Here is a 57,841-nt window from a genome sequence, read left to right on the forward strand (position 1 = left end):
ATATATATATATATATATATATATATATATATATATATATATATATATATATACATTCTACAGAGTTCTGTATGTTTATGGCATTTTAATTTTAGGTAAAGTAGTTTTTTATTTAATATATCTTTGTTGTTGATGTTTTTTATTAATTTTGTATTTCAATTCAAGTTAACCTATTTGTGTATAGATAGATAGATAGAATGAGACAAACACAAACATATTTGTGTGATTGAATTTTGTCTTGCTTCCAAAGCCAATAAAAGCCTGATCCTCTCAGCACCATTGATTTAAATCTATTCCACAGAAATCCTTCACATTCCCATTCAATTAGTGTTACAATGTGGAAATCAGTCCCCTAGAAGGGCATAAATAAGGGAGGTGCTGTGGCTTTTGACACATTTATCTCTTGTAAAAGACTGGAATGGGTTTGTTTTCAAAGAAACGTCACACATTTCCCCCAGAATGCCTCTCTCAGAGCGCTGACGCTGATGATCTCACTGCAGCGCGCCTTTCACCATATTAGGGGATGGGAAAAAAGTCAGCCAGCATTATCGGGGTTTTTTTTTCTTTTTTTTTCAGCTGAGGAATGTTGCTCTCATACCAGAGTCGCACACACAATCATCTCTTCTGGAGGATTGAACATTCTCGCGTGGAAAGACAGAGACAGAATTAAAGTGTGTGAAGAGAACTTAGATTTATCACTTTAAGCGATTAAAAATAACAGGCCAAAGACAAAGAGGAACTTTAGTTTGTGCAAACAGACACAGTTCTGCTTTAGCCACACATCAGCGCTGAAGTTACTAAAGAAGTTCCTCAAGGTTTAGAAAGACTTGACATTTAAAGGTTGTTTGAAGGCTTCAGTTTGAGATCTTGATGATCTATTGAAGATGGAGAGACTTTGTATTCCCCAAAAATATGATTCATTCTGAAATTCTGAGGTACATTCATGCCCAAACATTTATTGATAAAAAAATAAATATTAATTATAGATAATGATAAGAGAATTGCATAATGCACCAGAATTTCATTCCAGCTGTTGAAGAATAAAAACATGCTTCCGACTTTAGAGACCTCGATTATTTAAAGCAACAGGATCAGTGATGCGGATGCTAATATAGTTATCATTATTGAAGTGTCTGCGCTTTTATTGATGGCTGAACACATAATCAAGTGTTATGTGTATAACATTTAAATCTGATAGTGGGGTGACGGGAACCTTGAGAACTGTAAATTATATGCCAATAAACACACTTTCAAGTAATCATCAACACCTCCCTCATAATATCTTTCATATGATTATATATATATATATATAAATATATTTCCAATGCATATTATCTTATGAGCATATATTATGAGCTCAAGCCTGCTTGTAATGTACTGCATGTTATACACTGATAATATAATGCATGTTATATGGCCATGATATAATGCATATTATACGATCATAATATAATGCATGTTAAATGGCCATGATATAATGCATATTATACACTCATAATATAATGCATGTTATATGGCCATGATATAATGCATATTTACGATCATAATATAATGCATGTTATATGGCCATGATATAATGCATATTTACGATCATAATATAATGCATGTTAAATGGCCATGATATAATGCATATTATACACTCATAATATAATGCATGTTAAATGGCCATGATATAATGCATATTATACGCTCATAATATAATGCATGTTAAATGGCCATGATATAATGCATATTATACGTTCATAATATAATGCATGTTATTTGGCCATGATATAATGCAAATTATACGCTCATAATATAATGCATGTTATATGCCCATGATATAATGCATATTATACGCTCATAATATAATGCATGTTATATGGCCATGATATAATGCATATTATACGCTCATAATATAATGCATGTTATATGGCCATGATATAATGCATATTTACGATCATAATATAATGCATGTTATATGGCCATGATATAACGCATATTATACGCTCATAGTATAATGCATGTTAAATGGCCATGATATAATGCATATTATACGCTCATAATATAATGCATGTTATATGCCCATGATATACGCATATTATACGCTCATAATATAATGCATGTTATATGCCCATGATATAATGCATATTTATGATCATAATATAATGCATGTTATATGGCCATGATATAATGCATATTATACGCTCATAGTATAATGCATGTTATATGGCCATGATATAATGCATATTATACACTCATAGTATAATGCATGTTATATGGCCATGATATAATGCATATTATACGCTCATAATATAATGCCTGTTATATGGCCATGATATAATGCATATTATACGCTCATAATATAATGCATGTTATATGCCCATGATATAATGCATATTATACACTCATAATATAATGCATGTTATATGGCCATAATGCATATTATACGCTCATAATTTAATGCATGTTATATGCATATATATGCATATATACACCCATAATATAATTCATATTATATGCTCATAATATAATGCATCTTTTGTGTGCATAATATAATTCATGTTATAATATTTATAATCGTAATATATTTGCATAATATATGGCCATAATATTATGCATGGTATGCATACACAATGCAATGCATGTTATACGTTAACAATAAAATGCATATTCTATGCCTATAATATAATGCATCTAATAAGCATAATATATACTGTACATCCATAATATAATATGCTCATAATATATACATACTCATAGTATAATGCATATTCTATGCCAATAATACAATGCGAGTGTCACAGTATGCTGTCGGTAGGAACCAAGGAGCCGTGATTAAACTAAACTATAACGAAAATTAAACTACACTCATATTATAATGCATAGCCTATGCCCTTATAATAATGCATATTATATGCTCATATTATACTGCACATTCTATGCCTATAATATAATTAACATTATATTACATGCTCATAATATAATGCATGTTATATACTCATTTTACAATGCGTGTTATATACTCATATCATAATGCATATTATATCCTTATAATATAATGCATGTTATATACTCATAATTTAAGGCATATTGTATAATGAGCATGAAACAGAGCAACTGTTTGTAGCACAAACACAAACAGGGAATCTGAAGAGCTAATGAGCGTGTTACACAGGAAGTCATGTGGTTTGGTGCCATGAGACACGCAATCAAGCATTCAGTCTTTGCAGGCAAAAAATATCTTTTCACTTGACATTTGTATTTACATGATTTTACGTGTTGAGAAATAAAGATCAGTGAAATGTGAGTTAAACGTTAACTAATGGCCTAATGCCTCAGATCTGTCATGAATACATCAGATCACATGATGCACAACAATCGGGTCACTTAGACATTATGGGAAACCACTACATGTTTGGTGATTGTTACCTAGACACAAGGTGACATGACAAAGTCAAGCTTTCTGAACCAGTCTTTTACTGTCGATGTCTCATTACTGTCGATGTCGCAGAAGAGAGTGTTGAAGTCTTCTAGAAGAGTCTGTGGCTTTTTGCATGACATGCAGTCTATCACAGGAAACATGCAAAGGACTGGTATTTTCATTTTCAGCGCATCTGACACCAAAATACTAAATGCAACGATGGCACATGATTTTCAAATTAAAGAGCTTACAATATGTTTGCAATAAGATCGTATGATCATCATCAGGTTTTACATGTGGCAGGTTTTCATTCCAGACTCCAGCAGTTGATAAACCTGCGCTCACAGGCGCTCTGAATCTCATGTTGAGTTTTTAGGCCTCAGGAAGTGTGGTATTGTCAGATTTGAACAGCCGTGGTGTTTTTAGTCACGATGACATCATTTCCTGTATCTCTTTCTGCGGAGGAAATATAAAACTCACCCAAGCCTCTTTATCTGTAGTTCAAATGCTCTTTAAAACAGTTTGAAGGAAAGGTTTTACTGAGGCACATTTTCGTCTGCGATTTCAGTTAGTTCAGAAAGGTCATTATTGCACTTTGTATTTATCCTGTCCATAAATCACGAAACAAGACACTAAAACAATGAGGAAACACAAAGAAAACATATGGAGGAAATAATTCCTTAAATGATTTTATGTAGATCCATTTTGAACTTAATGTTTAAGGCTAACATAACAATCGCTGTATTTGTGTTAATTTAATTTATATTATTTCATTAATTTTTTTATTCATTTAATTATTGCTAATAATAATCAGTTAATTCATAAAAATGTAAAAATATTAATTATTATTGTTGTTGTTGTTGTTGTTGTTGTATTATAAACAAATAGGTAATGAAACCTACTTTTATGTATTTAAATTTAACAAATAAATTATATTAACATTTATTAATTATTTTAAATTAATTCTTAAATTAATTTAATACATTAACATTGAACAAGATATCAACATAATATGAATGTATTTAATTTTATTTCATACATTATGTAAAGTTAATAAATAATAATTAAAAAAAATCACAATTATAATTGATATTTTTAAATAAATATGTCATTAAAATAATTTTATTATTTATGCATTAATTAAAATTTTACAATTATTTAATATTTATTCTGTTATACATTTTATGATTTATTATTTCAATATTTTTATTAATTTAATGACTTTTAATTTAAAAAGTTTCATTATTATTTATTGTTATAATTAAATTGTATTATTAAATGTACATATGGGCCACATGGAGCATATGACAAGCTAGATGAATATTTATTTCTATCTCTCACACCTCTAAACAGTGTCGGCCCCCAGCTGAGTGCATCAAGTTCCTGCAACACATTCTTTCAAGTTATTTTGCACAGTAACTTCCTCCTTCCGTTCTTTGTGTGTGTGTTTGTGTTTTTCTGTTCCTCCTACATCTGCTTGTTTCCTGTATTTGCACACGAGTTCAAAATGAAAGAGGGCAGAATCCTAGTCATTTCGTTGAGCCGCTGAACAGAAGCTCAGTTCAGAGAAACTGAACTATAAACGTCAGATAATGCTGCATGTATTCCTGATCGCCAGCGGCTGCTCAAATGAACCTTTGTTGCAGTTTGCAGAACTGGAGACTAAATTAGGAAGTGAAAAGGGCAGTGCAATGCCAGTCATGGTTCACAAAAAATTACACAGTGTGACAATTGATTGGGTTTTTGAGATGAGAGATACTGACTGACATTAAACTGGTGTTGAAAGGTTCTGAGAGCAGAAGAGAAACACCCCGATGAAGAGGACATGCTTCGCTGGTTTGTCTGGATGTGGGAGGAATATGGAAACATTCCAGTGAACCTGAGGGAGGAAAACTATCAGGGACAACAGGTTCAGAAAAACAGAAACACACCCAAATACTTCATTCGACTTAATAATAAAGCAACAAGCGAACTGTAGCAAACAGAAACAATCAGCCGGCTCACTAAAGTGTTCGTGATAGACATCTCTGAATCCAGCAGATGCTCTTCTGAAGCAGATCAGGCTTAGGAGGTTATTACTGAAGTCAGAAATGGATCTGGTCAATAATAATATCATTTCTGTGAAATGTAGTCATTTCCTCTCTAGCTTTATAGATTAGAGGCCTTTATTTCTCCTTAGTGTCTCAATAAGAAACATGAGACTTTTGCTGAATAACTACCGGTCAAAAAACTCTTCTGCTCACCAGGGCTGCATTATTATTATTTATTTTTTTAAATAAAAAATTCAGTAAAATTGTGAAATATTATTAGAATTTAAAAAGCTGTTTTCTGTGTGAATCTCTGTTAAAGTGTAATTTATTTCTGTGATGCTCCGCTGTATTTTCAGCATCATTCCTCCAGTCTTCAGAGTCACATGATCTTCAGAAATCAGAATAATATGATGATTTGCCGCTCATTTCCGATTATATATTCAAACAGAAAAAAGTTATTTTGCACTGTATAATGTTCTTATCCATTACTGAAGAGTTCTCGGCTCTCAGGAAGCCACTTAATTCCCAGTTAAAGTACTCCATACAAGAGTACTTGCAGCATTAACATAGGCTTGAGTTTAATGATCACATTCCCAGAGGAGAAACACAGCCAGGACGAAGCAATGCTCGGACTGAGCTTATACTGCTGTAGAAACCATGTGATGTCTTTTAGATAAAAGTTACAGCAATGTTTAGATATTTTAGCAGAGATCAGCGACACTTTAGAGCAAATTAATCACACAATATACCATAAAGAGGTGCGAGAATATGCCACAGACTCTAATCTATTAGCTTGAAGTTTTAATATCTGACAAAATCTCACAGATGAAAATTCCAGGTCACATTTAAACCAAAAAAAAAAAGAATTATATATATATATATATATATATATATATATATATATATATATATTATTGCATTTAATAAATATCAAATATATAGTTTTTTTCTTGAATGCTTACTTTTGTATCTTGAGCTTTTTACATTTATATTGCATGATATTTTATATTATGTCAAATTAATGGTATCTCATTATCTCGTTTATAAAAATACATTATATATGTTAATTGTAATAAAAAAAACTGTACATACATATTTTTTAGAAAATTATATCAAATCCATTAAAAACAGTAAAACAAATAGTACCATATAAATGTAGCACAGTGTATAAATATTTTTTAGTTTAAATAAGATGAATAAAATTAACACATTTTCATTAAAACAATAACGTCAAAATGGAAAAATTTTAATAGTCCTAAAAATAAACTTTGTTTTCTTTGTTGAAAAATATATATTTTTTTATAATTTGTCTGTTTATTTATTGTTTTATGTTGGTGTCAAATGTGACATCTATGCATACTTAGGGAAGGACCTTATTTTTTTATTCTGTTTTCCACCAGATTTGTCTATGATATAAATCATATTCACATCCTAATGTAGCATTCATAATCACAAAATGATACAAAACAAAGTATAGTGTCTCCTTGTTTTGGCCATACGTCTGGCTCACAATGCTTCTGAAGTGAGAGTGTGTTGTGTAACAGTGAACGGGGGAAGGGCAGAATATTCTTCTGTCAGCTGCTCCATCTGTCTGTGTGCTGGTCCTAATGCATCCGCTACACACACACACACACACACTTCCTGGACAGAGGATTTCAGCTGCATGTGTGAGCCTCATCTGAAGGAGAAACAGGCCTGTGATCTCAGGTGTGCTGGAGGATACGGTCAAACATTAGAGGAAAGGCCCAGCGGCGTCTGTGCTTCTGCTGCGAACGCTCTTTACTGTGATGAGAGTCTAGGCCAAAGAGCTTCCTTCAGCTGTCTAAAGCTATATTACCATCTTGAGAGTTTAACTAACATGCTGAGTCAGATTCTCCTCTCCACTGATATAGATATTCTGTAGAAGACTGCATTTGTGTAGCTAATGTGTAATTAAATGATTGTACATCTAAATGTATATATTATATGGTAATAAGATACTGTAATACAAAATAAATGTAATGAGTTTTTAATGGTTGCATAACAATATTATATCATTTTATTTTTATTTGTGCAATATAATTGTGTATTTTTAGATAAAATTTTAAATTACACATTGCAGCATACATGTTTTGTTATTGTTATTTACATAATTTATTAAACTGTATTATATATAGTAAAATAAAATACATTTATTTTTTATGTATTAATTAAAAAATTAAATTATTAAATTTGAAATAAAACCTAAATTTAACATTTTATAAATTTAATTTTTAATGTAATTAATTTAATTTTAACTGACCAAACACTGTAATACATAAAACATTTAATGTGTATGTAAATAATTGCATATAATATATTATTATTTTATTTTATAATAACATTTATTTTACAGTAAAATATAAAATGATACACTGCAGTATAATTTCATTTAATTATATGTGTATGTATATATATATATATATATATATATATATATATATATATATATATATATATATATATATATATATATATATAATTGTAATTTTTTTTTTATGTCGCAATGGAAAATCTTTATAATCTTTAAAATAGCATGCAAATTGGGTGAATTCGCCTCCTATAGAGCAATGCATTTAAATGGAGAGCAAATGCTGAGTTTCTGAGGTGATTCAGAAGAGATTTCAGTGTCTGCATCTTAATGAGATCCTAATCTAAACTCAATCAAATTCTGATTTCTCATCATGGATCAAATGATCATCCACTAATGTTCTTTTCTCCCAGGGAATCCGAGACATAAATGAGACATACAGTAAATCAGTGATAATATCTCAGCGTGCAGCTCTCTTATTAAACACTTTTGTGCCCATAATGCTGTGCAGTTAAAGAGCCAGGGATGCCCCAGGACCACACTGACTGACTGACTGTCTGCAGGATGAGTGCTGGTACGACACACTGATAAAAACACAATGCCTCTCGCTGTCTTTGCCCATAAAAGGAGAGGCGGCCATAAGGGTAGAGAGTTATTTCGAAAGCTTGACACGACCGCATCCTGCTCGAGTGGGAGGTTTGACAGCCATTCACTGTCACGCTGACCCGATCGCTGCAGAATCATTGGCTTAATCGCATTTTACAATAAAACTGTTTCAAAATGTGGGAAATTCACATTAGAAGTAAAAAGTGCATGTGATATTTAGATGATAATTTTTGGTAAATGCATCTTCAGTAGTTTTTTTGTACCCCATTGGCAAACTGTTGTTTATGTTTCACGCATAGACCTCAGTAAAAAAAAAAAAACACAACTTGAACTATACTCTCTGAATAGTTCACAAGTTAGTGTATGAGAACAGTATACATTTACTTTAATCGGTTCCTGTATGAAATCTTGTTGGTCGTACATTGTAGGTTTAAGATTCTGTTCATAATATTATATTATGTTACTAAATGTGCTGCTTGAATTATATGAGATGACTTTTTCAATGGAGGAAGCGTTCTGTATAATGGACTCGTATTTTAGTTTAGCAATGGTTTAACATTAAAAAAACGTCGTAATGTTTCAGCTTCTGTCTTTTCCAGATGTTAACTGATGAACTGGAGTGCTGTGGATTATTGTGATGTTTTTATCAGACTCTCATTCTGACGGCACCCATTCACTGCAGAGCATCCATTGATGAGACACTGATGCAATGCTACATTTCTCCAAACCTGATGAAGAAACAAACTCATCTACATCTTAAAATGGCCTAAGGGAAAATAACTTTTTGGGTGAGCTATTATTTTAATGCTGTACAGTCCCAGTAAAAGTCAGATCATTGTCTCTGTTAGATACTAACTGCTCTTTAGCTTTCATTTCTGGTGTGTGATGTTACCTCATTTGCACTATTTCTTTAGTGAACTGGCTGCTAAAAACCCTGCAGCGCATGCAAATAATCAAGCCTATCAGCAGAAGCACTTCACTCTTGGTGAACCCCTCAGAGATAAAGGATAAAAGACGTCCTCGGTGATTTCTGTCTCCTCTGAAGTGAGTCTTTACATGTTTGAATTATTCTCGATAGATGTGGCGCTAGTCTTCGATGTCAGCTACGACAGAAAACACACACACACACACACACACACACACACATTAGCCTTCCTGCAGCTTCCTGAATAAACACAATGGTTAATGAATGAACCTGTTCGTATCTGCCACATTCCTTCCTCGTTTGACTGATGAAGGTCTCCTCCTCATCCTCACAGACACTTCCTCATAGCAATCATGAAGCTAACAGAGAGCGCCCTCTAGTGACGAGAACTACACAAACTCTTGTCTGGTCACATATCTCTGGTAAAATTCCACTGATGACGATCATATATGAGAGCTGGAAGCCTTTCTGTTGTCATGTTGAACTGAGACTAGCTTTGTGTTTTGTTTGTAGTTTGCTGACCCCTTGTGGACAGGCTTAAGTCATATTAAAACCTAAAAGAGTACATCTACCTCTCAGCAAAAACTATAGAGTTTAGTTAAAGGAGTAGTTCACCCTGAAATTAAACTGTGCTCACTCTCAGATCATTGAAAATCAGGATGAGTTTGTTTCTTCATCAGATTTGTCACTTTTATCATCATGGAAATTCGTCTCCCGCACTTTTTTGTGCAAGGGTGTTCGTATAGAGGTTTTTAAGAGCTGGTGTGAATAAATATATATTTAAACTTAAAGAGACAGGATAGTCTGCGCATGACATGATGTTTTATTCGGACTAAGAAGGCGAAATGAACATCACGGACCGCTAAACTCTCCTGCAGTGTGTGTTTCAATCATACTGGAAGCCGGAGGGCGCTCTCGCGCAGAAAGTCATAACAGGAAACTCCTAATATGGGCAACAGCGTCCAGCTATCGAACAGTTGTTCTTGGTTTTGTTTTGTTTTTTCCAAAAAATCTCCAGCAGGTAATAAATACAGTATATGAACAATGCAGTGCTAATTGCAGTGCAATAGCATTTATAACAGTATAGAAACTATTCTGCCTCATTATGTGATAAAAAGTGTTTGTAGTGTATAAACAAATCATTATTATTTGTTATTGTCCAGCAGTTACAGATTTCTAAGCCAATTAAAAGCTAGAAATTAGAGAAAATTTAAAGTTGCCTATAGTATCCACTACCAGTCAAAAGTAAGATTGTTAAAGTTTTTTTTAAAGAAGTCACTTCTGTTCACCAAGCCTGCATTTATTTGATCCAATGTACTGCAAATCAGTGAAACTTTGAAATATTTTTACTAGCCTATTTAAAATAGCTGTTTTCTATTTGAATATATTTCAAAATGTAATTTATTGAGAATTCAAAGCTGATTTTTTTTTTTTTTTTTTTGCATCATTACTCCAGTCACACAATCCCTCAGAAATAATTTTGATATACTGATTTGCTGCTAAAAAAGAAAAGAAAAGAAGATAAAAAAAGAAAAACTCATATTATGATAATTTTGAAAACAGTTGAGTAGAATTTTTTCAGGTTTCTTTGATGAATAGAAAGTTCAGAAGAACAGCATTTATCTGAAATAGAAATCTCTTGTAAAATGATGTCTTTTGATCAATTTAATGAATCCTTTGAAAAAAAAACATATATACATACTAAGCTTTTGAATGATATAGTGTGTAATGTTGCAAAAGCTTTTTATTTCACATAAATGCTGATCTGTGGATCCTTCTATTCATCAAAGAATGCTGAAAAAAATGTTCTCATCTATTTTAAATATTGATAATCAGCAAATCAGCATATTAAGAATGATTTCTGATTAATGTGACACTGAAGACTGGAGGAATAATGCTGAAAATTCACCTTTGATCACAGGAATACTACTTAATTTAAAATATATTTAGACAGAAAACAGTTATTTAAAATAGTATAAATATTTCACAATATTACTGCTTTTGTTGTACTTTGGATCAAATAATCTTGGTGAGCAGAAGATACTTCTTTCAAAACAATAAAAATCTTACTGTTAAAAAACTGTTGCTTATTAGGCTATATAGATTACAGAAATCGTAATATATATATATATATATATATATATATATATATATATATATATATATATATATATATATATATATATACATATATGTATATATATATATATATATATATATATATATATATATATATATATATATATATATACAGGGCTCTCAAGTCTCACGCATTGGGCGTGAGACTCACGCATTTCTACCCGTTCACACGCTCACACGCCACACCTTGTATTTCTCACGCAGAGACATTACGAGGACAACGCCCACCAAGTTGCGGCGCTATTTTTTTAAACAGTGAAACAGGTAACGTAGAGGAATCAAGTGAGTTCCCCGAAGGCCCTGACACGCACCTGCTAATCGAATAAAAAAAATATAGCTACCGATCAGCCAATCAGAAAATAGCATTGCTGTATCCGGGTAAGATTTTTACAGGCTCGTGTGCTACACAGATCCAGACGCTCGCTGAAGTAGGTAACGTTACGGTTACAGACTTGTCAAGACAATGACACAGATTTTCACTATATGTTTTTTTTTAATCAATATATTAATTTAACATTTTTTAAAAACAGTCTAAGATATGTTTTGGTCTGATGGTTATTATGACCCCGACACGCACGCAATTTTGGCCATTATACGTGGTCGGCCGTAGCTTTTGTGCCTATTATTAGCCCACTATTATTTTTTTATTGCCAAAGTTACACGTTGAAGAGGATGCGGGGCTACTCTGACAGTTTGATATAAGAGACTTCTATAATAGGCCTATCCATAATACTTGTATGGCAGTATCCATAATAGTTTAAAAAAAAAAAAAATGTTCTTTCCTTTTATTTTTACTGCACCTCATCCTGGTCCCCATTTTCAAAACGTTTTGCCTAGGCTATTTCATTATATTTTATCCAATGTATAATATTGATTATTGCATTCGTCTATTTCAAAGATGTCAGGGAAGAGGCAAAGGAGCAATCTTTCATGCTTTGTTCTAAAAGATCTGGGCCCGTATTCATAAAGAATCTTAATGCAAAAAGTAGTTCCTAGTGACAAAATTCTAAGAAAATTCTTAGAAATGTGGGCGTTTACTTTTAAAATTAAAGAAAAAAATCCTAGTAAAGAAAAAAGTAATTCAGAAAGCATCTTATCCCTTAAAAGAGGTCTTAAGGTAAAATTTGTTAGGAGCACAGACGAGGACTTTTAAGAGGCTTAAGAGTTTCTTTAGCAGAGGAGAAAATGGCAGAAAGATGAAGAGGCAGAAGAAATGTGTTGCAGACAATGGATGACAATGAGTTAATAAGACGGTATAGATTATATAATAATTTAATATAATATAATTTAATATATAAATTAAAGTAATCACTACATTACGATATTTGGCAACTGGGAACATGCAACAATGCAATAGTGATGATTTGGGTCTGTCACAACCTTCTGTAAGCAGAGTGATCACACAAACAATTACAGCACTTTCAGAACATCTTATTGTGTCGCAGTTCATTTCGTTTCCACTGGATATTCCCACCTTGCAAGCTCAAAAAACTGCATTTATGAATATAGCAGGTTTATAGGTGCGCACAAGCAGGGGGAATGAACCGTTAATAGTTTGTGCTATACGCTCCCATGTCTGCTTCTTGTGCCTTGCTGTGACACCCGGCCCACATTTTCCTTTAAGAATGGCCTTGTGTTCATCCATTAACTGGGCTAACAGTAAACACTGTTCCTCTGTCCAGTTTGGCTTTCTCGCTCTTCTTGGTTTTGATTCCATGTTTGATACATTAAAACCAACACTCAAACCGCCACTTAAATAGGACAGCAATCACTGTAATTGGAAAGAGTGGAACAATTTTTATCATTCTAAGCCAATCAAATACCTTATAGGAAATTAAAAGCATGGTAAATAAAAAAATAGAATTCATATACACACATATAATGTGTGTGTGTGTGTGTTTGTGTGTGAGAGAGAGAGAGAGAGAGAGAGAGAATGGTCAAATAGGAAAAATTACGCATGTAAATTTAAAGTGAGGATTAGAATAGACCCTATACTTAAAATCACTCTTTTTTTTCCTTCTTGGACAACCAGCCAATCAGAGTCTTCAAAAGATTGTGTCATACATAGCAACCGGTTCAACCCCGCCTCCTCACTAAGATAAACGTTTTTGTCTTTTCCTTACTCAGAGTTGCTCTCAGATCGGTCCCGAATCGCTTTTAAGCTAAGACTCCTACGTAAAAGTTTTTAAGCTAAATTAAGAGTGTCACGTCCTCCCCCCAGTCTAGGGTCGGGGATTCCGGACAAAGTTAAAATAAAGAATTTAGACTAAGCCCGCCCCTCTCCTGTCCCAGCTGACACAAACACAACGGAGCGAGAGTATAGTCAAGAGAAAAAGTTTTTAATTCACAAAGTAACATAACAGGAAGCGTGAATCTTCAGGAGGGGTTTATAGCCAAAATAACAAACAAAAGAGGAACTAACTAAGACCTGATTAAACATTAACTTACCTAACAAAACCAAAACCCAAAACAAAATACATCAGTCTCTCCTTTACTCCCTAGCTGTCCAAAAACAGGAGAAAACAAGGGATCATAAAACAAATGGCAACCTCCTCCCTACGGCTTCCAAAACAAAGAAATTACATTAAAGCAAACATAAGAACAAAGAACTCTCACTCGAACAGCAACCGCTTAGCAGCCACCATCAGGACAACCAGTGCGATGAATGTCTGGGGCAGGAGACGGCGGGCAGAATGGCAACGGCCAATACCGTGGAGCTCTACAACGCGCATACACAGCGAGCTCACAACGCCGAACCAACCACGTCATCCGACAACCCACATGTCGCATGACCGACGCCCCGCCTCAGTGCCATCCTCCTCAGCTTTTAAGCATGCTCCATCCTCCACATAATCACCTGCAGCTGCATCCAATTAACACTGCGTAGAGGAAAGAGATAAAGAGAGAGAGGAGGGAAACTACACAACAAATATCACAACAATAAAGACAGATAATAACGATTAAGTCCAGAGGACGTAACACCCCCACCCTTAACTACAAAACCCGATTTGTAGTAGAGACAGGTAGCAAGCCATTTAGTTTTCAATGGGCCATCTAACTATCGTCGGTATAAACCCGGGACAATGCATCGGCTACAATATTCTCTGTACCTTTCTTATAACGGATGTCTAAATTAAACTCTTGCAAAAAGAGTGCCCATCTCATGAGGCGTTGGTTAGTGTTAGACATACGAGCTAAAAATATCAGAGGGTTGTGGTCTGTGTACACCACTATGTGATCACCGGAGCTTAGGTACACTTCAAAATGCTGAATAGCCAACAATAGAGCTAGAGCCTCTTTCTCTATGGTGCTATAATTCCTTTGACACCTGTTGAACTTCTTCGAGAAATAGCTCACTGGATGTTCGATCCCAGCATCATCAGCTTGTATCAGCACCGCACCAGCACCATTAGCACTCGCATCCACCTGCAGACTAAAAGAAACAGCAAAATTCGGAGCCTGGAGAACTGGAGCATTGCATAATAGATCCTTAGCAGAGCAAAAAGCGGTTTCACAGGTTTCATTCCACACAAATTTACGTTCCGTGCTCAGCAAGTCAGTAAGAGGTGCAACTACAGAGGCAAAATTCCGACAGAAACCTCGGTAGTACCCAGTCATTCCCAAGAAACGCCGCAAATCGCGTTTATTAATAGGTGAAGGGAATTTCACAATGGCTTCAATCTTAGCCTGAACCGGTTTAACCTGACCTTGTCCGACCAATTTACCAAGGTAAGTCACTACTGCCTTAGCAAATTCACATTTACTGAGGTTAAGTGTCAAAGATGCTTTAGCCAATCGCTCCATAACTGAACCAAGGGTGCTTAAATGGTCTTCCCATGTCAGACTATATATTACCACGTCATCTAAATAGACTTCGCAGTTTTGCACATCTGACAACACAAGATGCATCAACCTTTGGAATGTGGCAGGTGCATTACGCATCCCGAAAGCCATGACCGTGTACTGCATGAATGCGTCAGGTGTAACAAACGCAGAAATTTCAGAAGCGCGTGCTGTTAATGGCACCTGCCAATATCCTTTTAAAAGGTCGAGTTTAGTGACATAGCGTGATGAACCCACACGATCAACACAGTCCTCCATCCTAGGGAGAGGAAAAGAATCAGCCTTAGTAACATCATTTATTCTGCGAAAATCCGTGCAGAATCGAAACGAGCCATCAGACTTTGGCACAAGTAGACAGGGAGAGCTCCACGGACTCTGACTGGGTACAGCAAAACCGTTACTCACTAGATACTTGACTTCATCTTTCATTGCTTGACGTTTATGTGGATTAACTCGATATGGGTGCTGTTTGATCGGCGTACTCTGACCCACTTCAATATCATGCATTAACACATTTGTCTGCGAAGGAACATCACCAAACAATGTAGAATACTTGTGAATCAGTTCAATAACATCATCACGCTGATTCTTAGACAAATACGAAAGGTGGGATGGCAAGGTGGCTAAGATAGAAGAATTCGAAAACCTCCCACAAGATGCTTGAGCATCCTTGCCAGTCACCTCACCTGTCTCTAGTGCACCAATGAGAGATGGTTCAACAACATTCGTAGTATTCACAATTCCAGCAGAAGGGTTGACTTCAGGCACATCTCTGGCAACATATGCTTTTAACATATTCACATGGCAAACTCTACTTTTGCGTCGTCGATCTGGAGTTAAAACTGCGTAGTTCGTATCGCTCAGTTTTTTCTCGATTTTATATGGACCGGCAAAACGAGCATGCATGGGAGAATTAGGCACAGGCAGAAGGGCAAGCACAGAGTCACCTGCCTGAAAGTCACGAACAACACTTGTTCTATCGTGTCTACACTTCATCTTAATTTGACTCTCAGCAAGATGCTGTTTAGCAACTTCCCAAACACCATGAAGTTGTTCACGAAACGTACTCACATATTCAAGGATGGGTACACGAGGAAGATCTTTAGCAAGAAACTGTTCACTTAACAATTTCAAGGGTCCACGAACAGTGTGTCCAAACACGAGTTCCGCCGGACTAAATCCTAAGGATTCTTGTTTGGTACTCCTTATTGCAAACATTAACAATGGTAGTCCATCCACCCACTCTTTATTCGTTTCAACGCAATAAGTGCGCAACATTGATTTTAGTGTCTGATGAAAACGCTCGAGCGCACCTTGCGATTCCGGGTGATACGCACTAGACATCTTGTGTTCCACTTGTAATTCATCTACCAGCTGCTCAAACAAACGTGAAGTGAAATTTGTTCCCTGGTCGGTCTGAATTACTCTAGGTAACCCGAACAGAGAGCAAAACTTTACCAGCTCCTTAACCACCACTTTCGCTTTTATAGAGCGCAATGGCACAGCTTCGGGGTAGCGGGTGGCTGCGCACATTATAGTAAGAACGTACTGATGGCCAGACTTAGATTTTGGCAAGGGGCCAACACAATCCAAAATAAGTCTCTCAAACGGCTCCCCTATGACAGGAATAGGTTTGAGTGGCGCATGCGGAATCACTTGATTAGGTTTGCCCACAAGTTGACAAACGTGACAAGACCGAACGTACGCAGACACGGAAGACTTCAAACTCGGCCAGAAAAAATATCTAGCGATGCGGTCATACGTTTTTGTAACACCAAGGTGACCTGAACAAATATGTTCATGAGCTAGCTTCATAATTTGCAAACGATAACCAGTAGGAAGAACAATCTGATATACACGATCACTTCCTGGGGTTGACGGCTTCCACCAGCGCATCAACACATCTTCATCCCAAAAGTAACCCACCAAAGCATCTGAAGCTCGAGTTCTATCAACAGCCGCACTGATGCATTTAAGCAGAGTTGAATCAGATTTTTGCGCAGCGATTAACTGTTCCCTTCCCACTTTTAAGGAGGTTTCGTTTGCGCTGGAATCATCACACGGTAATGGTTGGGGTTTAACAAGCAATTTACATTCTGCGGCCTCAGGCAGTGCAGCTAAAAAGGAACTTGACAGATCCACTACATCTTCAAATTTCTTTTGAGCACGTGTTACAGCACATGCCGAGAAAACAGTGGAGAATTGTGACAGAGCAGCTACCTGCTCCCTAACATCAGGCTTCGCTGACACAATCGGGAATGGAAAAACTTTAGCTCCAGCCAAATCATTACCCAAGATCATACTCACGCCCTCCACAGGTAACTGTGGCTGCACACCAATGTTAACAGGACCCGAAATGAGGTCAGATTTTAAATGGACTACATGCAACGGCACAGGAGTACAGCCCATCTCAATACCTCGGATGAGTACATCATCGCCTGTATATGACGCACTCGAAAAAGGCAGTGCACTCTCCAATATCAGTGACTGTGCAGACCCTGTATCTCGCAGCATGACTATAGGCCTTGCCTCAGAATCATCCGAAAGCGAAACTAAACAAGTTTGCAAAAATGATTCAAACACCTTAGGGCTAGAATGCGGTGGCTCTCCAGACACAGAAATAAATGCTACCCCTTTAGACTTACTAGCTTTTTGCTGCCAGGCTTTACAATTTGTGATAAGATGGCTAGGATCAAGGCAATAAAAACAAGCTCTTTTTTTGTCAGGACGTTTTAATGTATTTGCTTCATCGTCAGCCCTAACAAAATTACCCCTTGACATCCTTTTCTCTCTCCCTACATCCGCAAAGAAGGGTGCTGTATGAGCACGCATAACCGGGAATACAGTCTTATGAGTGAGCACGAATTCATCTGCATGTATTGCTGCATCAGCAAGTTTAAATACTCTCTGCTCGTTCAAATGTACCACAATACTTTCGGGCAGACAGCTCTTAAAATCTTCGAGTAAGATCAACTCTTGCAAACCCTCAAGAGTCGTAATCTTAGTAGAAGCACACCATTTCTCGAATAACACTCTCTTCTCACGCGCAAACTCCACAAAGGTTTGCTTGGCTGCTTTTGAACATGCCCTGAATCTCTGTCGATACGCCTCCGGTACCAACTCGTAAGCACGTAATACAGCCACTTTCACAACATCATAATTCAGTGAATCCTCAATTGGCAGGGCTGCAAAAACCTCTTGCGCTTTGCCAACGAGATTACACTGCAATAATAATGCCCACATCTCTCTAGGCCATTTCAAGTTAACCGCAACACGTTCGAAGGCCACGAAGTACGAATCAACCTCAGTCTCACGGAATGGCGGAACGAGTTTGACATACCTACTAATGTCAAAGTCGGGTTGATCCATCTCAGAGCTACCGGAAGCCAGCAGCCTGGAGCGTGGTGACGGAACTGGTCTCTTACACATCTGAGCTTCCAGGTCCAATTTACGCAGCTTAACATCTCGATCAGCTGTTATCTCCAACTCTTTCAGTCGAAGCAGTTGCGTTTCATATTCCTGTTTCTTTAACTCAAGATCTAACTCTCTTAAGCGAACAGTTACCATTGGATCTACTTGAGAAGGCTTTTTACCATTCCCCGAATATACATCGTCAAATACCTCTCCACCAGTCTCTGCCTCCGGACCTCCAGCTATGGAACGTTCAGGCAAAATACCATTCTCCACTAACTTAGCGTACAACTCCTCCTTAACAACCTGCTTCCTTCCCGCTTTAGAAACAGTTATATTAAAGAAATCTGCTATCTGTATCAGGTCTACTTTCCTACACCGTTCAAATTCTCCTAATGTGGGCGAAAGAGTGAACTTAACTAAATCGAAATCCATCCTAAACCGTATGAACTTCCTCCCCTATCCAAAAGATCAAAACAGCCAAGCAAAAAGGCTTTAACGACAGATAACGATTCAAACAAACAACCATAACAAATCACCATGAACAACAAGCCCTCAATTGCTATGGTGTCACAGCCATAGGAATTACTACAAAAAGACGAGCGAACGGCCAAACAAACACCAAATGTTATAATAACCGGACGAAGTACCAATTATCAAAAACGGCTGGACGAGCCCCCAATTGTCACGTCCTCCCCCCAGTCTAGGGTCGGGGATTCCGGACAAAGTTAAAATAAAGAATTTAGACTAAGCCCGCCCCTCTCCTGTCCCAGCTGACACAAACACAACGGAGCGAGAGTATAGTCAAGAGAAAAAGTTTTTAATTCACAAAGTAACATAACAGGAAGCGTGAATCTTCAGGAGGGGTTTATAGCCAAAATAACAAACAAAAGAGGAACTAACTAAGACCTGATTAAACATTAACTTACCTAACAAAACCAAAACCCAAAACAAAATACATCAGTCTCTCCTTTACTCCCTAGCTGTCCAAAAACAGGAGAAAACAAGGGATCATAAAACAAATGGCAACCTCCTCCCTACGGCTTCCAAAACAAAGAAATTACATTAAAGCAAACATAAGAACAAAGAACTCTCACTCGAACAGCAACCGCTTAGCAGCCACCATCAGGACAACCAGTGCGATGAATGTCTGGGGCAGGAGACGGCGGGCAGAATGGCAACGGCCAATACCGTGGAGCTCTACAACGCGCATACACAGCGAGCTCACAACGCCGAACCAACCACGTCATCCGACAACCCACATGTCGCATGACCGACGCCCCGCCTCAGTGCCATCCTCCTCAGCTTTTAAGCATGCTCCATCCTCCACATAATCACCTGCAGCTGCATCCAATTAACACTGCGTAGAGGAAAGAGATAAAGAGAGAGAGGAGGGAAACTACACAACAAATATCACAACAATAAAGACAGATAATAACGATTAAGTCCAGAGGACGTAACAAGAGTTTTCTGAGATGATTCTTAGAATCTTTATGAATGCGGGCCCAGCTCCCTAAAAAGGTGGCTAGGTCAGAGGAGGAGGCTGTGGAGAATACAGTAGGGGAGGGAGTTAGGGTGCCAGTAGAGGATGGGTGCATGGAAGAGACTGTGGAGGACCATAGAGGAAACAGTGGAGAACCCACTGGAAACAGGGAAAAAGAGAGGGTTATGTAGAGCAGCCACCTGTAGGTGTTCCTTTAAGAAGGAGTGGTCAACCCGATCACCATTCATCACAATGGGAACCACCAGCTCTTTTTACTGGTGCTTAGTCTGCAGACAAGATAACTCCTGTGTCCATCAAGGTGTGAGGGACATAAGCAGGGAGGCTTTCTAAAATAGCTGCATTAGTGTTAGTGCTTGCTCATTCAAATACCTATGCTGAGAGGGTTTTCTCCATGGTGGGATTAAACAAGACCTAAACCAGGAACAGTTTAGCACTTGATGGAACTGTGAAAAATGGCTGGCCTGGAACCACAGTGATTCAAATGGGAGCCACCAACCCCTGGCCTCAAAACCAGCTACCAACACCTACTATAAACAGCACTGACCATTTTTTCTCTCTCTCTCTCTCTCACACACACACACAAATAAATGCTGAATTAAATAAATATTATTTTATTTGTAAGAATATGTGTCATTTATGAGATCAGACACCCGTCCCCATCAAACCCCTGCCGCCATCGCGACCGCGGGCAAAATCTCACTCTGAACTCAGTTCAAAACTTGAGAGCCCTGTATATATATATATATATATATAATGTATGTGTGTGTGTGTGTGTGTGTGTGTGTGTGTAATTTCTGTCCCCCTCAAATCTGAGAAGATGGAGCGCGAATCATTTGAGTCAGTTTGGGAGTTCGGAGCGCGATCGCGAATCATTTGAGTCAGTTCGTGAGTTCAAAGTGGGTTCGCGAATCATTTGAATCAGTTCGGGAGTTCGTAAGCGGGTTCGCGAATCATTTGAGTCAGTTTGGGGATCGCGAATCATTTCAGTCAATTTGGGAGTTCGATACGGGATCATGAATCATTTGAGTCAGTTCGGGAGTTCGGAGCGGGTTCGCTAATCATTTGAGTCACTTTGGGGATCGCGAATCATTTGAATCAGTTCGGGAGATCGTAGCGGGATCGCGAATCATTTGAGTCAGTTTGGGAGTTCGGAGCGGGATCGCGAATCATTTGAGTCAGTTTGGGGATCGCGAATCATTTGAATCAGTTCGGGAGTTCGTAGCGGAATCGCGAATCATTTGAGTCAGTTTGGGGATCGCGAATCATTTGAATCAGTTCGGGAGTTCGTAGCGGAATCGCGAATCATTTGAGTCAGTTTGGGGATCGCGAATCATTTGAATCAGTTCGGGAGTTCGTAGCGGAATCGCGAATCATTTGAGTCAGTTTGGGGAATCGCAAATCATTTGAGTCAGTTTCGGAGTTCGGAGCGGGATCGCGAATCATTTGAATCAGTTCCCCAGTAAACGGGACGTTCCCCGGATGTTCCGAACGTCCACTTAGGTCCGTAGTACGTCCGCTTTACAAAGTTCGCTGGCGGTCGTTCGGATGATATTAGTCTGTGACAGTTTGTGAACGTCCCTGTTTCGTCCCTCATCTGCCATCTCCATTCAACACTTGAAAGATTCAGTCCTTTATCTTTTATCATCAGACCTGACCAGTGTTGGGCAGTAACTAGTTACATGTAACTAAATTACGTATTTAATTGCAAAATAAATGTAGCTGTGATCTGTTAATGTAATGTAAACTGTAATTAAATTACAGTTAATTATGATATTGTTCATGATTACAAAGGGAGTTACATTTGAATATTTTCACACATATACATATTTAAAATATGAGACACCAATGTTTCCTAAAAAAAGATTGCAAAGTAAAAAGAGCTGTTAAAGTCCTATTTTGAGGTGGTTGTACTTTACAATCTTAATTCAAGTGAAGAAGGATTGTGAAATCTGAGAGTAATCAGTGTTGAGTATCACTGTATCATTAATCCTGCCTGCTTTAGATGATTCAAAATAATCACAATCTGAAAACAATAGAAATTTAGAAAAGTAATCAAAAAGTAATCAAATGTAATCAGTTACATTACTTAAAGTCACTTGAAACAGTGATACTACATATTACATTTTAAATAAGGTAATTTGTAGACTGTAACCTATCACATTTCTAAAGTAACCTTCCACACACTGGACCTGACACCTTGCAACTCAGACAAAGATAGTCGACAAAATCAAACTAATATAAACTCATATTGGATTTTAAAGGGTATTTTTGCCTTAAACAAAATCCTAAAAAAAACAAAAACCGTAAAAAAAACTGTCATAATAACAGATTGCAAAATTAAAAAAAAAATTGTTTTGATTTGCAGATTGATATTATTATTTGTTTTACTATATAGATTTGAAAACATTGTAAAATAAAGTTAATGTTAAATTAATAATTTTCCTTTCTGAAATGAAAAATGAATAATGAAAAATGTCATTAAATCAGGAGTCTGTTTTCAGCATTTAAACATCAAAATCATGATGCCTTTCAATAATATAATTGAGCATAGCTACAATTAGGTTTATGCATGAATGAAGAAAATATGTTTACATCACAGGAGCTCTACTAAAATGTTATAGAGTGAATGCCAAGGAAAACATGAAGAAAAATAACACAGGTAAGAAAAATAAATCAATTATTTTAATTTACGTATTAAACTGTTTATTTGTGCTATATAAATAAACTTGTATAAACTGTCGGTAAGCCGACAAGAAAAGTTATTTAGGAAATAAATTATTTTAGTTATTGCATTTAAGACTAATATACTACATAGAGCTCTAATAAAAAAGTAATATAGCCACACTGGAGATAGGATCCGAGCAGCTGTCGATCAAATGAGCACATGACCGGATGACGTCACTTTAGGGCACGCGGCATGTATCCATGGCAACGCTCAGCCGCTAGTGACAGTTAACGGTCATCCGTCAAATTCCTCAGACACGGCCTTGAGTTTTCGCTTTTGTTTGGTCGAAAAGGTATTTATTCTTTTATATTATTAGACATGTTTATCTCCTAATGCATACATTTAAGTTTACCTTTTAAACCTTTTCTGAAGTTGTCCCACGCGGCTGCTGATGTTAGGCCATGTGAACACTTTCTTTGCTAAAGTTATCTTGTAAAGCTGAAATTATTAAACTTATATAATATTGACAGATATTGGACTTAAATAACACTGAGACGCCTATATGCGGCAAAAAGGCATACGTTATGTCCGCTAAATTTCGGTCTTTACAAATATTTGTCAATGGATAAAGGATAGTCCTAGACATATAAAGTCATAACACTATGAACACACCGAATGTGTTCATTTTGTTGTTTTAGTTTAGAAGACAATGGGAAGAAATGCCATCGACTAACCACAGCTGACGACACGCGGACACACCATCCACCAAAACACACACACAGACGAAAATAGCCCTGCAACTTTAGGATTGTTCAATTAAAATAAACTTATTTTGTTTCATACATCTATTGTCTTTGATTAGCTTAAAAGTACAATAAAATGACATTTAGAGGATTTAAAGCGAAAGTCCCCTAAACGTCCCGAATGGCCGCTGCACGTCCTGTGAACGTCCCCGTGAATGTCCCAGGGATGTCTTCGCGAACATAGGAGTTCGGAGACGGTTCGCGAATCATTTGAATCATTTCGTGAGTTCGTAGCGGGTTCGCGAATCATTTGAGTCAATTCTGGAGTTCAAAGCGGGTTCGCGAATCATTTGAGTCAGTTTGGGAATCACGAATCATTTGAATCAGTTCGGGAGTTCGTCGCGGGTTCGCGAATCATTTGAGTCAGTTCAGGAGTTCAAAGCGGATTCGCGAATCATTTGAACCAGTTTGGGGATCGCAAATCATTTGAATCATTTCGTGAGTTCGTAGCAGGTTCGCAAATCATTTGAGTCAGTTCTGGAGTTCAAAGCGGGTTCGCGAATCATTTGAGTCAGTTTGGGAATCACGAATCATTTGAATCAGTTCGGGAGTTCGTAGCGGGTTCGCGAATCATTTGAGCCAGTTTGGGGATCGCAAATCATTTGAATCATTTCGTGAGTTCGTAGCAGGTTCGCGAATCATTTGAGTCAGTTCTGGAGTTCAAAGCGGGTTCGCGAATCATTTGAGTCAGTTTGGGAATCACGAATCATTTGAATCAGTTCGGGAGTTCGTAGCGGGTTCGCAAATCATTTGAGTCAGTTAAGGAGTTCAAAGCGGGTTCGCGAATCATTTGAGCCAGTTTGGGGATTGCAAATCATTTGAATCAGTTCGGGAGTTCGGAGCGGGATCGCAAATCATTTGAATCAGTTTGGGGATCGCGAATCATTTGAGTCAGTTTGGGAGTTCGGAGCGTGAATCATTTGATTCAGTTCGGGAGTTCGGAGCTGGTTCGCAAATCATTTGAGTCAATGCTTTAAGTGCGCTGGTACGCACCTGTACTCAGTACCGCCACTTCCAAATATAGCTCTTGAGCGAACTGCCACTTCTCCGTGCTTTTAGCGTACCCGTGCGTTCATTTGGACATCTGTTTTAATAGAGGTTTTAATCCTTTGCCTGCGCTGCCGCTTTTCGGAGCGCCCTTCACAATGCACGCTTCCTAATTCATCCCACCGAGAGCAGAGACTACATCACCCATACACCCTTGAGTTTTACAAGTGAAAAGAAAATGCGTCGCTTTTCCCGCTGTCAGTGTCAACAACTCAACGCGGTCGAAGAGGGTGTGTGAAACTCTCTCCTGGCTTCAGACTCTGAGTACTAAAAGAACACGGTCAGAATCAGATGACTCGCTGGCCGTCACCCCACCAAGCCAGAAAGATATCGCTGCAGGTCAGACGCAAGCAAATGAAGTAATGCAGTAGCTCTTTCTGAGGGTATTTTTTCAAAATCCTTTTGCACATTTTATTTATGTTCAGTAGTTCTTTCTAGCTCAAGCAAATCCACAAACTAATAAAATGATTAATTATTAAGGTTGCCTGTTGACTGCTGTATATAAAAGCCCTTCAATATAGTTGTTGTTACCTCAGGGGATGAGGGGAGTCATCAAAAAAAAAAAAAATCGCTATATTAGAGTACCAGCACCTCTTTTGGGCTACTTAAAGCACTGGAGAAATGTATCTTTGCATCAGTGTTTCTGTCACGGTTCGTGAATGCACCGTCTCCAGCTGTAGTCAGGTTACGTCATGTTGATTGTTTCATGTGGGTGTGGTCGCTGATCACTGATCAGCGGCAGGTGCGGCTAGTTCCCACAGACTATTTAACACCCTGTCTTTCGTTTCCTGTTTGTCTGATCGTTGTTTGTAGATCCTGGTGTTTGATGTCGTGTTCGTGTTGTTCCTGCCTTGCCTTGTCGCCGTTCTGTTCGGATCCTGTAGTCACGCTTGGAATACACTCACCACTATTGGATTATCACCGCTGTCATCGTCGTTCAACGCACCCCACGTCTCAACTCACCAGTCTGTGCTGCCACCGTGGTTCCTGCGTTACTCTCCGACCTTTCATCATCATCATACTTCTAATAAACTTACTCGTACTTGCATTTGTCTCCTGTCCTCCATTAGCGCCGTTACAGAACGATCAGACCATCATGGAGGCAGCGAGTACTCAAGCTTCATCTCTGGAGGAATTTCTCAGCGCCAGTGTTCGGAGGATGGACTCCCAGGAGAGGACTCTTAACGACACTGGTCGCGCGGTCCAAGCCTTGGTAACGCAGGTGTCCGAGCTCACCCAGCAGTTCCATCTTCTTCGAGCGCCCACTGCGCCACCCACACCGCCCGCTCTCCCGGTACCACCAGTGACCACCTCCCAGCTGGAACCGCGTCTTCCTATCCCGGAAGCATACTCGGGTGAGCCCAGCTTTTGTAGAGCATTTCTAACCCGCTGTGATATGCATTTTGCCCTGCAACCCAGGACATTCGCCAACGAGAGGGCGAAAGTGGCCTTTGTGCTCACCTTACTCTCTGGGAGGGCGGCACTATGGGGGACGGCGGTGTGGGAGAACCAGGACCCATGCTGCGACTCGTTCCTGGCGCTCTCCGAGGAGATGAGGCGGGTCTTCGATCGGGCCGTCGCAGGACGGGAGGCGGCCAGGAGGCTGGCGGAGTTACGCCAGAGGGAGAGGTCCGTCTCAGACTTCTCTATCGAATTCAGAACCCTGGCGGCGGAGTGCCATTGGAACGAGGAGGCGCAGTGGGACATGTTCCTGCATGGGCTGGCTGACCGCGTCCAGAGGGAGATCTACGCCCTGGATCTGCCCCCCTCTCTTAATGGACTCATTGATCTAGCGTTACGGGTGGATGCCCGCCTCACTCGGATGGAGAGGAGGGGGCTGTTCAACACCCCATCCAGGGGCCCGGCGGACGGGCGATTCAGTGGCGGAGACGTGGTCAGCCCCACCTACGATCACGAGCCCATGCAGGTAGGGCGAGCTCGGCTTTCCCGGGAGGAGAAGGAGAGGCGGAGATCCCTGGGTCTTTGCATGTACTGCGGGGGAGCCGGACATCAAGCCCATACCTGTCCAGTAAAAGGCCAAGCCCGGTAGTACGCATGAGGCTACTATCGGGTGGGATCTCTGCCGAGAAGACCTCATCACCGCCATCATCTACGCTCCTTCCGGTAAGACTGCGGTGGTCAGCACAGACACACCACTGTCAGGCACTACTGGACTCTGGGGCAGAAGGTAACTTTATGGATCGTCACCTTGCACACAAGCTCCACATTCCCCTCAAAGCCCTGCCGCACCACATCACGGTCCATGCCCTCACTGGACAGCAACTCCCCACTATCTCTCACAGCACTGAGGAGATCACACTCATCACCTCTGGCAACCACTCCGAAACTATCTCATTTCACATCCTTGACACTCCCCTGGCACCCATTGTCCTCGGGCACCCTTGGCTCCTTCTCCATAACCCCAAAGTAGACTGGTCCTCTAATTCCATCTTTTCTTGGTCTCGAAGGTGTCATGAGTCTTGTTTAGTGTCTGCTTGTCCGTCTGTGTCTGTGTCTGTGTTACAGGAGGAGGCGGTGGATTTATCTAACGTGCCCGCTGAGTACCTCCACCTGAAGGAAGTGTTCAGTAAGTCTCAAGCTGCTTCTCTTCCTCCGCATCGTCCTTACGACTGTGCCATAGAGTTATTGTCAGGTAAGTCTCCGCCTAAAGGCAAACTTTATTCACTTTCTGTGCCAGAGAGGGAGGCTATGGAGAAATATATTTCTGATTCTCTAGCTTCCAAATTCATCCGCCCTTCCTCTTCTCCTGCGGGGGCGGGGTTCTTTTTTGTGGGAAAGAAGGACGGATCACTGCGACCTTGTATTGATTACCGAGAGCTGAACAACATCACGGTAAAGAATACTTATCCTTTGCCGTTGATGTCTTCAGCCTTCGAGAGGTTGCAGGGAGCGTCTATTTTCACAAAACTGGACTTACGCAATGCGTATCATTTGGTTCGGATCAGGGAGGGGGATGAATGGAAGACCGCGTTTAACACCCCCAGAGGGCACTTTGAATATTTGGTCATGCCCTTCGGGCTCTCCAACTCCCCAGGGGTCTTCCAGGCACTCGTCAATGACGTGCTGCGAGATATGATTGATCAGTTCATTTATGTCTACCTGGACGACATATTGATTTTTTCTTCTTCTCTCCAGGAACATGTGCAGCACGTCCGACGAGTGCTTCAGAGGTTGCTAGAGAATGGGCTTTTTGTCAAGGCGGAGAAATGCGAGTTTCATGCACAGTCTATTCCATTTTTGGGGTTTATCGTGTCGACTGAGGGAATACGCATGGATCCCGAGAAGGTTAGGGCTGTGGTAGAATGGCCAAGTCCAGATTCCCGTAAGGCCCTACAGAGGTTTCTGGGGTTCGCTAACTTCTACCGGCGTTTCATTCGCAATTTCAGCCAACTAGCCGCGCCTCTGACCGCCTTGACCTCCGCCAGGACTGCTTTCAGGTGGTCAAACACAGCGGAAGCTGCGTTTGCGAAACTGAAGAGCCGTTTCATTTCAGCTCCAATTCTCATTACCCCTGACGCCACACGGCAGTTCGTGGTGGAGGTCGATGCGTCAGAGGTGGGGGTAGGAGCGGTGTTATCCCAACGTTCTCCCTTAGACGACAAGGTCCACCCTTGCGCGTATTTTTCTTATCGTCTATCTCCTGCAGAGAGTAATTACGATATTGGTAACAGAGAATTGTTGGCAGTCAAGATGGCATTGGAGGAATGGCGACACTGGTTAGAAGGATCGGGGGTTCCTTTTATAGTATGGACTGACCACAAGAACTTAGAGTACATTAGCACCGCCAAAAGGTTGAACTCCAGGCAGGCTCGATGGGCACTTTTTTTCGGACGTTTTGATTTTACTATTTCGTACCGCCCGGGTTCCAAAAATATCAAACCCGATTCCTTGTCTCGTATTTTTGACCATTCCGAACGCCCGTCCACTCCCGAGTGTATTTTTCCTGAGACATTAGTGGTCTCCACTCTCACATGGGAGATCGAATCGAAGGTCAGAACGGCCTTAGAAGGGGTAACGCCTCCGCCCGGGTGCCCACCGAACCGCTTATTTGTGCCGGAGGGATTAAGGTCCAACGTTATCCAGTGGGGACATTGCTCTAATGTGGCTTGCCATCCAGGGGTTAACCGTACTAGATTTTTAGTCAAGCAACGATTCTGGTGGCCACTTATGGCTCGCGACATTCACAATTTTGTTTTGGCTTGCTCGGTATGTGCCACTGGTAAGTCTTCCAATCGGTCCCCGGATGGGTTACTCCAACCGCTGCCGGTACCTTCAAGACCCTGGTCCCATATCGCACTAGATTTTATTACCGCCCTCCCGCCCTCCCAGGGCAACACGGTTGTTTTAACCGTGGTGGACCGGTTCTCGAAGGCCGCCCATTTTATTCCTTTGGCCAAGTTGCCCTCAGCCAAGGAGACAGCGATGACCGTCATAGACCACGTCTTTCGTTTACATGGCCTCCCGATAGACGTGGTTTCTGACAGAGGACCCCAATTTGTGTCTAAATTTTGGCGAGAATTCTGTAAATTACTAGGAGCGACTGTAAGTCTGTCCTCAGGGTTTCACCCCCAGAGCAATGGCCAGACCGAGAGAGCCAACCAAGATTTGGAAAGGGTGTTGCGATGTTTGGTCTCCAAGAATCCTTCCTCCTGGAGCCAACAATTGTCTATGGTGGAGTACGCCCACAATACCTTACCAGTATCGGCTACGGGCCTATCTCCTTTTGAGTGTAGTGTAGGGTACCAGCCACCAATTTTTCCCAGTATGGAATCCGAGGTTGCGGTCCCCTCCATTCACGCCTTCGTCCAGAGGTGCCACCGCACTTGGACCAGAGCCCGCGAGACTCTACTCCAAGTGGGGGCGCGCACCAAGGCCAAAGCCGATCGCCACCGGTCTAGGCCTCCCGTATACGTCGTGGGTCAAAAGGTGTGGCTTTCTACTAAGAACATTCCTCTCCGTTCCGTTTCTAATAAACTGGCTCCCAAATTTATCGGCCCGTTTACTGTCACCAAGATCATTAGTCCGGTGACAGTCCGCCTCAAACTCCCTCCGACGTACAGGAGAATTCACCCCGCCTTTCATGTATCCAAAATAAAACCTGTATTTTATTCTCCCATTAATCCGCCTACCCCGGTCCCTCCCCCGCCGCGTCTCGTAGATGGGGAGACCACTTATTTGGTTAATCGTATTCTGGACTCTAGAAGGAGGGGACGCGGATTTCAGTACTTGGTGGACTGGGAGGGTTACGGTCCGGAGGAGAGAAGTTGGGTACCTGCTAGGGACATCCTGGATCATTCCCTTATCGATGATTACAATCGACAGGTAAGAGATTCTGGGGACGCCAGGAGGCGTTCTTAGGAGGAGGGGTACTGTCACGGTTCGTGAATGCACCGTCTCCAGCTGTAGTCAGGTTACGTCATGTTGATTGTTTCATGTGGGTGTGGTCGCTGATCACTGATCAGCGGCAGGTGCGGCTAGTTCCCACAGACTATTTAACACCCTGTCTTTCGTTTCCTGTTTGTCTGATCGTTGTTTGTAGATCCTGGTGTTTGATGTCGTGTTCGTGTTGTTCCTGCCTTGCCTTGTCGCCGTTCTGTTCGGATCCTGTAGTCACGCTTGGAATACACTCACCACTATTGGATTATCACCGCTGTCATCGTCGTTCAACGCACCCCACGTCTCAACTCACCAGTCTGTGCTGCCACCGTGGTTCCTGCGTTACTCTCCGACCTTTCATCATCATCATACTTCTAATAAACTTACTCGTACTTGCATTTGTCTCCTGTCCTCCATTAGCGCCGTTACAGTTTCATCAGTGGATGCTCTGCAGTGAATGGGTGCCGTCAGAATGAGAGTCCAAACAGCTGATAAAAACATCACAATAATTCATCAGTTAACATCTGGAGAAGACACAAGCAGATTATGGACTAGTATTTTAGTTGAAAATACCTTAATTATGAATTTTATTTTTACAAACATTCATCTTTTGTCTTCTCCAGATGTTTACTGATGGACTGGAGTGCTGTGGATTATTGTGATGTTTTTATCAGACTCTTATTCTGACGGCACCCATTCACTGCAGAGCATCCATTGATGAGACACTGATGCAGTGCTACATTTTACATATTGGATGGCCTGAGTGTAAGGACATTTTCAGCTTATAAGTACTTTTTTTTTTTTCTTCTTCTATTTAATCCCACACCACTAATCTTGTGTGTTAAATTGTTAATATAAGCTCTGCTTTGTTTGGTTTCTTTGCACAGGGTGGTTCCTCCCGCTCCAGGACAAAGGTCAAGTGTTTGATCCCACGTGAGGGTGACCTTTGACCTGGTGAGTCACAGAGATCAACACTGGTTCACCAGCACAAGGCACTGAACCTGAATGATTACCTGCTTTATACTAAATATAGTATGTTTTAGTGTCATTGAGATATTGTTGTCTTAATATTATGAGTCAATTTTTATTCCACCATGTTATATCTTTATCTAATTTTAGTTCAAGTTTCAGTATTTTGTGTTTTTGCAAAAGAAAGTTTGAGGTGATGAGTGTTGCGTCTCAGAAAGCAGCATATTTCTGCAGGCTGATAACATTTAAGGCCCAGACGAATTCAAGCTTGTTTCCTCCCCATGATGTGAAATAATCTCCTGTCAGACAAACTTCTTCTGCCCGGAGGAGCCGACAAACATCCTGTCTGAGAGAGAAGCATTAGAAACTCACGACTGCGGGACGTTTAGACAGAAAACCTGCCGCTGCATGTGGCCTTGTGTCCCAGATTCACCTCAACAGATGCTGTCTGTTAAAATACATGGCCATTTACTACTTTGAGGAAGTCTAGTCACTTTATTTATATAGCTCTGTTTACAATACAGATTGGTTCAAATTAGCTGTAATAAACAGGAAGATGCTGCAAAATCCATCAGTTATGAAGCCAGTTTAATTAAAGGAAATCTACACGCTTATTTTTTAAGATAATTGGAAAATACCTACTTATTATAATTTTTATGGTAATACTTTATTTTAAAGACCAATTATCACCATTAACTAGCATGCATATTAATATCATGTTGGCTGTTTATTAGTACTTTAAAAAAAGCACATTTTAATGCTTTATTCTGAGTGATATTATTTTTGATCATGTAATCCTGCCCCATACCCAAATTGTACTATTAATAATCAGCAAATTAGGAGTTTGTTGAGGCAGATAATAGTGAGAATTGGACATTAAATATGTTTTTTATATTTTGTTTTATATTTTCTCTTTGCAGTTTAAATATAGTTAAAGTTTCACTAAGTTCGTTGTTTAATTTTTCATTTTTAAAATATGTTTTCATTAGGTTTTAAATGTAGATATTTTCTATGTATTTCTATTATATATTCTGTATTTATTTATTTATAACAGTTTTGTTAAAGAATTGAATTCGTTTTTCATTTTATAAATTTTCTTTTCATTGTAGTTTGTTTTATTATTTTTGTTGGTTTATTTTTTATTATTAGTACTTTATTTTAAATGTCTATGTAGGTGGTCAATTTTTAGTTTTAGATATTTTATCAAGAAAATTAGATATTCTGACTTGTCAGCTGTAATAAGTGGTCATTCATTCATTCATTCATTTCAGCCACATATGTATTATTTTCCTTCTCCAATTAAACACAAAAGTAGATGATAGACAGAGCATCATAATAAAGCTCTTTTTTAATGCAACTCATGGTGATTTTTACGGCAAGCTATAATAAGTAGACTAAATATACATGGTTAAAGGTTTTTATATGGAATCTGTTTTACCTTCAGCATAAGAAAATATGCCTAGAAGCACAATGCAACTAAAAGCTCAGCATGTTCACCTGGTTAAATGGCATCTGAAGGAAACTCTGTCGCCCTCTTGAGGACTGAGGTTTGTTTGTGCCACAGACACACAGGAAAAGACACATGTATGTAAGTACAACATAGCCACACGCCTGTCATCTGTGGGCTGTGTATGTGCACTTGTGTGAGAGTTTGTGGCCTGATTGAGCTTCTCCAGATGTGTGTTGTCTTCACACACAGATTCAGGGCTGTAGAAGCAGAAAATTGTTGTAATGATGGATATTGTCTTTTCTTGAACGCCTTGGCAGGCTTGAGACTTAATAATCATGTGAAACTCTTCAAAGAGCGTTCCAGCTGCTCACGACAAGCCCAAACACAGTTCAGCTCCTCTATAGAGACAGAGAGAAACTCACTTCACCACCACACACCAGAGAAAGAGAGAGAGAGAGACACTGAGAGAGAGTGAGAGAGGGAGAGAGAGAGAGAGAGAGAGGGAGAGAGAGAGAGAGATTTATTTTCCACAGTCTTTAAAATGTAGGCATTTAAACCATTCAAACAAGGTTACTTAACAAATAATAAACTTTACTTAAAGAAATGTTTACTGAAATAAAATTCAAATATAAAAATACATTTAAATGTACTTTATTTCAGCAAGTTTCCAAGGCAAGATTTCTCATTTTTGGCTAGTAGAAGTATACAAAGCTAAATAAACTCAAACTATATAACTGCACATAAAAAAAATAAATAAATAAAGCTACTAAAATCATAAAAAATTGACAACAACATTCCTAAAACTCTAACTAAAATCAAAGTGAAAACAGGAAAAAAAATTAAATAACTGCAACTAAATAAGCAATTTTTATTCTAAAAACCAGGAAATTATTAAAAATGAAAAAAGCACACAAAAAAATTCCTAAAATGATCTAAAGTCTGAAAACAAGAATTATATAAAACAACAAAAAAATAAATTAACTAAAACTAAATTTAAAATATAAATATATAGGTAGGTAACTACATATAAAAACTGAATAAAACTGTAGCTTTAATTAAAATTAAAAGGCAAATAGAAAGTATAAACATAACTAAAACTAATAAAAAGTAATGGGAAAAATACATATTAACATATTAAAAAATGCTAAAATAGCAAGAACACAACAACATTACTAAAACTTTACCTAAACAAAGAGAAAACAGAAAATATTAAAATAAAATAAAATTTGAAATATTAACAAAATCTATAAAAGTATATCAACTAAATAACACCGGTACTACAAAAATGTCAATTTGTGAAAAAGCATAATTAGTCAAAATGAATAGCTTCATCATAAATCTTTTGTTGAAAGAAATTGCTCTTTGTTATGACTTTGTCCTTTTTTTTTAATAGCCATTGAGTAAATTCTAATTTGATTCAGTTTTACGTTCATGAATCATAAGAGTGTATTCTTTCATCCAGAATCTGAATTCCTCTCGAACCAGGTTTTCTTTCTCCTGGAGCGTGAAGTGAGACTCCATCAATCGAGACGTCACAGATTGAGTTTCAGAGAGAAGATGTTTGAAACACCCCCACGAAAGACTTCCAGCCCTTCTGTCACTCAGCACAATGACATCTGGAATTCAGCAGGACGAGAGAGAGACTCACGAGACGAGAGGACAGCACAGGAACAAAGAGGACTGCTTTAAAACATGAAACATTCGGCGTGGATCAGCGCTCTGTCATTCCTGCTCTATTTCTCCTCAGGATCTGCAGATTACAGGTAAGTTTGAAGTTAAACTGCCTCTGTTGTGGAGAAACCTGAGCTATACTAATGCTCATACTGAGATCTCTGAGTTTGGTTTGGAGGCTTTAGTTTGAGACATTGTTGAGATCTTTTCTGTAACTCTAGAGGAGATGCATGGCAGATTATTTAGGTATTTTTTTAGGAGAAACATCTGAGAAGTAGAGTAGATTGTTCTTCATTTATGGAGATTTATGGAGCAGAAGAATTCATAAGTTAAAAGGCAACATTAATTACTGTGCAAAAATGTTTATGACCAATGCAGCCTTTTTTAATTAAAAGTATTTTTTATTATTGCTTTTATAGCCATTTTAAATGCATAAACTGCAAAAAAAAAAAAAAAAAGAAAAAAAAAAAAAAGAATTCCTAATAATAAAAAAATAAATAAATAAACAAACAGCAAAACTGAAAAATAAAAAAATACAAATTAACTAAGTAAAAATATATGTTAATAGAGTGAGAGAAATAAACTAAAATAAAACAAAATAACAATATTATTTTTTCTTATCGCATTATTTTAAGCAAAAACTCACTTAATTTTGGTGCATTTTTCAGAAAACATTACTTAATATCTGAATTATTTTTGCTTCTCAAGTAAATGTAATTAATGGAAGACAAGACAAAAATACACTTTAAAATAAAGTTTCGTCTGTTAACTGCATTAGTTTACATGATTTAACAATCACAGTTTGATTCACAGCATTTATTATATCTTTTTATATCAATATTAATTTCAAAATGTACTAATACGTTGTTAAAATCAAAGATTGTACCTTATTTAATAACATTTTTATGAGCCGGCATGATCAAATAATAAATAATAATAATAAATATTGCATTTTTGTACATTAACTCTTGAATAGTTTTAAAATTCTACACCCATTTTTTCAGAATGCAGACATTCAGATGAATTCAAGACATTAACAAAACTATGATAATTAAATAAATACAGAATATATATATATATATATATATATATATATATATATATATATATATATATATATATATATATATATATATATAATATATACATGCATAAATATATACCTTTAAAATATTATTATTTACTAACGTTAATGAAGATGAATAAATACTGAAACAAATGTATTGCTCATTGTTAATGTTAGTGCATTAACTAATGAGATGTTATTGTAAAGTGTTATCAAAATGTGACTTTACTCTGATTACTTCAATTGAATCAATGGATTTCAATAAACCTGTTAATTGTTAAGTTGAAAGGCTGTTAATCATCAGCTCAAATCACTATTAAACACAAAAGTAGCTGTAAGTGATGCACAAGCTTGAATAGATTGGAAATATTGGTGCAGTGTTTTGGTAAATGGTTTGTGAAGCTGTCTGTGCTGATCTGCCAATGATGAGCTGCTAATTCTGGCCGTAATGAGCGTTGGCCACCTGTTCACACGACACGCTCCCATTTGCTGCTCTACAGAGTTTATTTCCGTCGGTCCATTAATTCACCCCGTCCCGCTGGAGTCCGGTCCAAATTTAGAGATCAACATGAGAAGCACTCAGGCTTACAAACATCTGGAACCACAGAGAGGATGTTGCGCACTCAATAAAAGCAGTTCTGTCTGTTGTTTTGACATATTTTCTGTTGAATCAGTTACTGTGGCAGGTAAAATATTGACTTTAGTTGCCTCTCTGTTGCTAGGCAGATTAATTGTGAGGGGTTCCATTATTCTAGAGAGCATCTGATTGGATGAAAATTTGTGTAGTGCAGGATGAGTCATCAATATTATTTTTATGTTTATTTGTCCAGGAAGAGAAAAAAATATAAAGTATTAAGACTTTTCAGAGCTGTTCATGTCATGAGACACATCAACCAAACAGAAAAACGATGATGATAATTATAAAAATGCTAAATACTGGCCGATATATCGGCCAACCACTAATTATTGTTTTCATTTTAGTAGTACATTTGGAGATTGGAGGTTATTTCAAATATAACATGACATTTAAAAATGTTATTTGTTAAACATATATCAATAAAATAACTGAGATTGATACATGCATTCGTAAATGTTCATAAATCGTTCATTATTTGATGCATTGTGCACTGCTGCAATTTTATTTATTTACAAAATCTTCCTATTAAGTGGCAAGAAATCTCATATTATAATCAGACTTTTAAAAATGTAACGGGAATAAAAAATAATAATACATATATTAAGTAAAAGCTCACTTCAAAGCCATAAGCTCTTCCAGGCAATGTGAAAACCTGTTCAAGTAACTGTCAGTGCAAACAACACACAGCTTCTGCTCCTGATCCATCTGCTGAGGTGTGATTGCGGTGAATAGTGAGGACGGTTTAATTATAGCAGACATGTGTCCAGGAGATTTTAGAGGTTCCTGTAGGAGGCATCTGTTAAACCCTTAAAGAGCCATAAACGCAGAGGATCCTGCATCCTGTCTGATCAAATCCCTGCTGGATCTTCATGTGTGTTTCCTCATTTCTGCTGCTTTTACAGCTGGAATTAGTCTAGGAAGGTCACAGGTCACCAGAGAGAGACTTTTACCTTCAAATCATGGCTCATTTTCACCTGAAACAACCCATGATCTTCTAAAAGCATAAAATGTGTCCAACTAGTCATAGCAGTCCTTACACTGAAAAAAATGGGTGTAGAAACGGTTTATACTCTGAATTTGATAGTAAATTTATATGTTTTTTATATTAACAATAATAATGAAGAAAAAATATCTTATATTGTGATTTTTTTGGATCATATCTAAATGCCTTTTTAGAAATCCTCCCACTTTTGTGTGAAACTGAGATGTTTCTGCTGTTTTGTGGAAAGGGAAAAGCGTCAGATCCCAGCGGGGAGTTTGGCGGGCGTTTGTCGATACGGCAGCAGACTGGAGTGCTGTTATGGATGGAAAACAAACAGCAAAGGACACTGTGAAGGTAAAATTAGGAGAAATTGACATTTATACAATGTGTTTTTTTTTATTTAGTGACAAGGATGTATAAAATGTCATTTTAATTGCAAAAAGTAAAAAGTAATAATCAAAGATTATGAGAATAAAGTCACAATGTTTAGAGAATAAGCTAAATAAGAGCAAAGTCATTGCATTTTGAGATTAAAGACTTAAAATTTTTATAAAGTCAAAATTACGAGAATAAAGTCAGAGAAATACAGGAATAAAGTCACATGCGAAATAAAAACAAGTTAAAATTAAAGTCATAATAATTTGAGCAAAAAGGTCAAAATGACCCGAACAAAGTCTTAGCAAAACAAGATTAAAATCATAATATTTAAAAAAAATAATGTCTATTTAAATAGTGACAAGAATGTATGTGTACGATGGATTTTTAGTGCCATGTAAAAATAAAAATAAAAATAAATTCCAGATTACGAGAATGTGTAGAATTGTGAGGTTAAATTTATAATAGTTTGATAAAGTCAAAATTACTCAAATAAAGTTGTATCAATAGAAGAACAATGTCTTCAACTTGTGAAAATAAAGTCAAAATTATAAAAATAAACATCAGTATGAGACTACTGATTTTATTCTCAAAATATTAAAACTACAGTCTCACTTTATTCTCATAATCTTGTTATTTATGTATTTACAACAGTGTTATATGATTGTACTTACAGTGATTGAGAATTGTTCATGAGTGTAGCTAGTCATTTACAATATGGAAACACTGGGTGAATGCTCCATCCACAAACTCATAGAGTACAGTGTGATATGTTCATGACTTCTGCGGTTTGGTGCTTTTAAACCACACTGAACTATGAGAGGAAGTCTGGGAGAACAGAAGTTGGCTTCGGTTTCCAGATGTGTGGTTTTGTGAACGGATTTGACCTGTGCTGTTTCCTTTAATATATCTGTACCGTTGAATGTTTTACCAGCTCAGTGTGACCTGGGCTGCAAACACGGCGAGTGTGTCGGACCCAACAAATGCAAGTGCTTCCCTGGATACACCGGAAAGACATGTAGTCAAGGTTTGTGCCACTGCTATTTTGAGTTTTGTTTTGTCAAATGTAGAATTTGTTTATGATATTTTTAAAATGTTTAGTAATTTTGTTGTGTTTTCTGTAGTGCTGTTAAACGAATAATCGCGATTAATCGCATCAAAAATAAAAGTTTTTGTTTACATTATATGTGTGTGTACTGTGTACATTTATGTACACATAAATACACAAACATACAGTATAGATATTGAAAATATTTACATGCATTTACGTATATATTTATATTCATGTTAAATATTAAATATGTTAAAATATATTAATACATATATACAAATATAGACATGCATATGTGTGCATTTATATATACATATTAAATATACACAGTAAACACATATATTATGTTAACAAAAACATTTATTATGGATGCGATTAATTGCAATTAATTATTTGACAACGCAACATTTTCTCATTTTTATTTTATTTATTATTTATTACACATATATTTTTTCTATACTTTTATATTTATGAGTTTTAGTTCTTTGTTTAGTTTATTTTATTTAGTAACTTCAAATAAAACTAATGTGTGTGTGTTGTGTGTGCGTGTGTGTGTGTGTATTGTTGCTAAGTTTGTGTGTGTGTGTGTGTGTGTGTGTGTGTATTGTTGCTAAGTTTGTGTGTGTATTGTGGTTAAGTTAAGGATTTTTATTTCAAGTAAGGCTTTTTTGCTGGTTTTCCCTTGTTTGTCTTTGCAAGTGATTCAGTGCATCAGTAAACTGTGAATCAAACTGAGTCACAAACTAATTCATCCCAAATACGTTCGTCAGATTAGTTCAAAAAGAATGATTCATTTGCGCGATCTGGCATGGCTAGTTCGGATTTTAAAAGCTGATAGAAAACACACACACACACCATGGTTCCTGAAATATCATGAAGGAAAACAAGTCTCATATCAGTGTATAGTAATCTCTGTTGTCAGGTAAGGATTTATCAGTAATATTTTACAGTATGGTCTGATTCCTCTGCATCATGGCTGATAATACTAATGATTCATTCATCACATTGACACTGCATTGTGAGATTACATGAGATATATTTTACCAAATGTAGTAGGTCATCCATGCATACAGTAAATTCCTAGACTGTACACAGTTTTTATGCTATTTAATGCAGAAATAATATGATGCTTTGTGCACAGCCTTGGACTAGCCTGTCTGTTTCTGTCTCTGGGTTCAGATCTGAATGAGTGCGGTCTAAAACCTCGGCCCTGTGAACATCGCTGTATGAACACGTTTGGTAGCTATATGTGCTACTGCTTAAACGGATACATGCTGATGTCTGATGGCTCCTGTGCAAGTAAGTGACTGTGCTGCAGTATAATAGAGTAACCTCTTAAACTTGTGGATCCAAGGTCAATAAGCTATCATTTTGAAGCTAAATGAGTATTAATATTGCACATTATTGATGTAAATCTTATGTTTGCTTAATGTATGTATACCAATTATTTGCACAAACTCAAAATGTAATATTAATTACATGCACCAAAACAAGTGCATAGAATTTATTCCATATAATTGAAGAAATGTTAACAAATAGAACATTAATCACCCGAATGGTGACTTATAATTGGTAACAGATAATTGCATGTGCTCATAAGTCGACATGCTTTAACCAAAAACACAAATGCTTTAAGTGCAATGGATTATGAGTGATCAAACTGAGCATGTTCATACTAAATGCACATACTAAATGACCTAAAAGTTGACTTTATTTAACAATATGATGTCAGGTTTTGTACACGAGTTATTTGAATCAGCCTTCGAATCTGAGTTAGTGAAGGTCTGTGGATGTTCCTGCAGACTCAAGGACCTGTTCTCTGGCTCACTGTCAGTACGGCTGTGAGGAGGTGCAGGGTGAGGTCCGCTGTCTCTGTCCGTCTCCTGGCCTGCAGCTGGGATCTGATGGGAAGACCTGTGAGGGTGAGAACAGCTCAGTGACACCCGCTCTTCAGACCAAGCTGTTGTTATACTAACTGCTCACTCACTGATGAGAGTGATGGAGCTGCTCAGTGCAAGTCAGGTTTCAAGTCTGGATTTGCTCTGTGTTTATCATACCAATAATAACTTGACCTCTACGTCTGATTAAATGATATTGCAGATATCAGATTATTTAAATTTTGCTTAAAATAAACCTGATTTACCCAGAAATATCAGTGAATTTTAGATTTCAATTTAAAATAAATTAATAAAAGTCAAATTTTCTGTCTCCACTGGCAATTAGTTGAATTTATGCTTAAAATGAGATTTGCCAATGAGGTCAGAAAAAACGTTTAATTAAGTGATTTTGTTCTGACCTCACTGACAGATATTTGTTCCAATTTCAACAAGCAAACAGACAAGATGCCTAATCAACTCTCGTTGTTTCCCTCATTTTCTTCTTCAGACATTGATGAATGTGCAAGTGGGAAAAACCAGTGTCCGTTCAACCGTCAGTGCACCAACACATTTGGAAGCTACTACTGCAAGTGTCAGACGGGTTATGATCTCAAATACCTCAATGGGAAATACGACTGCATTGGTAAGAAAGAAACTATTGTAATTGACTAAATAATAGAGTGCAGCTGTCGTGTTTTAAAAATACTAATTCCATTTTTCTACTTAAAAATTTGAGGTTTAAATCACTATTACTTGCTGTGAGTGAATTAAAAAAAAAAAAAAAGATAAATCCTGCATCATTTTTTTTAAATGTTGTGTAACTCTGAAGTTGTTTATTGATAATATTTGCTTCTGTAGAAGAAACAAACAAAAACTTCTTAAGGAAGAAATAATTATTCATTCAAATATTATAATTATTTAAATGTTAAATCGTATTAAATGGCAAAATTTTATGAAACTTGTTTCAGAACTTTTCACAAAGAATTCTGACTTTTTCTGAATATAAACTTAGAACTGCTAGATATAATCTCAAAATTGTCAGATATAAACCTGAGAACAGTCTGAATTGTGACATATAAACTTGCATTTGAAAGAAAAAAACAGTGGCAGCTGGCACACCTAAAAATAGATGCAGAACAATAAAAAATGTTTACTAAACTTGGGCTATTGTTGTTTACTTAGAATATATATATATATATATATATATATATATATATATATATATATATATATATATATATATATATACAGGGGCGTCGCACCCGTGGGGGATGTGGGGGTTTTAACACCCACACTTTTCCCGGTGAGAGGGTTCGACACCCGCACATTTTCTGCAGTTTTTCAGCAGTTTTGCACAAACGCCTTACTACAGTCGTTCCTCCGTTTCTCTGACCGCTCTTTGTCTGCGCTCGCCGCGGCTGCCTCCTCCCCCCTCCCTCTCAAACTTGACACCGGCTTTGAGTGTGATCGGCTGATGATTGGCTGTTCTGCCTTAAGTCCCGCCTCTCTTGGGGTGTTATCGGTCAGCTCGTGCTGAGGAGGCGGGAACTTATGGTTATTTACATCTCCCTTTTCCAGGTACTTTGAATGAGTGTTTATGCTTTAGAGGTTTTTAAATAAGCTTGATATGTGTTTGGGAAGATGTTCTGTTAATCGTTTTGTTGACATGTCGAGTGTTTTCGGTATTATATTTCGTTTTTTAGAATAATGCTAATTGCTATTATTGGGATATTGTTTGCATACCTGTTGAAGAACTATGAAATTAAAGTGTATATTATTTTAATGTTTAAAAACAGTAAATTGTTACATTATTTATACCACCAGAGAAAAAAGCTTTGTGTGGGCGTTTTTTTCTCCCCTTTTCTGATTTTGCGTTTTTTTCTCCCCTTTTCTGATTTTTTTTTTTCTTTTTTCTTTTTTTTTTTAATGTAGGATTATTTTTTTCCCAGCCAAACGCTGCAAGCCGGAAATCCCGCACAGTGCCAGAGTCCTTTAAGCCCTGCATTTTGTACCCCTCTGTCAATGTGTTCATAATTTTTATTGTTTATAAACAAACCACATCCATCCCCCACACTTTTGAAAAGCTTGCTACGCCCCTGTATATATATATATATATATATATATATATATATATATATAAATTTTTTTTTCTTTTTTTTTTTTTTTTTTTTTCGCGAATCGGTTGATTCAGATCGGCACTTCGGAGCCTGTTCGCGAATCGGTTGATTCAGATCGGCACTTCGGAGCCTGTTCGCGACTCGGTTGATTCAGATCGGCACTTCGGAGCCTGTTCGCGACTCCGTTGATTCAGATCGGCAGTTCGGAGCCTGTTCGCGACTCGTTTGATTCAGATCGGCAGTTCGGAGTATGTTCGCGACTCCGTTGATTCAGATCGGCAGTTCGGAGCCTATCGCGACTCGGTTGATTCAGATCGGCACTTAGGAGCATGTTCGCGACTCGGTTGATTCAGATCGGCACTTCGGAGCCTGTTCGCGACTCGGTTGATTCAGATCGGCACTTCGGAGCATGTTCGCGACTCGGTTGATTCAGATCGGGACTTCGGAGCCTGTTCGCGACTCGGTTGATTCAGATCGGCACTTCGGAGCCTGTTCGCGACTCGGTTGATTCAGATCGGCACTTCGGAGCATGTTCGCGACTCGGTTGATTCAGATCGGGACTTCGGAGCATGTTCGCGACTCGGTTGATTCAGATCGGCACTTCGGAGCATGTTCGCGACTCGGTTGATTCAGATCGGCGCTTCGGAGCATGTTCGCGACTCGGTTGATTCAGATCGGCACTTCGGAGCATGTTTGAGATTTTTTTTAAATTCAGATCTGGACATCGAAGCAGGACGTGTTTGTCAAACAGTTAATTGGTGATAAATTAATATTTGGACTTGAGGCTTTTTTTACCTGTTGATTCAGCATGTACATGGACCCACACACAAAGGTGGACACACTCTAGTCTAGACGGATGCCAGGTAGGGTGACCACCCGTCCCGCGTAGCGCGTGCGCGTACAGCGTTTGAGCCCAATACATGCGTCCCACAAATTGAGACTGTGTCACGCATAATCAATGCTTGCTCAAAAAAAGTTGGTCGCTATATCTGGAGTCACCAACCCGTCGATCGCGGGCGACAAGTCGATCTTGGAAGCATTTTAAGTCGATCGCGAAGATTTTTCAAAATCTGAGAAAAAAAGGTGCGAGCCTCCGCTGACTGCGCGCGCACCTCCCGAAACAGACGAGACATTTATACTTGACACAACTGTTTTAGACTGAAAACCAGACAATACAACTGATTTAGACGCGGGTGCCGGTGTGATGAGATTTACTAATATCCGTCTTTTCGGGCATGATTGTTTTAGGCCTGTAATTGATTGATTATTGAGGTAATAGGGATGGCACGGTTCGCTGAAATAAAACCCCAAACCGTTCGGTTCACCACACACGGTTCGGCACGCGCTTCAACTTAAATCTGACAAAGCATCTGTAATATCATCTGTAATATGGCTTGCTATAAATGGCACGTAAAAAAAAACAGTGTTCAGCTAATAAATGTTTCTGTTGATGCATGCGCATTCTGGCTTCCCAGACATTACAAAAACATGAACAAAAGATCTATATTGAGCAACTACAATTCATTTTAATCCTATAATTATATATTATAATTTATTTAAAGTGAATAAATTGTAATGAAAAATAAACAAAATGAAATAGCTAAAGTTCAAAATTATCGTATTTGGAAGAAAATTATTACATTTAACAATTAACTACATTTTGACACGACCTGCAAATTAACACTAGGAGTATGGTTGGACGGAAGCAGTGTGACAAAAATACTATCCCATAATTTTGCACAGTAATCTGACAATAAATGTGGCACACCCAGATTTTCATATGCACACCCAGAGTCTCTTTTCTGGCTACACTACTGGTTCATGACTAAGATCCCTTTAATAAATAATATATGACATGCTTGGAGAGAATTATAAACAAAACTTACTGAATCAAGGCCCATGAAACAATGTGCATTTACTCTTATGCTTTATATCTATTACATATATGCATTGCATATGCAACTGAAAGATGTGAAACAATGATAAGAATGATTCATAATTTGAAATGTTACACTAAAACTCACTGTATTTTCAGATATAAATGAATGCGTGTCCAACACACATAAGTGCAGTCATCATGCGGAGTGCATCAACACTCATGGATCCTACAAGTGTAAATGCAAGCAGGGTTTCCGTGGCACTGGATTTGATTGTTCAGGTGAGAGACAAAATCAATCATTAGAGCAATCAATCAATTGCTTTTGGCTGAAATATACACCACTAGTGATGAATTTGGACACGTACTGGATGTATGTTTCTCATGATCTTAAAGACCTTAAATTCTTCAATGCTTCAAATTATTCTTGTAGAATATACAGTAAATCAAAAATGTAATGCATGTGAGAAATTCTTAACAAAACTAAATGCAACAATGCACCTCAAGAAAATTATTTATTTTTATACTCTGAAATAATAATTATTTGACTTCTACTGTATATTTTGCATATGGTAAACTTTTGTGGGTATCTCTAGAAAATGCTGTAGGACTCATCAGCAGCTCCAAAGTGTTTCCTTTAATGCTTTGCAAATATAACAGGTAACGCTTTACAATAAAGTCTCATTTGTTCATACAATAGTTAATGTGATATCTATAGGATCAGACTATATATATATATGTATACTGTAATGTTACTGTATAATGCACTAAGGTTAACTAATTTAGTTAACTAACGTTTAAACCTTAATGTAAAGTGTTACCATACAAATGAATTATTGACGTTTGCGAATGGCTTCATGCACAACCAATGCACTTTGCATGGAAAAGACATGCAGTTATGGTGAATATAAAGCACATTAAATGATTAATGCAATAATGCTGCGATTGCATGAATCAAATAAACAGGCTCCATATATGCATTTTTGATTTTTAATGGCTCCAAAACAACATTCAACATCATCACTCAAGATTTCATTGCAGTTTTCTCATGCATTGAGATCCATCTTCTGTGTCGTGCAGCTACTCCTGATTTCCCCTCGAAAACCCGTATTTTGGGAGGAAGGTTTGACAACACCATCCCCGAGCCTCCACTCCGCCTGCAACCTTTCGACTACGAAGGCGAGGTCTACATCGGCCCTCCGGAGCAGAAACCTGTGTTTCCAGAGGAGGAGAAGTTTACTGATGAGGAAGAGGAGGAAGAGGAAGACGACACTGGAAACCAGCTGGAGAACGAGGAGCTGAAGCCCAGAGGAGACGCTTTCTGTGAGTAACACTAAAAATACTGCTCTTTACACTGTTGACACGCGTCGTCCTATTTACAGAGCACATACACTGAGTAATGTGCTGAGTCCAGATATACAGCTCATAAACACACAGGAGAGACTCAACTAGGCATTTGCGAGAGATATTTGTTACTGCAAGATTGGTATTATTGTGTTTTATATGACAGAATACATATGCAGAGCCAGGAATTTAGTGCAAAACTCTTATTTTAATGATATTTATGTACTATTATAGTATTCATTAATATTTAAAATTAGCCTTTTATTATCGTTTAAATTTTAACCTGAGTAATTTTACTTATGTGCTTTTGTAATTTTTTTGTATGTAAATATTTTACATTTATATATATATATATATATATATATATATATATATATATATATATATATATATATATAGCTTTAGTTTATTTTATCTTAGTTTTAGTCATTTTAATTTCAACTTAATTTAGTTTAGTTTATTTCAGTTATTGAAAGCAATTTTAATAATTTTAGTCTTATTTAACAAGAACAACAGTCATCTTTTTGTTTTATTCAGTTTTGTACTTCGACTTAAACTAAAGCTAGTTTTCTAGGCAAGTTATGAATTTAAAGTTTCCATCTAATATTATTTAATTTTATTTTATTTTATTTTATTTTATTTTATTTTATTTTATATTTTAGCTGTCTTTCTGTTAACGAAAATTGTTTTAATAGTTTTAGTTTTTGCTTCATTTTAGTACTTAAAATTAAACTTTAGTTAGTTGCAAAGTTTTTTTAGCTTAAAGTTTTTAATCAGCTATTTTTATTTTATTTTCAAGTTTTTGTGATTTTAAAGTTTCTCTTCTAATGTGAAATTTAATTTTCATTAAATTTGAATTCAGTTTTATTCCAGTTAATGATTTTCATTTTTTTTCTATATTTGATTGGTTTTAGTACTTCAGCTTATACCTAAATAAGTTACAAAAGCAAGTTTTCAAGTTTAAGTTTCATGGTTTTACATCAAATATATTTATTTTATTTCACCTTAACGTCTGTTCATGAAAATAATTTTTAATAGTTTAAAATTTGTCTTAATAATAACAACTCTAATTTTATTAGTTTAAGTTCTTTTAAGTACTTGAACTTAAACTTAAGTTAACTGCAAAGGCAAGTTTGGGGTTTTTATAGTTATTTTTCATAGTCTTAGCTATGAAATATGCAACAAATAATTAGTCTTATGTTTAGAGGTTTTCATACCTGGCTCAGGTATTTTTCCCCAAGCCCAGATCATGAGTGGATGAGCGAGGTCTGTGTTCAGGGCAAGCTGGGACTAAACCCAGGTGCATGTTCAGACAGGGACAACACCAATAACTTCCAATTCCACCACTGCATCTGACTCGGATTATTTCCCGTGAGAGGAAGCAGTGTTTGCAGGACGGTGTCAGGGTTTTGCTCTGGAGGAAATAACTGCTGCTGGAGCATTAAGTGCTGATTAAACTGCTCTGATGTCAGATACGTCTGAACACTGTTATCCTGCAGACTTCACCAATAAACACACAGGATTTATTTACATAATTATTTTATTCTGTAGGCATTTTCCACCATCAAATGTTAATACGTTGAATAGATATGAACATATTTTAAACTGAAAACTTAAATTGTTGTTAAAGACCTCGTTCTAGTTTAATTCCACTCACTTAAACTGCTTTCAGCCTTAATTCAATTTTAGGAATCTACATCTTTTGATTCAGTGTTATTTTATTATCTTTGAAATACTGTTAATATGGGTAGTTTTCTATTTCCTTTTAATTTTGAGTAAAAAAAAGTTGATAATACTGGCAATATTGATAATATTAGTTTTTTAATGTAATAAAAAAATAATAATGAATAATAATTTAAATGACTATATTATTGATATTTAGCTTAGTTTATTATTCATTTATTTATATATTTTTTCATACATCAAGTTATATTAATGATTATGATATATTGCAATTAGCTAAAATAAAATAAGCATTTATTTATTTATTAATTTATTTATTTTTTAAGTTAAAATGTATTTTGTTTTTATAAGTAACATTTTATTTTATGTTTTTGGGTTTTTAGTTAAATATATGAAACTTTTTTTTCTTTTAGTATTTTTTATTTCAGTTTTATTTTATTTTAGTTCTTCAACCAATTAAAAGTGAGAAATTAATTTTCACTTTCCAGCAATGTCTATTTCATTTCAATTGATTTCTTTCTCTTTTTTTTTTTTTATTTTTTTTTTTTTATAGTTTTAGTTAACAATAATAACCCTGTTTTGAATACAAATCCGATCAATCACACTGACACATGATCGACAACACTGAACCTCTGAATTTGTAAAAAATTATTATAAAAAAGTACTAAAATGGTAAAAAAAAAAAAAAAAAAAAAAATCCTAGAGCTGTCTTTCCAAAAACTACCCAAAACATTTTACAACGTAGTTTTGTTATTGTAAACAAAAACTAAAACTATTAAATCTGAAATAAAATAAAATGCAAATATTAGATGAAATAGCTCAAATCTCATCATCAGATTTCGTGAGTGCATTTATTTGTGCAGGAAAAATAACTATATGTTTCACACAATGAAAGGACATGTCTTAGAGACTCTAAATCTCTGGACAAGACTCGTGTCAGAGACCCGACAGGAAGAGACAAGCCCGAGACACAGATGAGCTCTGTCTTCAGAAACATCTTCCAGAGATGAGATTCCAGAGACAGAGAGAGCTCAAGCATCTTATTATCTGCATCAGAGCAGCTGTTTGACTGTCTGTCATCATCTCTCCATCAGTCTGCTCTCCAGAGTCTGACAGCTCAGACAAGTGTCCACATGCAGGATCCTCCTCTTCTGCAGATCTTCACTTTCTAGTGAGGACTTTCCCTCATTCACCAAGAGAAGAGCAAATACTGCCGTTTAAAGAGCTGGTTAGTCAACACAGTAGAAGCAGAATCCATAGAAAACAGACGAATATTGGTAGTGCAAAATAAATATAAACGTTTTTAAATATATAAAAATAATGCATCATTAAAATATTAAAGTGGGTTTACATAATATTGACCTCTAATTTAAATAAAATAATAATTCATATTGAATAATAATACAATAAAATAAATATGCAAAACAAATGTTTGAATTATTGTTTACATTTATTATAAATAAAATATTAAAATGATTAAAATAATTAATAGTGCAGTATTAAACAAATAATATATATATATATATATATATATATATATATATATATATATATATATATATACATATATATATATATATATATATATATATATATATATATATATATATATATTAATTGTGCAGTATAACCTTTTAATAAGACAATATATTTGTAAAAATCCATAGGAAAACATGAATATTGGTAGTGCAAAATAAATATAAAAGTTTTTAAATATATAAAACTAATTCATCATTAAAATATTAAAGTGGCTGACTGAAATAACATTAATAAAATAATCATTAATATTAATGTCTTTATGTGTAGTACGTAATACGTAATAATAATTCACATTTAATAATAATAATAATAAAGTAAAATAAATATGCAAAATAAATATGTTAGAATTATTGTTTACATTTATAATAAATAAAATATGAAAGTGAATAAAATAATTAATAGTACAGTATGAAAAAAAATAATTAATCTTAAATATTATACACTAATATACTAATTGTGCAGTATAACTTTTTAATAGGACAATATATTTGTAAACATCCATAGGAAAACAGACAGTGAGAAAATTACTTATTAATACTTATTATTAATTAGTTTTGAAGATTTTTACACAAAGCACTATTCCTTCATATTAAGTCCTGTTTTTATCAGTGCATTTTTCATTCAAGAGATGAAATGTTTATTTACATTATTGTAAATGAAGCTGGGAGCACATCAGATTCGGCTCAGTTTTCTGAGATCATCACCTGTGATCGTGATCATTATCTGCTGCGTTCGCTGTTCTTCTTTCTTCTGGTTTGACTGAGATGCTGGAAATGCTGTTTATGATCTGTGTGTTTTCCGTCTGTAGTTCCAGATGATCTTGTGCCTGTTTACGGTCCAGAGTCAGAGCCGAAGGAGATCCAGGCAGCGCCGCTGAAGGAAAGTAAGCGAACTCTTTCAGATTACATCCAAACGCTTCTGTCGTCCAGCATTCGGAGGATTTGAGAAGTGCTGTGTGTGTTTATTGGAGCAGGATTCCTGACAGACTGTGACTTTGATCGCGGTGCGTGTGAATGGGAGCAGGATGATCAAGATGACCTGGACTGGACCATCAGATATCACGAAAACGGTACAAACTCAAATCAGCTTTAATATCTGTCCACTGGGAAGATGAACACAAGTCATAGTCATATATCCCTCTCGCATATAACTCAAAATCCACATTGACCTCAAATAAAATAACAAAATAGTAGCTCAAAAAATAAATATGAACTACAAAAATAATATTTTTTTTAAATGTAATCACTTTCATATTTATTATAAATGTAACATATAGCAATATGATCAAAAAATTAATAAATCGCTCATATATAAATATATATTATACATACATTAAGATTATATTTTTACTAAATATTAAATATTTAAAGTACCATTAAAAGTACTATAATTTATATAATTAAAACATATATATTTAGTAGTAGTATAATGATATTACTGGAATAGTACATCAAAAATACAATAATATTAAACAATTAATATCTACAATATTAATAATATTTTGTTATTTGTGTCACTTGTCACTTACTATAATTTAATTTAATAAATATTTACAAAAAAACTGTATTGCATAACATTTGCATAACATAAAAAATTCCCCCCTTACAATATTTAAACTGTTACGGTGTAAATACAGTCCAATAAAAGCATTGCTCCTGACGGAGGCTGTTTGTCTTTGGTTCTTCAGGAAGGGAGTATTTCTTGGCTCTGGAGGCTCCTGTGGGGAACAGGAAGGAGCAGGCGAGGATGAAGCTGCTGCTGGATGATTACATGCGTCAGGGCAGCTTCTGTCTGAAATTTGATTATCGCATTCAGGGTCTGAACATGGGCGTCTTACGAGTGATGCTGGACACCAGCGCTGTGGCCGTGTGGGAGAGAAGAAACCCTGTGAACCGCAGCTGGCAGACGGAGCAGATCACCATCAGCTGGACAGAAGACACGCCGCACGCCGTGAGTTACACTTATACAGCATCTTAAGACTTGAGCCACTTCAGCCACAAACTGCAAAAAAAAATTAAAAAAAAAAAAATCTATCACTATTTATGTCTTGTATTACAGTAAAAAAAAAATCTAAATACTCTTAAATCAGGATCCATTTACTTTAGTTTCAAAAGTATTTACTTAAGTATTGTTTTCTGAATAATCAATCAAAATGATGTCAGAGTGTTTAAAATTAACAAATGAGGAAACAAATGCAATTGCTAGTCTAATTTATGTAGCTTTTTCTTGTTTTAAGCATTAAATTCACTTAATTTTGATAATTTTAAGTCATTTTGTATCTCACTTTTCTTGCACTAGAAACATGATAAAAATATTAAGATATATAGGAAAAAATAAAATGATTGGATGGTAAAAATGTCAAATTCAAAGATCTTGTCTCTATATACTGTATGTGTGTATATAAAGTAATAATAAATAATGTATATAATGCACACAGACACATAAATAGTATTTTTTAAGACAAGTTTATTTTTATTTTAGTCACATTAATATTTAATTTTAAAGTTTAAGTATTATTTACATATTTCAACTACACTGTAAAGAAAGAAAAATTAAATTCTGCCCAGTCCTTTTCATTAATTTAGCAAAAATGTCTATTTACAAAACAAAAATCTAAATTTGAGAATTAAAATATAAATACTATCAATACAGTACATTGTTTCATATAGAAAAATGACAATGACAAAAATACTGACATTTTTAGAACAAGTTACAAACAAGTTCTTGATCTGGTTTTGATATGCGTCTAATTGTTTGGCGTATCTTGCACTGATATGTTGGATGTTCTCCAGTATATTTATGAATGGTTTGGTTTCTCCAGGTCATCTTTGAGGCCGAGCGTGGGAGGTCAGCAAGCGGAGAGATCGGTCTGGATCACGTGCTTCTGATCTCTAGATCCTGTTCTGATGATAAATCTGACATCTTTTAGCGGCGACACAAAGGACATCGTTTAGATTGTAACTTTATTAACCATCTCAACAACAACAAAAGACTTCGCTGATTCAGCTGTTGCTCAGCTTTCATAATGCATGAAAATGAGGAGAATTACATTCATGTCAGTGTTAGTGATATTCTGTTTTCTGATTGTAGGTGGATAGCAGTCAATGTATGATTTTGTTTTACGATTTTGTACGATTAAGCTTTACATTTAACTATTTTAATAGATGCATTAATTTTACACTTCTATTCATAGAACTCTTTATTAATAATTTCAAATCAATAACTCTGCCAAGACTGTTTGTCAAGATGACAGCATCTCGTTAATTTTCTCTGTAATGAAATCGATATTTGGCAATGAAGCAGGCTAAAACCTTTTTGTACCATCAGCTCTGAGCTTGTTCAGTGGTGATATTTGACTTTTTTAATAAAACAAAATGAATCATTTTAAAATAATAAATAAATGTTGACCCATAATATTGGTTAGACGCTGTGCTGAATTTAACAAAGCTGTGATGAATCCCTTACCAAAAAGTAGTATACTTCAAGGTTATTTTACTAAGTATACTTAAGTAAAGTTCAAGTATATTTTTAAGTATACTTTATGTAGCAAGTATACAATTATGAGTGTTCTAGTAGTATACTTGTAAGTGTACTGTTTCAATACTCCTTGGGACTAAATAGGCCAACTTTCTAGTATATAAAAGTATACTTTTAAGCATACTTAAATTTTGCTACTGTTATACATAGAGTACACTACTAGTTTACCTCTATGTTTGTAGTTTGTACTGTAATTATACTAAAAGTGAACTTATAGGTTTACTGATAGTTTACTAATTAAATACTTTGTACACTTTGAAGTCTCAGTAAACTACAAGTTTAGTAGTTTTATACTGGAAGTATACTCGTAAGTGTTTTTTAAGTGAACTTTACATCCTACTTTATGTATACTAGTATGTCCCTATTTAGGTTTAAATTTGTATATATGTTGTTATTAGTGCTGTCAATCGATTAAAAAAAATTAACTAATTAATCGCACAATTTTTTAAAATTAATCGCGATTAATCGCGATTAATCGCAATTAAAAGACTGAAACTTTTTGGATATGTAAATGTAAAATGTAAATAATTAATGTAAACTCAAGACAAAGAAACTATTTAAATTCAAAATATGATTGTTTATTGGAATTTTTGTTTAACTTGTAACAATCAATCAATATCCTCCAAATTAACTGTTGGCTTGAAAGCCATATTTATTACAGAAATAAAAACACAGGCATGTAAGTACCATTTGAATTTCAAAACAATCAATGCCAATAATAGACAAAAATGATTTCCATGTTGAATTCTAAGTGGACTGCAAAAAAATTCCAAAGTATAGTCATTGCCAGTGCTTTAAGTGGGCCGGTACGCACCGGTACTCAGTACCGCCACTTCCAAATATAGCTCTTGAGCGTACCGCCACCTCTCCGTGCGCCCAGAACGTGCTTGTAGCGTACCGGTACGCTCATTTGGACATCTGTTTTAATAGAGGTCTTAATATTTTACCTGCACTGCCGATTTTCAGAGCGCCCTTCACAATGCAAGCTTCCTAATTCATCCCACCCAGAGCAGAAACTACATTACCCATTCACCCTTAAGTTATACAAGTGAATAGCGCATGTGTCGCTTTTCCCACTGTTAAGTGTCAACAACTCAACGTGGCCGGAGAAGGTGTGTGAAACTTGTTGTGAGTTATACTAAAGCAAAATCTTGAGTATTTATTGTCTGATAAACATTAAAAATTGTCTGCGGAGGTTGAGTCGTCCTGCAGCCCGCGCTGGCTGTTCATTTGATGCAGCATCTTTTTTCTAAGTTCTAAAAAAATACTGTAGACGGCAAGGCACAAATTTAGATATTCATTTATCTAATTAATCTATAGCCTATGCACAAAGACAATATGATCTTTTTGTCCCCTTTTTGTTTTAAAGCTTGATGAAGAGAGAGAGCGCAAGTTGCTGCAGCTGAGGAGGACAGTGATGCACGCGCACAGGAGTGATTGACAGTTCGCGGCACTGTGTACAAAAAATACACAATTATTTCGTTTATTTTCGTTTAAGCTTATTAACGTTAGCGTTACAGAAAGGTCTGATTTACGCACTGTTACAGTCATTGTTTTTTTTGTTTTTTAAACAATGACATTTGAGTTCATGATTTTAATGTTGCTGTTTCTTGTGGCAGACTGAATGAAGAGTAATGTTTCTTGTGGCAGACTGAAGAGTAATCCGGCAGAGTTTTATACTGAAACTTTCCGTCTAAAAGTCCTTCCTTGGTCTTATCCATATTTCTTTGCACGTTGAACACACATAGGCCACAACTGGAAATAAAAAAAACTGCAACCGCGTTAATTGCGGTATTTTTTTTTAACGCGTTAAATATTTCAAATTAATCGAATGCGTTAACGCGCTAATTTTGACAGCACTAGTTGTTATATGAATATCTGAACACACAAAACATCCAAAGAAAGAACAGGGTAGTTACCTTGTAAACAAAACAAACAAAAATATTCTAGCTTCATGCATTCTTAAAAAATAGAAAAAAAGAAATAACATTCTTCTTCACTTGTGTTTTTGTTGAAATTCAATACAGAAGATGTGTACTAGCGCCCTCTACTGTATAACAATGAAAACACGGATTCTAGGAGTATAGCTCAAATTTATTTAGACTTTTTGTAAGTATAAGTCAAGTATACTTGTCATTTTAAGTATATCTCTGAGGAGTAAAGCACATTTCTGAGAAGTACATGAAAAGAAAACTAAAGGCATACTTTCCTTCTCTTTTTTAAGGGATAGTTTACAAATTGATGATTTTTCAAGCTTAATATCAATTGAACCAACTGCTTCACAAAATAATTCACTGTTTTTTAAATTAAATAAAATTAATACATTTAGCAGACGCTTTTATCCAGAGCAGCTTACATTGCATTCAGGCTAACAATTTTCTCCTAACATGTTTTCTCTGGGATTCGAACCCCCAACCTTGCATTTGCTAACGCAATGCATCTCCACTTGAGCTACAGGGAAAGGAGAAAAATTTAGGGTTTAAAACACCACACACTGTTGATGCCTGCTGTACTGACTCGAAAATTGACTCAACTCAAATTCAGATTTCTTTTACCCCAATAGAAAGCATATTTACACTGAATCAGAATCAATCCCTATCTACTATATAGTGCACTTAGTGCCATTCACCATACAGAAAATACTAACTCTGTGAACAATTGACCAATTACAGCTGCCTTTTCAGAATATATAGAGAGCATTTGATTGGACAAAGTTTGGTGAGAAGCTGCGGTGCAGGGTGATGTTATCAAAATCCTTGATCCATAGTGGCTTAAGTCAGAGACTAAGTTTTGAACGCTTATATCTTCTAAATGCAAACTAGTTTATAGCTATCTTTAAGGCTGAAATATTCATACTAAAAAACAATAAACTTCCATTGATTTCATGGGGATCTGTCATCACTTACTCATATTCTTTCAGACCTACTGAATATGTCTTTCTTTATCTTCATTTCAAAGAGTCGATTCATTTCAAAGAGTTGATCAAACAGTTTGCAAACTGGTATGAATTGGTCCACGAATAGTTCAAAGCAAAAAGATTATTAAAACTACAAACCATGGAATTATCATGTTTTAAGAGATGAGTACTAATTTATGTATTAAGAAATGTGCTACTATCACAGAGTAAGAAATGAACATTTGTTTCTAAAAGAGTTTTTGGTTGCCCTACCCATAGTCTTGCACTGCCAGACCTTAAGATTGACAGCAGAAGGTTTGGGGACCACTTTGAATGGCCAAGGACCACCCAAGAGGCCAAAAACAGACAGATAAAGCCTGGGACACGACAAGCCAACTGGACATCGGACAACGTTGGCCAAGCAACTTAAAATGAAGAAAGTTTTTAACATTGTTTACCTTTCATATGTCAGTGTATATCTTGTATGTTCTTGTATAGGTTTCTCCTTCTAAATCCTGAATGTATACTATTGATAGCTGCTAATAAGTGGGACATTCACATTGACTCCACCGTGAAAAAGGCCCAGCAGAGACTGTACTTCCTTCGCCAGCTGAGGAAGTTTAACCTGCCACAGGAGCTGCTGAAACAGTTCTACTCCACCATCATTGAATCCATCCTCTGCACTTCAGTAACTGTCTGGTTCAGCTCAGCTTCTAAATCTGACCTCAGAAGACTACAGAGAGTATTCCGGACTGCTGAGCGAATCATTGGTACAACTCTCCCATCTATTCAAGAACTGTACTTATCCAGAGCGAGAAAAAGGGCTGTCAAAATCACTCTGGACCCCTCACATCCAGCACACTCCCTCTCTGAACTGTTTCCATCTGGTCGATGCTACAGAGCACTGAGCACCAGAACGACCAGACACAGGACCAGTTTCTTCCCTCAGGCAATCCATCTCATGAACCCTTGACAATAATTGTGGAACACACACTATTTATACTGACATACACTTATTTATCTTACACACATACTTAGTCTACACTTCAAATTTCCACATTTGAACAATTCATTCAGGGATCATACATCACTATAGTGATTTACATTTGTTACACAGCCTTTTGAAACTGGAACTGCTGTTCTGTTCTGGAGCAATGGTGGGTGGTTTCTTTATTTGCTATTCAAATACATTGATTTGACATTATAATGCCAATATGCACTGTGCCCTGGCCCCATGTTAGCAAACTAGCCAGGTACACGTGTTAGCCAGGTAACCTTACATGTGAACCAGTCATCTTGTCAATCTTACAATGTTTTAGCTAGTCATTAAGTGTGTCCCTGGCTTTAGGTTGCATGTCAGTATTTATGATTTCTTATACTTCCCAAATCTGATCATTACTAGACTATATTACTAACTCTGGATCATATTTCAGTAACTATACAAGAATATTTTGTGAAAGCATGGATGCATGATTTGTTTTATTTGTTTATCTATTAGTTATTTTCACCTGTAAGGATGTTAGCAAATGATTGTGATGATGTCGCCTATTGTTCTCTGTGTTTCAGGATGTGTCCAGTCTTTCCAAGGGGACAAAGAGATCGAAATTAAGAACCGAAAAGGACGGAGTCACCAAAACAACACCAGAAGCAGAATGTATCTGTTAAATTGAAATGTTTGTCAAATGCCAACACCAAACTGAAAAAAATACAAGTAAACCGAATTGTAGAAAAACTTGGAAGGAAATAAAAGATGAAATTCTACATGTTTGTGATATTACTGACCGATATTGGGGAACTTTAGATCAATTAATAGAATGTGTCAGGGATATGGATTTCTGGCCAGCTGTATTTTTCCTCTTTGTGTGTCTGTGCTTGTGTGTTTGTGAGGTGTGTGTCGCAGGGTGTGGCTGTGCACTCCTTTCTGTGGCTGATTTCTGAATGTGAGTCACCAGCTGCCAATCAACTCATCTGCCTCCAGTGTTTAAACTCTGGGTCTTCAGTCACTTTCTGTCAGATAGTTCAGTCTGCTGATGTGGTACTGTGCTAAAGCCTCCCAGTGTCTGTGCACCAGTTTTTGGGTGTTTTGTTAGAGTTGTAATTCTGTTTCTCCTGTGCTTTAGATCTCACTCCACCTGCATTCATCCTGCCACTCCCATTCAGCAAACTATTCTCTCTGCTCTTCCAACATGTTTGACCTGTTTGGTTTCCAGCCCACCTCATCCAACAATCTTTAACAGAAGAGGAGAGATCGATTGTGTTGCTTGACTTTTGGCAATACATCAATTTTATTTGCATCATTTTTAGTCTGTTTATACTTTTGGGTCCAAAGCTGACCTCACACTGACCACAGTATAAGAATCATGTGAGCTCATGGTGACATCATTGTGAGATCAAATTGTCGACTGGGTCAGAACTGACGAGATTTGTGTCTGTGGGTTCACTATCAGTGGGTTCCCTAATGAACAAAGAATTGAAAGTATGGGATTTCTAGAATACTCAAATATCTAAATGAATATACAATCAATATCTGTGATCAGCTCTTAATTAGAAATATTGCCTAAATGATCACTTAAATTTGGTTTCAGATTGGACATGGAGCTAGACCAAAATTTAAACTAAATCCTGATCAATATAAAAGCGCAAGTGAAATTAAACCTTCGACCAGGCCA

General features: G+C 36.7%; 2 protein-coding genes across 2 annotated transcripts; both read left to right on the forward strand.

Annotated features, from left to right (window-relative positions):
- Window positions 1-8,941: 8,941 nt before the first annotated feature.
- Window positions 8,942-52,665, forward strand: egfl6 (EGF-like-domain, multiple 6). Its single transcript, XM_052565112.1, has 15 exons — window positions 8,942-9,156; window positions 9,283-9,412; window positions 30,990-31,056; window positions 34,007-34,284; window positions 37,125-37,231; window positions 38,187-38,279; window positions 39,483-39,602; window positions 40,106-40,225; window positions 40,689-40,823; window positions 44,333-44,455; window positions 45,254-45,496; window positions 49,548-49,622; window positions 49,713-49,808; window positions 50,427-50,689; window positions 51,561-52,665. The coding sequence occupies exons 4-15, from the start codon at window positions 34,214-34,216 to the stop codon at window positions 51,666-51,668; spliced, it is 1,554 nt and encodes a 517-aa protein (XP_052421072.1). The 5' UTR covers window positions 8,942-9,156; window positions 9,283-9,412; window positions 30,990-31,056; window positions 34,007-34,213; the 3' UTR covers window positions 51,669-52,665.
- On the forward strand, window positions 29,158-30,528 carry LOC127964784 (uncharacterized). The gene has a single exon (XM_052565119.1). It carries the CDS (start codon window positions 29,395-29,397, stop codon window positions 30,082-30,084), a length of 690 nt encoding a protein of 229 aa, XP_052421079.1. The 5' UTR covers window positions 29,158-29,394; the 3' UTR covers window positions 30,085-30,528.
- Window positions 52,666-57,841: the final 5,176 nt, after the last annotated feature.

Source organism: Carassius gibelio, chromosome B9 (genome assembly GCF_023724105.1).
Source record: "Carassius gibelio isolate Cgi1373 ecotype wild population from Czech Republic chromosome B9, carGib1.2-hapl.c, whole genome shotgun sequence".
Taxonomy (NCBI): Eukaryota; Metazoa; Chordata; class Actinopteri; order Cypriniformes; family Cyprinidae; genus Carassius; species Carassius gibelio.

Bases quoted from the DNA above. Each gene is read 5' to 3' on its own strand.
- egfl6 (XM_052565112.1), top strand. From the start codon at position 34,214: ATGAAACATTCGGCGTGGATCAGCGCTCTGTCATTCCTGCTCTATTTC. The intron at 40,824-44,332 runs GTAAGAAAGAAA...CTGTATTTTCAG, and splicing joins TGGGAAATACGACTGCATTG to ATATAAATGAATGCGTGTCC. The intron at 50,690-51,560 runs GTGAGTTACACT...TGGTTTCTCCAG, and splicing joins CAGAAGACACGCCGCACGCC to GTCATCTTTGAGGCCGAGCG.
- LOC127964784 (XM_052565119.1), top strand. From the start codon at position 29,395: ATGGTGGAGTACGCCCACAATACCTTACCAGTATCGGCTACGGGCCTA.